A 72089-nucleotide genomic window follows, 5' to 3' on the forward strand; every position below is an offset into this window, starting at 1 on the left:
TGGACTGACCTATTTGTTTTCAGTCGACTGTTATTTTCATAGGACCACACCTTGTGGTGTGCTAGAGGAGCATCTGCATTTCCCAGCCATCCCTATGCTCAAATTTCAAAATCCTAGAATCTAGTAATTTCGTGTGCCATGCATGTTGTAGAGCTATCATGTCTCCCGTCATTTATTTCTCACCGACCTGCTATCTGCTTCCTTTACACTGTACTACTTATGCACACACTTCACCCATACTCACACTATTGTTTTTTTATGTATGGGTATTTCAGACTCTGACGCAGTGTTGATGAATACAAAAAAGAAAAGACAGAAGTCGCTCCAGTGTAATTCGAAGATAAGCACTAAGTGTCTCAGCGCTCTAAAGGGTGCAGTGCCAGCAGATGGAGACAGTAAACATAGCTCTGCAGTTGATGATCTCAATTGCCACACACAACCATCCAGGTGCTTGCTTTAACTTTGCGCTGTCAAATGTGGTTGCATGTTGCATATGGTGTCTAGCTTGTATTGCTTCCAATTTGGTTAAATTGCATCAGCTTACTTTACACATTATACCTTTGATAATGACATGCCTTCCTGTTTTTGATACATACTACATATGTCTATTAACCATGTTCATACATCAAACTAATGCTCTTTTGTATCCCTCATCAATCACTTATGACGAGACAGTCACCCGAGTGGGTTACTGTGAGACGCGCTACTCGTTTAAAGAGTGTAGTGTCATCCTCCCCACATGATTCTCAAGAAACAACAAGGCTAAATGAAGATAGTCAACGTAGCTCTCTAGTTGATGACCGCAATTCCCCCACACCACCATCGCAGGTGCTTGCTCTTACTTGGCAGTGTGATATGTGGTTGCATGTTGCATATGGTGTCTACCTTGTAATGCTTCTAATTAGGGTAAATTGCATCTGCTTAGTTAACACATTATACCTGTGAATATGACATGTGTTCCTGTTTTTGGTACATATTACGTCTTTGTATTAACCATGTTCTTAATCAAACTACTTTTCTTGTGTATCCCTCATCAATCACTTCTGACGAGACACCTTCAAGTTGACAATGTAATATTGGTTGCATCTTGCATATCATTTCAAACATGTATTGCCTCTAATTTGTTGAAGTGCCACTTATAATGAGACACATCTAACTTGGTAGAGTGATTTTGGTTGGATCTTTCATATGGTGTCTAGATTGCATTACTTCCAATTTTTTGAAATGCCTTCTGCTTAGCGTTTTTCGTACATATTCCATCCTCCTACAATGTGGTTGCCATACATAAAAGTTGTGTTCGTCAGTATCATGCATCAACGAATTTGGAAGTGCGAATTTCATTCATTTTTGTTGTGTGTTTACTTGACAAGGCAAAATCTAAAAGGACGAAGGCACGGAATGATGGTGGTCCTCTGGAGCAACCGAAACAGATGATCTCTGCAGATTCTCCTGCTACTCCTACTGCAGTGCAAGTTCCAAATCTCATCTCCCCTACTCCACAACCCCAGGTGCTTGCTCTAACATGGCAGTGTGATATCTAGTTGCATGTTGCATATGGTGCCTAACTTGTATTGCTCCTAATTTGTTAAATTGCATCTCCTTAGCTTACACATTATACATGTGAATATGACACGCCTTTCTGTTTTTGGTACATACTACATCTGCCTATCACACCATGTTCTTACATCAAACTACTGTTCTTGTGTATCCTGCATCTATCGCTTATGATGAGACAGTCACGCCCGTGGGTTAGTATGAGACGCGCTACTCTTATAAAGAGTGCAGTTTCATCCTCTCCACATGATTCTCAAGAAACAGCAAGCCTAATTGAAGATATTGAACGTAGCTCTGTACTTGAAGACCGCACTTCCCCTACACCACCATTGCAGGTGCTTGCTCTAACTTCGTGGTGTGATATGTGGTTGCATGTTGCATATGACGTCTAGCTTGTAATGCTTCTAATTAGGGTAAATTTCATCTGCTTAGTTTACACATTATACCTGTGAATATGACATGCCTTCCTATTTTTGGTACACACTACATCTATGTGTTAACCATGTTCTTACATGAAACTACCTCTCTTCTGTATCCTGCATCAATCACTTACGATGAGACACCTTTATTCGTTGCATATTACATATTATTTCTAGCCTGTTGCGATGTATTGCTTCTAATTTGGTCAAATACATTTGTTAGGCCACCCTTTTAATTTGGCAGAGTGATATTGGTTTCATCTTTCATATGGTTTCTAGCTTGCATTGCTTCTAACTATTTCAAACACCTTGTGCTTAGTTTACACTTTATACATCATACATGTCAATATGTCACGCCGTCCTGTTTTTCATACATATTCCATCCTCCCATCATGCGGTTGTCTTACATGAAAGTAGTGCTCGTCAGTATCATGGATCAATGAGTTCTGAAGAGAAAATTTTATTCCTTTTTCTTGTGGGTTTGACTTGACAAGGAAAAATCAAAAAAGAGGAAGGAAAAGAGTAAGAAAGGCGATGATGGTGGTCCTCTGCAGCAACGTAAATGGAGCATCTGTACGGATTCTCCTTGTACTGCTAGTGCATTACAAGTTCCAAGTCTCCGCTCGCCTACTCCACCATCCAAGGTGCTTGCTCTAACTTGACAGTGTGATATCTGGTTGCATATTGCATATGGTGTCTAGCTTGTATTGCTCCTAATTAGTGTAAACTATATCTTCTTAGCTTACACATGATACGTGTGAATATGACACGCTTTCCTGTTTGTGGTACATACTATATCTGTCTATCACACCATGTTCTTACATGAAACAACTCTTCTTGTGTATCATGCGTCAGTCACATATGATGGGACACCTTTAAGTTAGCAATGTGATATTGGTTTGCGTGTTGAATATGATTTCTAGCATGTAGTGCTTCTAGTTTGATGAACGCCACCTATGACGAGACAGTTTTAACTTGGCAGAGTGATATTGATTGCACCTTCCATATGGTGTCTAGCTTGCAGTGCTTCTAATTTGTTGAAGTGCCTTCTGCTTAGTTACCACATCATAGGTGTGAATATGTCAAGCCGTCCAGTTTTTCGTACATATTCCATCCTCGTATCATGACTTTGCCTTTCATCAGAGTAGTGTTCGTCAGTATCATGCATGAATGAGTTCTGAAGAGCGAATTTTGACCCCACAATGCAAAATCAATAAAGCAAAAGAAAATTGGTAAGGAATTGGATGATGGTGGTCCTTCCAAGCAACTGAAACAGAGGGTCTCTACAGATTCTACTCCGCCATCCTCCCAACAAGATTCACAAGACAACGCAAGGCTAGACAGTCAACGTAGCTGTGTAGATGATGAGCACATCTCCCCTACTCCACCATCACAGGTGCTTGCTCTAACTTGGCACTACTATATGTGGTTGCATGTTGCGTATGATGTCTAGCTTGTATTGCTTCTAACTTTGTTGAATTGCATCTGCTTACTTTACACATAATGCCTGTGAATATGACACATGTTTCTGTTTCTAGAACATACGTGTAGATGATGAGCACATCTCCCTACTCCACCATCGCAGGTGCTTGCTCTAACTTGGAACGGTTATATGTGGTTGCGTGTTCCATATGATGTCTAGTTTGTATTGCTTCTGATTTTGTTGAATTGCATCTGTGTAGCTTACAACTTATACCTGCAACGATCACTTACCCATAAAGACACATTTAATTTGGGAGTGTGATGTAGGTTGCATCTTGCATTGTCTTCTAGCTTGTACTGCTTCTAATTTCTTGAAATGGCACTTAAGATGAGACACTTTTTACCTGATAGAGTGATATTGGTTGCATGTTCATATGGTGCCTAGCTCTCGTTTCTTCTAATTTTGTTGAAATGCCTTCTGCTTACTATTTTTCATACATATTCCCTCCTCATATCATACGTCTAAATATGCAATGTTGTCTTCTTTTTGTATGTATTCCATCCTCCTATCCTGCGATTGCCTTACAGCAAAGTAGTGTTCGTCTGTATCATGCATCAACCAATTATGCAGAGCTAATTTTATTCATCTTCTTTTGATATCCTATTTTAGCGGGAGCGTTCGCCGGCGGTCAAGGAACTTCTTGGCAGCTTCTCTCTTCGCGCGTGGGCGCCTGGCACGGTGGGTCGCGCCAAGGGGCCACGCGCCTTGGCGCCAGGGCACCGTCTTGATGCAGAGGTGGTGGAGGTGCCCCGCGAGCTGCGCGTCTCGGCGCAAGGGCGCCGTCTTGATGCGGAGGCGGGGGAAGCGCTCCGTGAGCTACGTCGCCGGCAGCTGGAGGTGGGCGAGGCAGCAAGAGGGACGGTGCAAGAGAGCCCTTAGCGGCGCTGACGAGCTCGGTGATGCGGTCTAACCAGTCCTCGTAGAGGTCGTCGACCGGGCGGTAGCGTAGGAGCTCGCGTGCCATGAGCATCGCGGCTTGCGCGTTCGTGGGCGCGCGACGAGCGTGAGACAATGAGCCGTCCGGAGTCAACAACGGGGTGGTGGTGCGGCCGGCCCGCTGCACGAAGGGGTGCAGTGAGGATGCTTGCTGCTCGTTTGCCGACGGGCCGGTAGCGGCGTTGGCGACAGGAGATGGAGAGCGATGGGGAGGCCCGCCGACAAGGGCCATCTGAGCGACGCGAGTGGCGAGGGCTGCGCGGCGCTCGGCGCGAGCTCGACGCGCGTCTGACATGGATGCGGTGGAGCGGTGGACGTGGATCAATGGAAGGAAAGCTTCAGCGCACCCCTACCTGGCGCGCCAAATGCCGAATTCTGGGTTCCGGCAAACCCTTGAGGTTCGAACACTGGGGTGCGCACGAAGATCTCTCCCTCTCTAGCTCATGCACTCCTTATGATCCCAAGGCTTAGCACGCCGAACTCCCAGAACAAAGAGACACAAGATTTATAATGGTTCGGGCCATCGATGTGGTGTAATACCCTACTCTAGTGTAGTGTGGTGGATTGCCTTGTAGGCTGGGGATGAACAGTTACAAGGGAAGAATAGCCTCCTGAGGAGAGGTGCTCTTGTAGCCGGTGAGCTTGTGTGGTTCAGAATGATGTGGATGATCTGTCTCCGTTTTCCCCTCCCTGCTAAGGTGGTGGCTAGTCCTATTTATAAAGGCCTTGGTCCTCTTCCCAAATATTAGGTGGGAAGGGATCCACAACGATCAATTTGAAGGGGGACAACTAGTATAAGCTATCCTGACAAAAGATGGTCTTCGCCTGCCAAAGGCTCTGGTGGTCACGCCGTCTTGGGCTCCATGGTGACCTCCGTCCTGCCGTCCTGCTGGTCTTGATCTCGTTGCATCAATATGAAAACCTTTACTTGACGTCTCGGGACTCCGCGCCTGCGCCTGCTCCTTTAGCACTGAAGGGGAAACGAGGACACTGCGCGCGCTGGCGCTCGCCTGACGCCCACCTGGCTCCGGTCGTCATGGCTTGCGTCACAGGAACCTCGCGAGGTGCCCCTTGCTTTGATCTCTCCGCCCCTCGCGAGCCAGCATGGTGAGGCCGCCCTCGAGGAGGTCTTGCATCGTCCGCCTCGCGAGGCTTGGCCCCTCGCGAGCCAGCATGATGAGGCCGCCCTCGAGGAGGTCTTGCATCGTCCGCCTCGCGAGGCTTGGCCCCTCGCGAGGATCTTGAGTATTTGCTGATGAAGATGGGCCGTACAGGGCCGTTAGCAGAGCCACGTCGCAGGCCGCAGGCAGGCAAGTCTGGGACCCCCGTTCCCAGGACGCTGACATGAGCATTGCATCTGCATCCGGGGTATGAGGTTATGTTTGACTACATCACTTTTTCATGTCCAATTATCACCAGTTCACCACCAATAGGATCTGACACCAAACTTACTTTTGCATCACCAATCTGACTATCTGAGCGACATGAGTCATGGAGATAGTACTCAAAATCTACTTGTCGAAGGAGGAAGGCACCCACCAGTGATGGCGCCGACAAGCATAGGTCACCCAAATGCACCACGAGATGGCACATGAGGGAGAGAAAGTCGTCCTACTTCACTCATGATGCTCTGGCCGTCAATCGCAAGTGGCGGAGGAAAGGGGAGGGCTTTGGCTGGTGGTCGTCACCACCCGTGTCACCCGCACAACTAAGAAAATATCAATGGTGGATGCATGCTTCTTATTTGCTCGTCTATATCATCTTCTATGTAATTTGGAGCGTTTTTTCAAATAGTTCACTTCTACATATTGATCTTTGTTTTTATAATGTAAAAAAATATTTGCTAAATTACTGGGTACTAGAAATTAGTGTACCACTAAGATAATATCCTGCCCAAGTAGTCCCAATCATCTTTGCTGCTAAGTTTACATTGAATGACAGTGTTTGCTCTGCTTCAATGCTTAACATTTCAGACTACGTCGCACCATTTTTTTCAAGACTATTTATGTTGCCATTTGCTTCTTCTCTATTTGGAGCTTATCTCAAATAAAAAACATCCTTACTATAATGGTGCTAAAGAAACCCGAAGTTCCCCAAATAGAAAAACAACTGGAAAATCATTAATGCAGTTGTAACCACTAAGCATCATAAGTAAACCTTTATAAATAAATCATTTTAAACCAGTTCAGATCTTAGACTTGGACACCCGTGCATGTCTGGGGATAGGGTATCCCCAGTCCATCAGAATGAAAGTCCACACAAGTGCTCGCATTTTTCTAGATTTATTTCAGACATTTTAGCGATGTGCACTCAGTAGGAGAAGACGTTTCATTAACTACTAAGGTGTCTACGACAACTTCATTAATTTAAGATGATGCACGCATGTATGAGTGTGTGCGTATGTACCGTGTTAAAACAACGGTTTTTCTATTTTACAGTCAACTGAAATACGGCGTTCATTCGAATTTTTCCACCGTCCGATCGTGCATCATGATTTGTTCCCGATGGCCATGCTTCGCGTCTTTTTTTAGCTTTTTTCTTTTTTGAATTTGCTATGTTTTCCTCTCTGTTGTCGCCCCTCATTTCCACGCGAGTGCTTGAGAGAGAGACAACAGTCAGGGAGCTACATGAAGAAGACACAGACAGAGCGAGTCAGAGTGCGGGAGAGAGTGTCGAGAGGGCGGCGAGCTCTTCCCCATTTCCATGGCGACTCTGGCGGCCATGCGCACTCTCGGTTCAGGTTTCTGCTCCGTCGTTTCCGCGGTCCTGTGTATAGGTTGGCCTTCGTCTCTCCCGCGCCCCCTCCCCTGTTTTCTACCTTTCTTGCAGAGATTTTAGGTGTTAGTTTGAGTTCTCCCCCCGGCCCCGTTCCATGGCGATTCTGGCGGCCATGTGCGCTCTCATACGAGATTTCTGCTCCATCTGCTCCCCTGTGTAGGTTGGATTGTGTCTGGCCCGTGTGCCCCTCCATATCCCCCCCCCCCCCCCCCCCCCCCCCCCAGCGATTTAGGTATTTGTGTGATTACAGATATCGATTTTATTTTCTCCCCAGATTGGAGGTAGTATGGTTGAATGCTTAGGTTGTTCCTGTTGGTCAGAGCTGGGTGTGTAGGCGTTGGTCGAAGTTGGTTTGTAGTAGTTATTTTTCAGAGTTGGGCATTTTAGGGTGGGTCGGGATGGAGATTTGGAGCTTCTAGGGGATATCCAGCTCGTTTTCAGCTCTGGCGACGTGATTTTTTGGTGTGGTTGCTCTGGTTGTATGCTAAATTCCAAATCGGGTTTTTCTTAGTTCAAGATGTTCTGTAGGGGGTATGGGTTAGTTTTTCTTCGGAATCTGTTATTTGCAGTGTAATTTTTCCTTTTCGAATTGTACATGGAGGTTTGGTATGGATGTGCATGCTTCTGTTAAACTTAGTCTCTTTGTTTAGTAAGGTGCCACTGTGGTTATGTACCATTTTTGAATGTGGTTACTGGTTAGCCTAGTGTTAGTTTTTTTCCGTCAGCACTATTACTATGAACTTTGTATACTGTATTGTTTTTGTTTTCCTAGGGATGTGTGTAACTCTTACAGATTTTTGTATTTCTTGCAGGAATTATTGTGTCCTTGTTGTAGTTATTTTGTACTGTTGTTTAATGTTATTTTTCAGATTATATCAATTTTTCTCCCAGATTTTAGTTTACTCTAGCATTTTTAGCATTGTCAGATTTTTGTTTTCCATTGGGTAGTGATTTCACCTTGGATATGTATGCGATTTACATGGTTAACTTTCCTGAAACTTAGATTTGAGAAGGCATGTAAATCTGAATTTTTAAAATAATGTAACTGTAACAGTGTAATTATAGATTTTTAGGACTGTAATTATAGTTCTTTTAGAACAGTAACATACGAACAAAATAATATAAACTCCAGTCCGCACCCAATTATATGAGTAGTGATGTAAATCTGTAGTGATTGATTTTACACTTAGGCTTGTATAAATTTAGTTTCCTTTCTCTGTAAATTTGCATCACTAGTTTTGTAAAGATTAATTCAGTTTCTGGAATTTAGATTAAATTTCAATTAAGTGGTTTGTAGTTTACACTCGCCTGTATATATTTACTATTGTATTTTTTCTGTATTTTTGCAACATTAGTTACGTAAAATTTGCAGATTAGTTCAGTTCTTAAGTGGTTTTACACTTAGGCTTGTATAACCTTACAAATTTTTCTGTAATTTTGCAACATTAGTTCTATAAAACTTAGTTCAGTAGTTCTGGAATCAAGATAAAATACGTATCTAGCAGTTTGTATTTCTACAGTCATGCTTCCATAGATTTTACAGTTATATTTTCTCTGTAAATTTCCTTCAGTAGTTCTGCAAACCTGCCAAGATAGTTCACTTGTTAATTGGTTTTACTCTTAGGCTTGTATAAACTTACAACTTTTTTCCTGTAATTTTGGAACATTAGTTTTGTAAAACTTTAGTTCAGTTTATGGAAACAGATTAAATACGTACTTTACCAGATTGTAATTTACAGTCATGCTTCTACAGATTTTACAATTGCATTCTTTCCGTAAATTTGCTTCAGTACTTCCATAAAACTTCCAGAATAGTTCACTTCTGGAATGAAGAGTTAATATGTATTAAGTGGTTTTGTAATTTACCTTTTCGCTTGTATAGATTTCCAGCTGTATTTGTTTTTATAATTTTTATCAGTAGTTTTGGAATCAAGACTAAACATGAACAAAGCGGGTTGTAATTGTTTTTTGGTCTTTTTTTATAGATGTTACAGTTGCATTTTTCTGTAATTTACACTTGGACTGAATTAAGTTGTATCGGTTTGCATATATTTACTGTTAGGTTGGTATAGATTTACAGTTTTATTTTCTATCTAATTTTGCATGAGCTGTATAGCTGAAGGATACTATTTTCCCTTTCCATTTTAGCATTTGTATATATGAATGATTTCTATATAATACTTAAGTGGTTTTCCGAATTATACATTATTTACATTTATATATTACTGAGTTATAGTTGCATCATTTTCCTTCAGTTCTGATTTTGTTTTTGATTTTTGTTTTTGATTTTTGTAGAAACAAAAGAGGTCTAATGGTTTTCCAGTGTCATTAACCTTCACAAGATATTCTGGGAAGTTTTTTTGCTTCAGTTGTTGATGCTTTGAGACCTAGGCAGATTTCCAAGGTAATGTTTGTGTTTGTGGTATTTTCCTTTTCTTTTTCTAATTTATTTTCTTTTTTATTTCAGTTCTGTATCTTATTCAATATCATGTTGTCAAAGAGGCAGATTTCCAATGGATTTTTTTTTTTTGCATTCAGCAAATCTGGATCTGCTTGTCCTTGTTCTGCCCCCTGTAAATTAGATCACCAGTTTACTGTGTTAGTTAGTAATTGGGTTCATGTTTCTGTCGAGTCAAGCAGTAGGTATCTTACAGTTTCTTGTCTGTTTGCACTATTTTTTCAGGTCCCAAGTTGTAAAGCATGATCCGGTGTAAGTGCTTCCGCTGGATTTGTAAGTCTTTTTGATGCTAGTTGTTCCTGTGTAAAAGTCAAATAAGCAGCTAAACATGATATCTGCATTTCTAGTAAGTAGTAACAGAACATTGTAGGTTTATCAATTCTAGGTTTTCTTCTTACGGCAAACCAGTTGTCTGACAATAGTAACTGAGTGAATGTATACATTCCCTGCAGTTTATAGCAAGTGTTAGATGTATATCGACAAAACATTAAATATTCTTTTGCTTCAGAATATATGGAAATTGTCTGCTCCGCATTTACATTAAGAAATGAAATGTCATTTTCCCCAAAGAGTATGTGAAGGATTGTTGTCCCTGCTCAATATAAAAACATTTCCCTACATTGGCAAAAAATGATGGAGAGCATGCAGTGCAGTTTTTTTTGAAGATTCATATGTTTCAACTGCAGTTTTATTTGTTTTTGATCTGTAGTATTCATGTATTTGTCTGTACATCCCCATACTATTTTTCCATAGACTTTATGTATGTTGGGTAGTACTAGCCTGCTCCTTAGGCGGTTTTCCTTTTATACACTGACCTTGAAGGGTTTATACTGTGCATGCGTCACTGTAAATACCTTGATGCGTCACTGTAAATACCTTGATGCATGTATCTATGTCGGGCAATACTGTTTTTCTAGTTTGTTGCTTAGGTTGTTATTCCTTTTCTACAGAGAGCTTATAGGCTTTTTGTACTGTGCAGGTGTGTTTGTATGATTGGTAATACCGAATTTAAAGGTTGGTTCCTAGGTTAGTATTGTTGCTTTTCCTTTTTACAGTGATCTTAAAGGCAATTTACTGTGTATGCGCAACTGTTGGTAGTATGATTGATGTATGTATGCTGGGAAAAATTATTTGTGTAGCCTAATTCTCAGGTTGGATTGTAGATGTGTTTTACAGTTGAAACCTTAGTTTTTTATGCATGTATGTATGTTAGGGAAGACCATTTTTCCAACCTACTTCTTACTTGGGATTGTAGATGGGCTTTTCATGCATGCATGTGTTGTGTAATACCAAATTTTTACGCTGGTTCTTAGCTTAGTATTTCTTTTGCTTTTTACAGTGAGATTTAAGGCAATTTACTGTATACATGCGACTGTAAGTTCGTATGATGCATGTATGTATATTGGGGAAAAACATTTTTACCAGCCTACTTCTAAGGTTGGATACTTGGATTGTAGATGTGCTCTTACAGTTGGTATGTAGGCGAGTTACAATTTTTATATTCCAGTAAATCATGTGTTTTTTACAGTTAAAACCTGAGCTTCTGATGCCTATTTTTGTAATTTTCCTGTTGTTCACTGATGCTACAGTTTGCTGCTTCTGACATGTTAACTACTTCACGAGTTATTTACTTCTCTCTACTTTTTCTGTGTAAATGCCAACAAATGATGAATTTACAGTAGCAAAAGAGTGGAGTTATAGTGTGTTGTTTTTGTAATCTGTTCAATTTCTACTTGGAAGTCACTATATATCTAGTTTGCTGTGGTGTGCAGTAGTCACTGAATTTTTACAGTCCCTAAATCTCTGAATTCCTGTTTTCCTATGTCAGATCTTTCTTTATGATGGAGCATTTGTGTTGTTCTTGGTGATAGAAGTGTTCCAGGTGTGAAGAGAATAACAAGGGATCGATCAGATGTGAATGGGATGAAGTGATTCTGTGAGCAACTACCAGATTTGCCCCATGTTCAGGTGCAAAGGGGCCTCAGATGCAACGGTCAGGTTTAGTGCATTTATTACACTGTTACGTTTTTTACTGAAACTATTTTGGTTTTCAGTCCTTTTTTGTCTCGTGATATAAATTCACATACATTCATTTTTTCTGTTGTTTCTTTTGTCGTACATACATATATACATACACGTGTCACGTTGTCACTAGATGAAAAAATTGATTGAAGTCCAATTTGTTTCGAGTCGACTGTAATATAGACACTCCCTAAATAAAAGTAGTATTCTAATAAAATAGCTAGCATGTAGGCGCACAGGTTGATGACTAGTTTATAAGTGATGATATTTGTGAGTTCAGATAGCCTTCAACATTTATCATTTAATTGGTGTACTTGTTTATTTTTTTATTAATAGTTGTATTTTTTGTTTTCTCAATTTATTCACTAAGTGAGTTAGTATTGCCGTACGATATCAAATGCACTATAAGATGCAAGAAATTAATTAATTATCATATCATTCTAGATTTTATGATCCTTGAGCTATTACACGCTCCAAACGAGAACCATAAAATTTGCTGAAGCAAATAAAATAGAGATCAAATGAACTATAAGATGCAGGAAAAAAATTATTTATAATCTTATATGACCTTTGAGCTATTACACGTCCAAACGAGAACCATAAAATTTGCTGAAGCAAATAAAGGTAGCATACACAATACAAATAGTTAGAATTATTACATCGAAGTGACATCAGAGCATTATGTTGTTATAGCCGCAAGCAGTCTTGGCATCGGAGGCATATCAAGCTCCATTAGACCCTCAAGAACTCTGACCACTTCACCCATTGTTGGCCGCTCCAGCTCATTATCCTGGATACACCAACATGCTACATTGCAAACTCTTTCAACCTCATCCAAGTTAAAGTCACCATGTAATTCTGGATCTACCAAGCTCTGCACATCTCCCTCATGAAGCTTGTTGATGGCTTGCACAGGGAAAAAAGTGACATGGTCGTTGCTGCTAGTGTTCACAACAGACGCATTCCTTCTTCCCGATATGATTTCTATCAGTACCATGCCAAAGCTGTAAACATCGACTTTTGATGTAATAGCAACCCCGCTAAGCCACTCTGGGGCAAGATACCCTGTAGTTCCCCTGAATGTAGTTAGAACCCGGCTAAAATCCCTTCCTATGACCGATGCCAACCCAAAGTCTGCAATTTTAGGGACAAACGATTCATCGAGAAGTACATTTTCTGGCTTGATATCGCAGTGTATGATGCATTCGCGGCAACTCTGATGCAGGTAGGACAATCCTCTAGCAACTCCGATGGCTATCTGATATCTGGTGCTCCAGTTGAGGACTATACCATTGCTTTGGAACAGATGGGAATCAAGAGAACCATTGCACATGTGTTCATATACAAGTAGCCTCTTATCACCATGACAACAGAAACCAACCAATTTGACCAGGTTGATGTGCTGGATCAGTCCAAGTGCACTTACCTCTGCCCTGAATTGCTTCTCTCCCTGACGCGCACCTTCAAGCCTTTTCACTGCTACACTAGTCAGGTCACTTAGAACTCCCTTAAATACAGTCCCAAAACCTCCTGCTCCTAGCTTCACTGAGAAATTCTTTGTAGCACGGCCCAAATCGGCGTATCTAAAGGCAACAACTCCAACACTACCTTGATTGGTGGCCTGTGATGACATACCACACCAGTTGAATCTGTTCCTTAAGATCACCAGTAGCAGCATGAGCATCAGCAACCCAAAACTGATAACGCTTGCAGCAATAACAGCTCCAGCTGCTGGTTTTCTTTTACTATCTCTTGTTGAACTTGGAACATCTCCCGCAGCAAGGCGAATGTACAGAGTATATTCAGAGCTGATCTCGATGCCATCATCCTTGTTTACACTGAACAACTCCCCTTGCCAAACAGAGCATTTGCTGTCATGGTAGGAGTAAGCAGTACAGGAGCAGTTGGTGAGGCAGGCCCATTCGCATTCGCTCCGATTTGCAGGAGCATGCTGTAAACTCTGGGGACCATAGGGTAATGTCACACGAGCTATGGGTTGGAACACGTCTGTGGAACTCCTGTTGCCATTGCAATCCAGCGGAGTGTTTTTGGAGCACCCTCCTGTCCGGTCACCGAGCTCCCAATCCTGAGGCGACGTTCTGGAGAAGCTCTCCATGCACTCGCATGGCGGGTGCGAGCTGCCGGTGCAGACGGTGAATGGTCCGCAGGCGGCGTATGGGGTGCAGGGATCGGCTGGGTTGACGTAGATGCTATGCCATGCCTGGTTGTCTTGCGACCACACGTTCAGCCTGGCCTGACCAAACACGTCCATGAAGAGGAACGAAGAGATCTCATCTGATGAGGTGTACATGTAGTACTCCTCCTCCCTGTTGTTGACGTATTCTGGGACAACCATGCTGGTCTGTGGGCTCATTTGCAGCAGCTTCGTGATTGCTGGGATCTGCATCGACGAGTGGTCGTCAGGCGACCACCACCAGTACACTTCGGAAGGGTAGCCTCGACGCCTGGCGGTCACCATCCTTGTGCCATTGGTTACCAGTCCCACGCTGAAGGAGCCGAGGCCCGGATCGATCCGGCTCTTCCACGAGATGCCGAGACGGTTCAGGCCGGTGACCTTGTTCCAGCCGATCTTGGCGCCTGGGAGCAGGACGTCGGTTGGGTCGTCGAAGCTCTGCCACAGCACCTCACTTGACAGGCTTTCTATGACGAGGTTTCCACTGCCCAAGAGGATGGCCCTCGTGTTGCTGGTGTTGGTTCTAGCATTGGAGATGTTGGTGTTGGTTCTAGCATTGGTGATGTTGGTGGACCAGACAACGGATTGGGTGGCGTTGTTTAAGACGACAAGGTTGCCATCTTCTGAGACTTGAAGCTGTGTTGCTCTCAGATCGGGTCCGGCGATTGGCGTCTCCCGGTTTGCGACCCAGACGGGAGTGATGACATGGATCTTGTTGAACCATATGGCAAGGTACCAATGTGGAGAGGTGGATGACTTGCTGCTGTTGCCGGCACCGGGCTGGAAGAAGCCAAGCGCGAACTTGCCGTTGCTGGAGACGAGCTTGTCGCCGACGGCAAATGGCTGGCCTGGCGCGAGAGTATCGTGTTTTGTGGCTATGCTAGGAGGAATAGTGTGCATGGAGAGGAGGAGGAGGCCGAGGAACATGTGGAGGGTAGCCATGGCTGCTTTGCATGTATGTCTGCTTGCCCTTCCTCGGCTCTGCCATTTAACGAAGGAGGCTTAGGAGAGTAGAGGAGATAGGGAGAGCGGACGTCCTGGACGCAGCGGCATCTGGACGCCAATGGTTGGCCTGATCGAGGTGATGCGCGCATTAAAAATTGGTGGGAACGACAAAGACAGCATACATCATTATATATAGGTGAATACCGTGGCCACATGGCTGACACAAGGACCTTGTTTCATCTACAGCGCGGTGGGGGTGTGCCTTGCTGCCTTCAACGGCCAATTTTGATGTTTTGACCTTTTTGTGAAACTTAAGCCGAATTTAACCCTGGTCTCAAATTTTTTTTTGGGATCTGATCTTTTTCTTATCGTCGAGGTTGATGGCGGTAGGGTATAACTGTCTAAAGCCATAGACCTTGGCGGTAGGATTCGACCGAGCCGTGACGTCCGTTTGATATGAAAAATACCCTATCCTCAGGGTTCTTGACGATAGACTGTGCAACACTACCGTCAAAAAGCCATGCATAGCGTCTGGCACGCATGCCACAAGTGCGATTTGATATATTGGGTTTCAACGTACTTACTTGAACTTCTGAAGTCAACTCAGCTAGAGTCGATGGTACTACTTCTGTCGTACATGCATTATTGTAGAAGTAAAATTACTAGGCTCCAAAGCTCCGACCATGAAGCAGGGGGCTATAGTACTAGTGGTACTACTCTTAGGTGATACCAGCCCTTCTTATATGCTATCATGATATCAACTTAAAAAAAATTCAAATTTAAACTTGTCAAAAAATTCTGAAAAAAATTCATGGATGTACAAAGAAAAAAGACAAATCCATCATGATAGCGTCAAAAAAAGACAAGCAAAAATGACACTATTCACATCTGAATTTGTCTTTTTTTTGTTTTTCTATGTGTATGTCGAATTTGAGCTGAATTTTTTAGGGGTTGTCAGACATATATGTCATGAACATCCATGATTTTTTTCAGATTTTTTTGACAAGTTTAAATTTAAATTTTTTAAGTTGATATCATGGTAGCATATAAGCTTTGGAATCACCTGATAATTTCCGGCAAACTGAAAGCCAGCGCCCCACTATACTCTAACTAGCACGTCATCTTGATGGGAATCGCGAGGGACCGCGCATGTAGATGCTGCTGCATCTAGCGATGCAGTTCTCAGGAGGTAGGTTCAAGACAAGGAGAGGGAAGACAATGCAGACGAATAGGCGACGACGACGCTGCTTGCATGCGGGCTCAAGTTCGTCCAGTTGTTGATCACGACAAAAATAGTGCAGACTCAGCGAAACTAGGGCCCAGGACATGCAATGAAGAGGCTGTTTAGTTTGTGACTAACTTTGCTAAAGATTGTCACATCTAAAGTTAGGTAAATTTGACCAACTTAGGTGAGTGTTTGGTTCAAGCCACACCTTAGGCAAGCCACACTTGTGCCCCACATGGCATACATATAAAAAGTGTGGCAAAGATTTTTTTAGGCTTGTCAACTTGTGGCTCTTATTTTAATGAACTAGCTTTAGACAAGTTTGACAAAAATATGTGACAAAGTATGGCAATACTAGTCCTACAACCAAACAGTCCCGAAGAATATGGGTCCTGGGTGTTCACATTGGCAAATCATTCCAGTTAAAAAGGTGGGAGCAGCTGGATGTCGGTCGACTGACAAAAAACTGTTTCAGTCGATCATACTACAGAGTACGCCAGCTGCCTAGCAGGCCCATAAGCAAGGAATCTATATTCTTTAGCGTCAAGTGCTCATGACCGCTAGCAAGAGTCTGCAAACAATGCTTGCTTGGGCCATGTGCCTGTGTCCTGTAGCGTCAAGTGCTCTGCATGCCCACGCACATAAAAATAATGTAGCAAGCAAGCAAAACATCTAACTGGTTCTGCACATGATGGGACCATATGTTTCAATGCATTAGGGCATGATTAATAGTACAGCCAGTTGCAGTTGCTGGCTGTTTGACGTTGAAATGTCATTTATAGTCAATTTTATAGCCAGCAAATACAATAGCTACATGTAAATGAGTACTACTTTATTGGTACATGGCCCACCTCCCTCTTTCACAAAGTCTTTAAGAGCGCGTGGTGCAGCCGGCTGTTAATTTGTAATCCGCTTCTCTTCTCTTTCTTGTTCTCTCTCTGCCAAGTAAGCAAAAATATATTATTTAAAGCCTTACAGTTCGCTTACTCACCTTATTGTACTTGCTCTTAAGGCATTCAGACGGGCACTTAGAGCATGATTAATAGTATAGCCAACAACCAGGCTATATGAAGTTGCTATGTCACTTATAGCTAACCTAATAGTCCGCTCATACAACAGTTACATGGACTAGTATACTACTCCTTCCGTTCCATAATGTAGTGCCTATAGATTTTTGCAAAAGTCAAACATTACAAATTTTGACCATATTTATAGAGAAAAGTAGGTACATCTAGAATACCAAATGCACATCATTGGATACATCAAGAGTTATATTTTCAGAATGTATATGTTTGGTATTGTAGATGTAGACTGTTTTCTCTATACATTTGGTCAAAGTTGGTAAAGTTTGACTTCCACAAAAATCTATAGGCACTACATTGTGGAATGGAGGGAGTATACAATTAATACATGGCCCACTCTTTCCTCTCACAAAGGGTGTTGGAGCTCGTGCTAGAGCCGGCTGTAAACTTGTAGCCCGCTTCTCTTCTCTCTCCTCTCCTCTCTCCTCCACCTAGACATAAATCTGACGTGGCATCTCTTATAGCCCGCCTACGTCATCCTATTGTACTTGCTCTTAGGGCATCTCAAAGGTGGACTCGTAAACCTCCCGCAGCTGTCCGGACCACGGAAGCCATCCAACACGGTTGTATCGGTCCGTGGAACGGTCCGGACGCGATTTATCCCGCAAACCAGAGACAAACGTGGGGGAGGTTTGCAAGAGTCCGGACACACGAAAGTCGCTCTCCGCCCTCTGGCCCATCCAAAAGGAAGGCCGAGCCCGCGCTTTTGTAGTATCCCGCATTATTTCCGCGCCAAAATCCCCCACTCTCTTCTTCCGCTCTCAGTCGCTCTCCGTCCAATTCCCGCTCTTTTTTCCCATGCTCTCCTTCCCTCCGCTACCGACGCATGGAACCATCGGAGAACTTGTCGGAGATGGAGCCGGCGGAGGTGCCGGGGGATCCGAGCATCACGCTCACTCGAAAGATCAGCTCGGATAGATGCGGCAAAGTTGTCGCGTCAAAGCGAAGGCCGCAAAGGAGAAGCTGAAGAAGCATGGCCGCCGGTGGGCCTGGTGGTTGCGATGGGCGTGGCGGACGGCGCCAGACGGGCGTGTCCACAATACAGATGGCGCTGTGGCAGGAGCCTTACAAGCCTCCGTACTACGCCGCCGCCAAGCAGCTCGCAAAGCCCGTCGGTACGGTTCCTTACATCGTTGATGTTAACTCGGCGCCACTCTTCTCCGAGTATTCTTTGCCGTTGCTCGTCCGGGCGAGGACGGCAGCCGGAGAGCACATGGGTGCCCGCGCGCCGTTTGCTGCAATGCCGAGAGCGGGGGAGCCGACGTACAACAAGGACGGCTAGGATGGCCGGTCCGACAGGGCAGAAATGCACGAAATGCCGGACCGATGTTCTTTTGGATTCGGGCATGTAAAAACTAAACATATTTGCCCTCTTTTGGTTGTGACCGAGGATGCGATCTGGCGCGGATGTGGTCGGGCGCGTTGTGTGGATCAACGTAGATTTGAATTTGAATTTGCTGGTGGACATATACATGCTACGATTGAATGGTGTCCTCCCGCATCCGTGTCCGCGTAATGGCCCCCCGTCCGCGGACGAACGCAGGAGAAAATTTGAAAATTTGTGAGTTGCCGTTGAAGATGCCCTTACATACATTATCTATAAAAGTGTGCTACTGCTATATATAACTTACTAACCATGTACAACAACAAATGCCCAAAACTCCCAAAAGAAGAAAATATTAAACCAGTTCCTATGAAAGTTACGTTGTTCTACACATGCACTGCAAACTCACGAGAAGGTGTGCACTATTAACCCAATAACCAAAGGAAGAAAAAGGCCAATCACATGTAATTCTAATACTTGTGGTGGTGTCGCCTTAAAGAATAAATGAAAAAAAAAGGTTTTTAAGAAAGAATGAATTAGTGGCATTTCTATTACCGAAGAAATAACATATAAACAAATTGAAAAATAATGAAATTTTCTTGCATACAATTTACACCGGAATTATGGTTTTTTATAGTCCGCAAAAATTCACATATAATAATTTAAAGAAAATTAAATAAAAAATAAAAAATATATTTTTTCTAAGAAAGAATGGATTAGTGACATTAGAACCCTTTAATAAGAAAGAAGATGACAAAACTTTAAAAAACATGCACTGAAATTGCACCTTTTGTAATATGCAAAGAAAAAGCATATACTAGTTCAATTTTCGCACTCTAGTATAATTTATGCACCTATTTCGTAGTACATGTGTGTATACATTTCATAATGATGAATGAATTAGTGACATTAGTATTACCATTCAAGAAAAAGGAAAAGATAACAAATATAAAACAAATAAGAACAAAATTTTCACACAATTTTTTGAGGGAAATTGCACTTTTCTAATATGCAAGAATAAGCATATAATAGTGTAATTTTCGAAAAGAAGAAGTTTTTTTATTAAGGAATGAATTAGTGGCATTGGTATTTCCCTTAAAGAAGAAATAAAAAATAAAATAAAAATACTGAAGTTTCCTAAAGAAGAATGAATTAGTGACATTGGTATTGCCCTTTAAGAAGACAGAAAAATGACAAAATTACACATAAATTGCTTTTTATAATATGTAAGAATAAGTGTATAATAGTGAAATTTTCGTGAAAACGAAGTTTCCTAAGAAGGAATGGATTAATGGCGTTGGTATTACCCTTAATGAATAAAGAAAATGGCACAAAAACAAAATAATGAAGTTATATAAGGAAGAATGAATTAGTGGCATTGGCATTACCCTTCCAGAAGAAAAATAGAAACATAAAACAAATAAAGAAAAAATGCACATAATTTACACAAAAATTGCGCTTTTTCATAATATGCAGGAATTGGTTTATAATAATGATTTTTTCGGAAAAGGAAGTTTCCTAACAAGGAATTAATTATTGACGTTGATATTAAATAAGAAATAAAATGAAATAAAAAAACAAATAAGAACTATGATGTCCTTTGTCTTGCATCTTGTGGCAAAATCAAACCACTTCAAAATAAGCTGATTGACCCCTTGTCGCTCCCCAAGGCAACATAAGGCCGGGCGAATCCTAGTACACCCTAGAAGGTTGCGATTCCCTTGCAGCCACTGCGCGACCCGGGAAAATGGTTGGCGGATTTTCAAGATGGCTGCAGGGGCAGCCAATCGGTCATCACCTTACATCGAAGCAGCCTCTCCTCTCCCAGTGACGAGGATTGAAGGAGGTGCGACAATGACCGAAAGTGGGGTGGCCAGCAACTGGTTCCGGCAATTTATCAAGCGCCATGGGCGGGCCTAGCGAGAGGTCGTCAGGGTTAAAAAATTGTATAGAGGTTGTTAGCAGTGATAGATTTGACGACCAGTGTGTGTACTCCATGTGAAAATTTATGATCTCGCCTCTCCGGTTGGACCATGCAATGCTGACCATGCAATTAGGAGAATGACATATTAAAAGAATGGTAGGAAATTTACCATACCCGACATCTTTCATCTCAACATCGCCAATAACAACATTAGCAGTCTTGTCGTTGTTCTCATTCTGATGCATGTCCCAGCGGTCCTTGCATGATGAAGCCCAATGTTCTTCACTACCACATACATGGCACTTTCCTTTCTTCTTAAAAGTCTCCTTCTTGAAGTTGGCATGTTGTGGGGCTTTTGTACTTGCCATCAAATCTTCCTTTGCCTGCAAAGTTGTTCTTGTTCTTGGGTTTGTGGGGTTGAATTTTTTTCTTTTGTACCAAGTTGGCACTAGAATTCCCCTCATGGAAAGGAGCGCGTTTGTCTTTTGCCTCGTCTTCTCTTCCACATCAACAGTGCCAATAAGATCGACAACAGTAAACTCTTGCCTAGCAAAATTTCTCCACGAAGGAGGAAGCTTGGCAATGATGCCTCCAGGTAACACACAATTGAGGTGCTCAAGTTCCTCTGTGAGCGACTGGATCTCATGAGCCTGCTCTACAACGGAGCGGTCATCAATCATCTTGTAGTCATTATATTGCTCCATGACGTACAATTCACTTCTTGTGTCCGAGACTCCAAACTTGGTCTCAAGCGCATTCCACATATCCTTACCGACCATGATGGTCATGAAGGGGCGACAATCTTGTCGCCAAGAACACTCAGAACAACACCTCGAAAAAGGGTGTCTGTAGCCTGGAAAGCTTGCTCTTGTTCAACATTAAGCTCTCCCTCTGGCTTGCCCTTAGAGGGGTGAAAACAATTCATGGTGGTAAGCCAAGGAACTGCCCTCGCACGCAATCTCTTATAATTCACACCCTCAAACACATAACTCAAACACAGAAGGCTTAAGAGTAGTAGCAAATGCAATTGGAGAAAATTGCCTACACACATCAGGTTTTTGGATTGTTGAATAATTAGGCATTTTTCGGTAGAATTTAATCCAGAAAAACTATAGGAAAAACATGATAGTGAAGATAATCAAGACAAACAACAAATTGTTGAAACTAGTCATACAATCGAAATCATAAGGAAAAGACATCATATTTATATTGATTGCTACTAGTAGTACTCCAAACACTAACCCTAACAAAAAGGATAGAATGACATACAAAGCAGCAGAAGCAGAAGCAGATGCGCCGTTCGTCATGTCGTCGAAGAGGTCGTCGACGCTGGGGAAGAAGTCGTCGTTGGGCAACTCGTTGTCGATCACAACCACGATGAACAAGGATCCAACAGTCGCGCGGAAGCGCTCCCCAAAAGCCCGATCGCTCCTCTCCCGTACCGGATCACAAGAGACGGAGTTTCGGAGGCCTGCTGTCTCATTCCCCGGTACACGCCGGGAAGCGAGATGAGAAATAGATAAGCAGCGCAATGTTCTGGAACGAAGCGATGTGTTGTGTGTCTTGTTGGGAAGAGGAACGACCTCTTATAGGCGTGACAATGTGAAACTGAAAATGGACGCACTAATTCCCATTAAGAAGAGGAGAAACGGGCGCACTAAAAATCCTATTAAGTGGTCAGTTTCGTCTTTCATTAGTAGGCCAATCGTTTCAATGTACTAATGGAGAAATGAAACCGAAACAAAACTATTTGGTTTCATTTTCCACCAGCGCAGAACTTTCAGCTTTTTTCTTGTCATGCATGAACGTGCCACATGGGCCTATGGGTTTCCCTACAAATTATTGGATATAACAGATGGTCTAAATCCCAATAATTCTAACAATTATACTGTCACGTCTTTTTACTGAAACTATTTTGGTTTTCAGTCGTTTCTTGGTCTCGTGACATAAATTCACATACATTCTTTTTTTCTGTTGTTTCTTTTCTCGTACATACATATATACATATACATGTCATGTTACTGGATGAAAAAATTGACTGAAGTCCAATTTGTTTCCAGTCAACTGTAATATAGACACTCCCTAAATAAAAGTAGCATTCTAATAAAATAGCTAGCATGTAGGCGCACAGGTTGATGACTAGTTACTAAGTAATGATATTTGTGAGTTCAGATAGCCTTCAACATTTACCATTTAATTGGTGTACTTGTGTCTTTTTTTATTAATAGTTTTATTTTTTGTTTTCTGAATTTATTCACTAAGTGATTTAGGGGATGTTTGGATTGTGACTATCTTTGCCATATATTGCCGCATTATTTTTGCCACGCTTGTCACACTTGCCTTACTTGAGTTGCTCAGATTGTTAGCCACACTTTGGCTTGCCTAAGAGAATGTGCCACACTTTTTATGTCTATGACATGTGGGGTTTACTGCTCACAAAAAAAATCTTGCCTTAGGTGTGGCTAGAACCAAACACCCACCTAACTTGGTCAAACTTACCTAAGGTAAGGTGTGGCAAAGTGTGGCAAGGTGTGGCTAGGAACCAAACAGCCCCAAGTATTGCCGTACGATATCAAATGCACTATAAGATGCAAGAAATTAATTAGTTATCATATTGTTCTAGATTTTATGATCCTTGAGCTATTACACGCTCCAAACGAGAACCATAAAATTTCCTGAAGCAAATAAAATAGAGATAAAATGAACTATATGATGCAGGAAAGAAATTATTTATTAGATTATTTTATATTATAGTATATGATTTTTGAGCTATTACACGTCCAAACGAGAACCATAAAATTTGCTGAAGCAAATAAAAGTAGCATATACAATACAAATAGTTAGAATTACTACATCGAAGTGACATCAAAGCATTATGTTGTTATAGCCGCAAGCAGTCTCGGCATCGGAGGAATATCAAGCTCCATTAGACCCTCAAGAACTCTGACCACTTCACCCATTGTTGGCCGCTCCAGCTCATTATCCTGGATACACCAACATGCTACATTGCATACTCTTTCAACCTCATCCAAGTTAAAGTCACCATGTAATTCTGGATCTAGCAGGCTCTGCACATCTCCCTCATGAAGCTTGTTCATGGCTCGCACAGGGAAAAAAGCGACATGGTCGTTGCTGCTAGTGTGCACAACAGACGCATTCCTTCTTCCCGATATGATTTCCATCAGTACCATGCCAAAGCTGTAAACATCGACTTTTGATGTAATAGCAACCCCGCTAAGCCACTCTGGGGCAAGATACCCTGTAGTTCCCCTGAATGTAGTTAGAACCCGGCTAAAATCTCTTCCTATGACCGATGCCAACCCAAAGTCTGCAATTTTGGGGACAAACGATTCATCGAGAAGTACATTTTCTGGCTTGATATCGCAGTGTATGATGCATTCGCGGCAACTCTGATGCAGGTAGGACAATCCTCTAGCAACTCCGATGGCTATCTGATATCTGGTGCTCCAGTTGAGGACTGTGCCATTGCTTTGGAACAGATGGGAATCAAGAGAACCATTGCACATGTGTTCATATACAAGTAGCCTCTTATCACCATGACAACAGAAACCAACCAATTTGACCAGGTTGATGTGCTGGATCAGTCCAAGTGCACTTATCTCTGCCCTGAATTGCTTCTCTCCCTGACGGGCACCTTCAAGCCTTTTCACTGCTACACTAGTCAGGTCACTTAAAACTCCCTTAAATACAGTCCCAAAACCTCCTGCTCCTAGCTTCACTGAGAAATTCTTTGTAGCACGGCCCAAATCGGCGTATCTAAAGGCAACAACTCCAACACTACCTTGATTGGTGGCCTGTGATGGAACACCACACCAGTTGAATCTGTTCCGTAAGATCACTAGTAGCAGCATGAGCATCAGCAACCCAAAACTGATAACGCTTGCAGCAATAACAACTCCAGCCGCTGGTTTTCTTTTATCTCTTGTTGAACTCAGAACATCTCCGGCGGCAAGGCGAATATACAGAGTATATTCAGACCTGATCTCGATGCCATCATCCTTGCTTACACTGAACAACTCCCCATGCCAAACAGAGCATTTGCTGTCATGGTAGGAGTAAGCAATGCAGGAGCAGTTGCTGAGACAGGCCACTTCACATTCGCTCCGAGTTGCAGGAGCATGCTGTAAACTCCGGGGACCATATGGCACTGTCACACGAGCTATTGGGTGGAACACGTCTGTGGAACTGCTGTTGCCATTGCAATCCAGCCGAGTGTTTCTGGAGCACCCACCTGTCCGATCACCGAGCTCCCAATCCTGAGGCGACGTCCTGGAGAAGCTCTCCATGCACTCGCATGGCGGGTGCGAGTTGCCGGTGCAGACGGTGAACGGCCCGCAGGCGGCGTATGGGGTGCAGGGATCGGCGGGCTCGACATAGATGCTATGCCGGCCTGGTTGTCCTGCGACCACACGTTCAGCCTGGTCTGACCAAACACGTCGATGAAGAGGAACGAAGAGATCTCATCTGGGGAGGTGTACATGTAGTACTCCTCCTGCTTGTTGTTGACGTATTCCGGGACGACCATGCTGGTCTGTGGGCTCATGTGCAGCAACTTCCTGAGTGCTGGGATCTGCATGGACGAGTGGTCGTCAGGCGACCACCACCAGTACACTTCGGAAGGGTAGCCTCGACGCCTGGCCGTCACCATCCTGGTGCCATTGGTTAGCAGCCCCACACTGAAGGAGCCGAGGCCCGGGTCGATCCGGCTCTTCCACGAGATGCCGACACGGTTCAGGCCGGTGAGCTTGTTCCAGCCGATCTTGGCGAATGGGAGGAGGATGTCGGTTGGGTTGTCGAAGCTCTCCCACAGCACCTCACTTGACAGGCTTTCTATGACGAGGTTTCCACTGCCCAAGAGGATGGCCCTGGTGGTGTTGGTGTTGGTTCTAGTATTGGAAATATTGGTGTTGGTTCTAGTATTGGTGATGTTAGTGTTGGTGTTGGTTCTAGTATTGGTGATGTTGGTGGACCAGATGGTGGATTGGGTGTTGTTGTCTAGGACGACAAGGTTGCCATCTTCTGAGATTTGAAGCTGTGTTGCTCTCAGATCGGGTCCGGCGATTGGCCTCTCCCGGTTGCCGACCCAGACGGGAGTGATGACATGGATCTTGTTGAACCATATGGCAAGGTACCAACCGGGAGAGGTAGATGAATTACTAGTGATGTTGCCGGCGCCGGGCTGGAAGAAGCCAAGCGCGAACTTGCCGTTGCTAGAAACGAGCTTGTCGCCGACAGCAAACGGCTGGCCTGGCGTGAGAGTATCGTCTTCTGTGGCTATGCTAGGAGGAATAGTGTGCATGGATAGGAGGAGGAGGAGGCCGAGGAACATGTGGAGGTTAGCCATGGCTGCTCTGCACGTATGTCTGCTTGCCCTGCCTCGGCACTGCTATTTAACGAAGGAGGCTTAGGAGAGTAGAGGGGGAGATAGGTTGAAGACAACGAGAGGGAAGACAATGCAGGCAAATAGGCGACGACGACGCTGCTTGCATGCGGGCTCAAGTTCGTCCAGTTGCTGATCAGGACAAATAGTGCAGACCTTTTTTTTGACAAATAGTGCCGACTTGGCGAGACCTAGGACCCAGGACATGCAATAAAGCATGGGTCCTGGGTGCTCACACCGGCCAACCATTCTAGTAAAACCTTTTTCCTGGGATAAATAATCTAGAAGCAACGTTAACACATATTTTCTTCGTTACAGAGCTCATATATGATCGTATTTTGTACACGCAAAATTTTGTGTAAACTTTTTCAGCATTCCGTACATTTATGCATTTTAAATAATTTTCTTAAATGCAAACCAAAGAATCAAAACCCAAGTAGAATGTGGCTACCACTGGGGGAAGAACCTGAACCACTTGTTGTAGAGACTTTTTACGGTATATCATACTACTGGAAATAGTGGGTAGTATATAATTGATCCAATGGTCAAAATTGATCCCTGATTAATATTTTTAGTATTCTAAACATTAACAGTTTAGGGTGTCATTGCGTCTCCTCCCGAACCACTGACCGCAGGCGAATGTCTTATTTCTTCACGAAGATTAATTATGGAGATACTATCAACCTATCATCTCAGTATCATTATACACGCCTTATTTGTTATGCCCATACTTGTTTCTTTTTTTTCGAAAAATAAACTAGATAGAGCAGAGCATGTTTATTTCATGCATTTAGCTATTAGTCTATCTAACTGAGAATATCATTTCATGCTTGAGACTGGTACGGTTGTTACTTGTTAAGTACTCCCTCCATTCCAAATTACTCGTCGCAGAAATGGATGTATATATTTAGAACTAAAATACATCTAGATACATCCATACCCACGACAAATAATTCGGAACGGAGGGAGTATATCTTGATGGTTAAGGCAGCTAGATATATAAGTGTAACTGTAACAATTGATCTCGCATAGATCTCTTCTGTTGTGTTAAGGCCTGTTTGTGAGAAACAGTTCTGTTTGTTAGAAACAGTGTCTTTAAACTGTGATAGCAGTTTTTTTAAGAAAAGGAGAATAACCCCCGGCTTCTGCATCTAGGAGATGCATACGGCCACTTTATTAATTATTTTTGAGGATCTTACAAAGTATTACAAACAATATACCTGAATCCACCATCTTGGCAACATATGCCGTTACTCTTATTCATATGATGAAGGGATGCTAGCTGGGCCACTACCCAAACCACTCACCTAAACCTAACATCAAAAGCCGGAAGCCCCAGCCGAGCCACATACCGGGTCTGGGGCACAATCCGGTCAGACACACTCTTGTGTCGTCGCCGCCATCTTCCACAAGTCCGTCTTCAGATTATATTGAGTCTTCTACTTTGTGAAGGCCACTTCTGCCATCGACGTCACCATGACGCCAGACAGCTACCTCCTCCTGCGCGAGTCCATCTCCGCGCATCGGCCACCGAGCCTCGACAGCGCCATGCCGCCGATCTTCGCCGCCATCAATGAGTGAGATGAAGAACCGCTCCACCACGGCAAGTACAAGGTGAGGAAGGGCGAGGTCGCCATCAGAAACACGGCTGGAAGATAAGCATCGCAGTCACGAGACATGCCCGGAGCAGCAACACGGTAGATCAGACAGGCCGCCACCAGGAACCAGATAAGCTCGCCATGCACATCCAGCATCCCCATGCCCAAGTCGGCGCCTTCAAGAAGGTGACGACGCTGTGGCGCCGCCGCCGCTTAGCCACCGGGGCTAGGGCTTTCACCCGGGCGCAGGGGAAGGGGAGAGGCAGGGGAGGTTTAGCCTCGGCGCCGCCACCAAGGAGGGAATGGCGTCCGGGACGCCATCGACGCCATGACCGCCACCGGTGGCCAAGGGTTTCCCCCGGCCAAGCACCCTGCCGCCACCTCCGAACCAGACACAACATCAGTAGGCGCGTGCACGCCGGAGATCCAGGCTGGCCGGAAGTCATGCAACACGAGCGGACCAGATCGCCTCCGATCTGACGAGGGGAGCCCGGGGCCTCCCCGCGCCATGACCAGCGCCCACCAGGACCTCGCTGCCCGCGCAGCCGAGGAGATCCGGTCTACCTCACCGACGAGCACTCCCCGCCGTCGGAGGAGCGCCGTCCGCCCCAGCGAGGCCGCCGCCTCAGATCAGCCGGCGCGGATCTGACCAGAACAAGCACAGCCGCGAAGAACACTGCGCCGTCACCGACCCGCGCGCTCCACCGTGACGTGCCGCCACCGGACAGCAGGCCGCGCCGCCCCGCACTGACCACCAGCGCGCGCCACCCGACGCGCCGGCCGCCGAGCTCCACCTCCGCGCCCGAAGAAGCAGCCCCCCGCGGCTCCTGTTCCAGGCAAGGTCAAACGAGATCCCGCCGCCGCCGGCACCCGCCAGCGGCGGCGGGAGGAGAGGAAGGAGGTGGGGGTTGGGTTCGGCGGCGGCTAGGGTTGGGCGCCCGGGTCGCCCGCGGGGGGGGGGGGGGGAGGGGGGGGGGGGGCGACCACGGGGCTACGGGTCTCTTTCTGTGATAGCAGTACCTTGGTTATATTGAATGCGGGCCAATTCCTTACCATGTTGCTGAATGCTGATTGATTCGAGACTGAACTGTGGCTGGGTCCTAAGCCACTTGACCAATTGTTTGTACGGGTGCATGCACTCAGTGCTGTAGCATGCAATAGAAGAGCATCTACTTAGATACAATCCCGTACGTCTGCACTCTAGCTTGACCAGTCCCAGGACTTGCAATGAAGCGTCGTTCTTGGTGACCCATACAACTGAACCGAGCAAAAACCACCCTTCTTCGAAACAGACAGCTGAACCACCTGTTCAGGGACCTCCCATCTCAAGCCATTCAAGTCTACCCATCCCATGGTCACCAAGCAAAAACACCACATTGCATAGCTACGTCTACAGGCCTGCTTATACAGGCAACCGAACTTAATTACTTGCGAAGTCCCTTACCTCCCCGAGCTAGTGGCGACTGGCGACCGTGTGCACCAAGAGGTGGCTGCAGTGGCCGCCAAGCTCCGGCAGCACGAGATCCCCGTCCGGCGGCGACGTCGGCTCCCATCCCATGCAGCGACGTTGCAGGCTCCGCGTGCCAGTGTCCACCTACCGTCTCTCCGGCAGACGGCACCAAGAAGGCAAGAACCGCCACCGCACACACGCAGCCTGTGTATGTGAAAGATTGTTTCTCTTTGCCCTCTGGTCCGTCATAGTCCTGGGCATCAGAGTTCAAATTAATAATACTTAAAATCAAGGTAGCACATGAGGCTGCAGAGGCGAGCAGGTGAGAGCTGCTGTTTTTAGCAGTTACAAGTTGTTATTGTTACCCATCGTTTTTAATGTGATTTCGTTCAAATTTATAAGGATTGACAAATTCATTATCATTTGGAGTCCATTAGATATTGTAATGGACTGAGGCTCAGCAATAAAATATGCCATCAACTGACGCAGTTACTCCATGAATGTACTTTTTAATCTTTAGATTGTCATCTCTATACTTGAGAAAAAGGGGAAGTGGCCTATAGGTCAAAACCACAGATCCAGTGCTAAGCATTTATTATGTACCGCGGAATATAAATTTCCTAAATTCGGTTGCTGCATATTTGGTGTTCTTATATAATGACATCCAACTGACAATGTTATGCTTACATTTACTTTAGGATGTGAGAGTTTGGCACAAAAGTTTGTCCAATTTAACCGGCAATGAGCATCTGCTTTAATTTGATTCTGCATTAATGAAGTTTGGAAACTGATATGCCTCTGAGAGACTGATATTTCTGGGTTGCTGCATCGGTGTGGGCCGTGACGGCGTAGTGGCGGTCTACGGTGGTGGTGCAGGGCGGTTCGTTGCGGCGGCGGGACAGGCTCCGGCGTGTGGCCGTTGGCGAGCTGCTCGTGTGGATGCCCCTTGGTCCTCTAGCGGCGACATGATGTGGTCTTTCCGGCGCCTCGCGTCGTTGGGCGAGTGTCCGGTTCCTACCAGATGCAGATCCAGGCCGGGAGCCGAGGTTGGGCGTTGCAGGGTGCGACGTTGGAGAGGTGACGGGTGTGATGGGTGGTGCCGATGCAGTCGGGCTGCCTGTTACCGGCAGGGGTGCAGACATCGACTTGGTCCGCTCCTGCTTCACCTCTTCTCTGACCTGCTGGCTCCCTGATTGATCTGGTCGTTTTGGTCGCTGCGGCCTTGTTGCCGGTCGGTGCATCTCTTGCAGCCATGGAGGGTCTATGGTGTGCCTTGTTACCTGGGCGGCGGCCCGGGTGGTAGGTGCTGCGGTGCTCGTGGGCTGAGCTTGTGGCTCAGGTGCGGGCGGTTAGCGACCATGGCCGTGTGGGCGGCGTGGTGGCTGGCGTTTTGACGATCTGTTGTGGTGAAGACGGAGTTTTGCTGCCGGGGTGAAAACCCTGTCTGGCTTGGCCAGGCCGATGGAGGCGGCGCCAATGGACGTCGTCATCTTCCTGAAGTCTCCGTTGTGGTTACTCATTTTCCTTCGTCATGCTCCGGATGAAAATCTAGATCTTTGGATCAGCCGGTGGCGGCGTTTTGTTCTGTCCTTCTTGAAGGCACTGTCTTGGAGCTCTCAGTTCATCGTCATTCAACTTCACCTCTTCGCGGGTTCTCCCGGAAGAGCTCCGGTGGCTCTTTAGCGTCTACTTCATGTCCTTCGGGGTGTTGTTGTTGTAGGCCTTTGGCACCTATGTATCCGGCCTAGGGTGAGTGTGTGTTCGTGTGTTGTGTTGTGGGTTGTATTGATCGGTTGTTGGTTGTTGCTTTATATATAAAGCCGGACGAAAGCCTTTTTCGGTAATGTGTATTTTGTTATCAAAAGATGCTGATGGATGCAGAAAGAAAGGGAACCAAAGGCTTTTTCTTTGAAGTTCATCTTAGAAATCATGTTATCTGTCAAAGTATAATACATTCAATGGCTTACTTGCTGTTTTTATAGGTGCTTCTTGCTGAACGAGCCGAGTGGATGTGCTCTTTCCTAAGGCCATAATCTGTTCAGGTAGCTGCTCTTTCTAAAGGTGAATGGCATGCTTATTTTTTTTATAGCTCTTTCATGCTTAATGAATTTTTCACATGGTCTATTCCCTAAGGTCAAAATGTGTTCAGGTAGCTTCTCTTGGAAAAGGTATATTCATGCTTCGTTGTGTCATCTTTGCTGTTGAGTTTAGATTGAATAGCCATGTTCACCCTACTTGAGTGCTTAACATTTAAGACTATGTCCTACTGTTTTTTCAAGACTATTTATTTCCTCATTTGCTGTTCCTCTAGTTAATATTGGAGCTTTACCTCAAATAAAAAAATTATCCATACCAAAATGATGCTAAATAAACTGAAGTTCCCCAATAGAACGATAACTAAAAGTAATAAATACAGTTGAAACCTTTAAACACCATAAATAGAAGCAACATTCTAGTAAAAAGAAATAGCTGAACAAACTACATGCATTTCAGACCGATAGATGTGCCAACTCTTACATGTTTCTTATCTTTCAAATATGTATGCATAGATTTTTGTCGCATTTCAAATGTGAACATATTCCGACAGATGATTTTAATTTTCACTAAATTACCCAGTGTGCAGGTGTACGGGTTGATGACTAGTTTATAAATAATGATATTTTTTAGTTCAGATAGCCTTTAGCATCCAGCATTTAATTTGCATACTTATGTCTTTTTAAGCAATAGTTGTATTTTTTAAATTATTGTTTATTTTTTAGGAAATTATTCATCAAGCGACTTAGAATTCCAGTAAGAGATCAAATGAAAGATGCAAGAAAGAAATTATTTGTTATATTATTTTATATCTTTTGATCTTTGTGCTGTTACACGATCCAAACCAGAACCATAAAATTTGCTGAAGCAAATAAAAGTATCATAGACATTAGAAGTAACTAGAATTATTACATGGAAGCGACATCGGAGCATTCTGCTGTCATAGCCGCAAGAAGCCTTGGCATTGGGGGCATATCGAGCTCCTTTACACCCTCAAGAACTCGGACCACTTCACCCATTGTTGGCCGGTCCAACTCATTATCCTGGATACACCAACATGCTACATTGCAAACTCTTTCAACCTCATCCAAGCTGAAGTCGCCATATAATTGTGGATCCACCAAGCTCTGCACATGTCCCTCGTGAAGCTTGTTGATGGCTTGCACAGGGAAATAAGCAACATGGTCGCTGCCGCTAGTGTGTACCACAGATGCATTCCTTCTTCCTGATATGATTTCCATCAGTACCATGCCAAAACTGTAAACATCGACTTTTGATGTAATAGCAACCCCGCTAAGCCATTCTGGGGCAAGATACCCCATTGTTCCCCTGAATGTAGTTAGAACCCGGCTAAAATCCCTTCCTATGACCGATGCTAACCCAAAGTCCGCAATTTTCGGGACAAATGCTTCACTGAGGAGTACATTTTCTGGCTTGATATCACAGTGTATGATGCATTCGTGGCAACTCTGATGCAAGTAGGACAATCCTCTAGCGACTCCGATGGCTATCTGATATCTGGTGCTCCAGTCGAGGACTGTGCCATTGCTCTCGAACAGATGGGAGTCGAGAGAACCATTGCACATGTGTTCATACACAAGTAGCCTCTTATCACCCTGACAGCAGAAACCAACCAATTTCACCAGGTTTATGTGTTGGATCAGTCCAAGTGCACTTACCTCTGCCCGGAATTGCTTCTCTCCCTGATGTGCACCCTCAAGCCTTTTCACTGCTACACTAGTCAGGTCACTTAAAGCTCCCTTGAATACAGTACCAAAACCTCCGGCCCCCAGCTTCTCTGTGAAGTTTTTTGTAGCACGGCCCAAGTCGGCGTATCTAAAGGCAACAACACCTACACTATCTTCATTGGTGGCATTTGACGACACACCACACCAGCTGAATCTGTTCCTTGAGATCACTAGTAGCAGCATGAGCATTAGCAACCCAAAACCGATAACGCTTGCAGCAATAACAACTCCGGTTAGTACTGGTTTTCTTTTATCTCCTGTGGAACTTGGGAAATCTCTGGCGGCAAGGCGAATGTACAGAGTGTATTCAGAGCGGATCTCGATGGCATCATCCTTGTTTACACTGAACAAATCCCCATGCCAAACAGAGCATTTGCTGTCTTGGTAGGAGTAAGCAGTGCAGGAGCAGTTGCTGAGACAGGCCGATTCACATTCGCCCCGAGTTGCAGTTGGAGGAATATCCTGTAAGCTCCGGGGGCCGTAGGGCAATGTGACACGAGCTACGGGGTGGAACACGTCTGTCGAACTCTTATTGCCATTGCAATCCAGCGGAGTGCGTCTGGAGCACCCTCCTGTCCGATCACCCATCTCCCAATCCTGAGGCGACGTCCGGGAGAAGCTCTCCATGCACTCGCAGGGCGGCTGCGAGCTGCCGGTGCAGACGGTGAACGGTCCGCATGTGGCGTATGAGCGGCAGAGATCGATGGGCTGGACGTAGATGGTCTGCCATGCCTGGTTGGCCTGCGACCATACGTTCAGCTTGGTCTGACCAGACGTGTCGAGGGAGAGGAATGTGGAGGAGGCCTCGTCAGGTGAGGTGTACATGTAGTACTCCTCCTCGCTGTTGTCGACGTATTCCGGGACGACCAACCCTCTGGTCTGTGGGTTCATCTTCAGCAGCGCTCGGAGTGCTGGCATCTGCATCGGCGACTCGTCGGGCGACCATGACCAGTAAACTTGGGAAGGGTAGCCTCGGTGCCCCACCATCACCATCCTGGTGCCATTGGTTTCCAGCCCCACACTGAAGGAGCCGAGGCCCGGGTCGATCCGGCTCTTCCACGAGATGCCGACACGGTTCAGGCCGGTGACCTTGTTCCAGCCGATCTTGGCGCCGGGGAGCGCCACGTCGGTTGGGTCGTCGAAGCTCTGCCACAGCACCTCACTTGACGGGCTTTCTATGACGAGGTTTCCACTGCCCAAGAGGATGGCCCTGCTGCTGGTGGTGGTGGTGGAGGTGGCGTTGGTTCTGTTTCCGGTGATGTGGGTGGACCAGACGACGGATTGGGTGGCGTTGTTTAAGACGACAAGGTTGCCTTCTTTTGAGATTTGGAGCTGTGTCGCTCTGAGGTCGGGTCCGGCGATCGGCCTCTCCCGGTTGGCGACCCAGACGGGGGTGATGACATTGATCTTATTGAACCATATGGCAAGGTACCAACCGGGAGAGGTAGATGACTTACTACTGATGTTGCCGGCGCCGGGCTGGAAGAAGCCAAGCGCGAATTTGCCGTTGCTGGAAACGAGCTTGTCGCCGACGGCCAATGCGTGGCCTGGCGCCAGAGTATCATCTTTTGTGGCTGTGGTAGGAGGAATAGTCTGCACGGAGATGAGGAGGAAGAGGAGGAGGATGCTGAGGAACATGTGGAGAGTAGCCATGGCTGCTCTGCACGTATGTCTGCTTGCTCGGCCTCGGCTCGGCTATTCAATGAAGGAGGCCTAGGAGGGGAACTTTTGGTCTATGGGGACATATGCACTCTATATGGGAAAAAAATTTAGTAATTCAACAAAAAGTCAAAAATTCCTGAAAATATTTTTGAAATAAACTTGACCTTCTATTGTATTCGTGAGAAAAAAAATCCACGAAAAAAATATCCCTTTGACTTCTTTTCAAAAAAGACAAATTTTTGGCTAAAATAGTGTGAATAGTGACCTATAATAGCAAATAAATTTTGTCTTTTTTGCTGTGAGGTCAACTTTTGTTTTTTTTTTCGTCGGGATTTTTATACTAGTGCAAAAGTAAGTCAAGTATTTTGTCAAAATAGTTCTTACCTATTTTGACTTTTTATTAAAAAATTAAAAATAAATCCCCATATAGGGTGCATATACCACCAAGAACACAAGTGTATTTCCCAGGAGGCCTAGGACTATAGGAGAGGCAACGTGAGGGAAGACAAGGCTGGCGAATAGGGGACGACGCCACTGCAAACGGGTCAACTTAACCCAGCTGTTGCCACGAGAAAAAACTTTTTTCAGCATTCTATACATGTATGCATTTTAATAAGTAGTTTCTTAAATACCGACAAAGGAACCGAAATACTATAAGTAGGCTGTAGCTACCATTGGGGGGGGGGGGGGAACCTGAACCGCTTGTTGCATACATGTTGTGTTGTCACATTACCTCATTCAACTTGTTGAACAGCTTTGCAGGGACCACATCTCATCGGATTCAAAGAGATAACCGCATGTGGTAGACACCGGAGCAAGTTGAAGAACCAACACTAGCAAGTAGCAACATGTGAAGAAGAAACACTATATGGCACTATAAACATTTGACTGTTCAAGGCATCATTACATCCACTCCGAACCGCTGACCTTTGGGGAATGTCTTGTTTCTCCATGAAGTTCAGTTATGGAGATAATACCATTTCATTCATGTACTGACGACGACCTTATTTGTTATGTCCATAGCTGTTTCCTTTTCTTTTTGAAAAACAAGGTAGACAGAGCAGAGCAAGATTATTTCATGCAGTTAGCCATTGGTCTGTCTGAATGGTGAGCTATTTCAGAAACAATGAACACAGTTTCAAATTCTTATCATGTTGCTGTTGCCGAATGCTGATTGATTCTTGACAGCACTGGCCACTTGACCACTTGTACTGGGTGCATGCGCTGTAGCACGCAATACAAGAGCATCTTTGATGCACTGTAACATGTAGTGGGTCTGGCTTGGCCAATCTCAGGACCTGCAATGAAGCTTCGTCCTTGGAGGTTTATTTCCTCGGTCAACAACTGCAAGCCAAACCATCCTATTCAAACACAGACAGTTGAAGAAGCCAATACCAATTTAATATCTTTATAATACATATCAACATTGTTTCTATATACATTTTAAAAAACATTTTCAAGTGCTTGATTAACATTTTTCAAATAGAAGATTAACATTTTTTGAATGCATAGTCAACATTTTTCTTATACACACTTAAAAAAATTAAGTGCTTGATTAACATTTTTCAATTAAATGATTATCATTTTCCTAATACTTGGTCAATACTTTTTCTATGCACATTTAACATTTTTCAAATGTTTTATCAACATTTTTTCAAATGCAAGATTAACATATTTTTTTAATGGATGGTCAACATTTTTTCTATAGACATTTAACATTTTTCAAATGCTTGATTAACATATTTTCATATGTTGGATTAACATTTTTATGTACAATGATAAAAGAATTCATTATTTTTTAATGCATGGTCAACATTGTTTCTATACACATTTAACATTTTCCTAATGCTTGGTTTAACATTTTTGAAATACTTGTGCAACATTTTTTCAAAATCTTGATTAATATTTTTATATACATGATCAAAATATTTCATCATTTTTTAATACATGGTCAGCATTTTTTGTTTACACATTTAACTTTTTTCAAATGCATGATTAATATTTTTCAAAACATTATGTAAAGTACTCCCTCCATTCCAAATTAGTTGTCGTGAACCACGACAAGTAATTTGGAACGGAGGGAGTACATTTTTGTAATGTATGTTTAGAGTATTTGAAAGTGTAAAAAAGTGAAAATGGAATTGCAAAATGAAATAAAAACATGAAAAAAATAAAAGAAAATGAGGCAATGTACTACCACGAACTGAGCCGGTCCATATGCTCGCGCACACTGTGAATCGCTTCAGCGACCTGGAAGCTTTGACTCGCTGAACGCGAGACATAGGCACGCCCCTCACGAGCGAACTACAAGCGGAATAGGAGATGCCTGATTAGCCAGCTACACACGTGCTTACTACAAGCAACCGAATTTGCCCGCTAGAAGTAGTGAAAATAAGGACCCAAGAAGACCATGAGAGGCCCACATTAGCCTGGCCTGCAGCTAGATAGTAACACGCTCTCTTCATCATTGATGTTCTAGCTTTTGTCCTAACTCCTAAGTCAAAATTTTAAAACTTTGATCAACTTTATAGAAATAAATAGCAGCATTTATAACACTAAATTAGTACCAGTAGTTACATCTTGAAATGTATTTTCATAATATACCAATTTGATGTCATATACGTTACTACTCTTTTCTATATACTAGTTGGTCAAAAATTTGAAACTTTAATTTGGGACAAAAGTTAGATGACTTATTCGTGAACGTGAACGGAGTGAGTATCTTGTCACTTTGCCAGCTCGAGATGCTCAAAGAGGAAGCCCGGCCCAAAGCCTCCCAGGCTGTCGCCACGCTGTCTAGAAAGAGTGCCGCGTCGCTGATCAACAAACGGCGGGTGTTCCTAAGGGCATGGCCAATGGTCCAGCTTGGACAGCTGCCCCATGGTTCCACATCAGATGCATGCTGCCGTGGAGAAAATCGGTGAAAAAAGAGGTAGCTTGTAGAGGCTTGGTGTAGCTTGCAGAGGAGCTAGGTTCCTCAGCCAAAAAGTGTGGTCCTCCATGTGAGAAAGGTAGTAGAGAGAGTGTGCTGTGAGGAAAAACCGAACTACATGCAAGTAAAGTTGATGGAGGGAGAGTCACTGTGGGATCTATGAGACCACCCATGCGTTGGGTAATTTTTGTAATGCATGTAGCTTCAGATTTTTTTAATCTAGTTGGAAGATGGGGCAGTAGCATGGTACTGCCTCCATTGTACATGCCCTAAAAAAAGGCGGGTCTGGCAGGTGAACAAAGAGCACAAATGGTCCTCGCCAAGTGCGTTGGCTAACTACCAAGGACATGCCGCTTTGACAGGAGGCTATGGCCAAACTCGAAGGAGGTTGGTCGCCTGGTCGATGTTCCTCCATGATTGATCAATGGATACTACCTTCCGCAAGAAAAAGATCAATGGATACTAGTACAATTTTAATATACTGTGTCGGAAGGTGTGAGGTCTCAACGCCGGTACCCGTTGAGACTCTCTCATGGATACAGTTGTGGTTTCAGATGGGTTCCTTGTGTGTTTACAAGGTACCAAAATAACTGAATTTTTTAGTAGAAAAAGAATCTATCTATTCATCATCGCATGGTTGCACAAGAAACATTAGACAAAAAAAAAAGTACATCCGGATCCGTAGACCGTCTAGCGACGACTACATGCACAAGAGTGAGCCGAAGGTGTGGCCGTCATCGCCCCTCCCTCACCAGAGCAGGACAAAATTTGTTATAGTAGACAGTCAGGAAGTCATCGTGCTAAGACCCACAGAACCAGCATACCAGAACAACAACTGTTGCCGATAAAAAGAAGCGTAGATCAGAAGAATCCAATCCATAGAGACATGAATAAAAATTGGATCCACGGAGATCCACCTATCTAAACCACAGGTCAAAAGTCTTTCCATGTCACCATTGTGTTTGCGTATCTCTAAACCCATCTCTCTACATTACTGTCACTTGCAATGTCTCTACTTTCCATTGCCTGTACTCTAGACTTGTATGTGTAGGGTGTTATTTGCCTTTCTAGGTAAAGCTAAATCAGCCAAGAATTAAAATTGGAAAAATAGTCCTTTTGTTTTGACAATTAGTCTTTTTTTCGTAATACGCACAATCATGTGTATCCTATATTCATAGGAGACGCATGTCCAGAGTTTTACAAAGCCCGACGGCCTCCACCACATGTACAATATAACAATTACTCGCTACTCACTCGCCTAGCTAGTTCCGCAGAATGTGGTGACAAATCACCTCTAAACAAGCCGGCCACAACCCAAGACTTGCTCTCCTCCAAGATCCTCCGAAGTCCGGAGCACTAAAGTCGTAGAAGGTGTTACTTTGTTGAACACCAGGTCATTGCGATGTTTTCACATAGTCCAGAACACCAACAACATCATCGAACTGAAATTTTTCCGGGCTATTGCTTGAGGCATGTGGGAGGTGCTCCAAGCAAGGAGCGCTTCCGAGGCCATAGGCGTCCACTCTGTTGCGCCCCAACTGTTCAAAACCTCGAAAACATACTTTCAATCCTCTCTTTAGACATACCTTTGATCCTACAAAAAGATATAGCCGCCACTTCTGTCATAGTGCTCGTCGGAGAGCCAACCAGGGGCGGAGCTACCTCCTGGCGACCCCGGGTAGTTGCCCGGGCTGCTCTGACCATTCTCCACTAAGTAGTACACATAAACCATGATTAGCATCACTAATTACAGGGGCAAATGGTGGGCAACGTCATTGTATATAGGCTTTGCCCCGGCTCCCTGAGTTGGCTGGCTCCGCCACTGGAGCCAACCATGCAGACCACCTCCCGAGAACCGCTTCCCCAGTATCCATTTACAGAGACACTAGAAACTGGCCACATCACAGCGCACCAATCACGGTAGGAGGAGCAGATGCACTTCCATCCATTCCTAGCCCGGTAACCACCAAGTTTGGGTCAACGCCTCCACTGTAAGAAGCGCCCACACGTGCATACCCCGGCTAGTCCCGATGGACCTGGGGGGACACGAACCAGTGAATGCTGACGGCCGCCGCCAAACAAGCCTCGACCATAGCCCTCTGGCCTTGTACCAGGTAAGCTCGCATGACGCCATGTTTGTGGCCTTCGGCGTCGATCTGTCCATCGTTGCACTGATTCCACGACCACCGCCGCTGCCCGTGAGGAGGGGAACCTCACCGCCCGCAACCACCACTCAGACCGAGCCCAACCTTACCCACCCAGAGTGATCACTCCGACCCACCTTGAGCCGAGTTCTGGTCCGCCTGAGCGTGAGCCCTAGGTCAACTGCCGTCGGCGGCTTGGACATAGGAGAAGGAAGATCGCCGCCTACCGGAGCACTCTTCCCAGGTTCACGCCGCCATCACTACAACAGACTCGCACCGCCACCCACCGCCGGCCACCGAGACTCACGTGCCAGGCAGCTACACCGCATCCACCGGCTGCTAGTATCGTTCAGCCCGAGTAGCACATCAACCAAGACTAGCCCACTCACGGCACCCGCAGCAAGCTAGACGCCAGATCCGGGTCGTGCCCATCCTAGCCGCCACCACCATGGACATCTCACTCAACTGGGACTTAACGAAGTCTCAATCGATGCTATATCCATGAGATCTTACATTTAGATCCATGCAAAAAAAATCAATATTTTTAGCATCAGTACAAACACAAGCGCTCATATACCCGCGCATACACTCACCTCTATGAACGCACACACGCATACCCTACCCCTATGAGCACCTCCGAGAGACTGAGCCGACATATCATCTTGAGATTTACGAAGTCATCGTAGGCGCCTCGTCGTCGACGGGAACGTCTCCTCCCACTGAAAGCGCATCGCCGAAAATCCTGAAATAAATCCAGGAATAATACGAGCACCAGGATTTGAACCCTGGTGGGTTGGGGATACCACTGTCCACCTAACCAACTCAACCACAGAGCTCAAAATCATTTTTCTCTCTCTCTTGACTGTTACGTCACTTGACTGAGACTTGGTTAAATCTCAGTCGATTAAGACCTAGCAACACCCAACTCAGCGTCTTATCATGCACATGGCAAATGGCGTAATTACCTCTTATACCTCTTCATATCCTCAATGCTTTATTTACCACAGCCGTGTGAGCGGTTCGTAGAGCTCATCAATTTTGGGTAGACGTATACATAGTTAATAAAATATCTGCGTGTCTATAGCAGAACTGCAGAAGTGAATCATTTGCTTCAGAAAATTCATGCTCGATTGAATGGTGGATCGGTGGAGGCTTCAGCTCCGTCGTGGTGTCGCCGCGGCACCGATCTTTTCCCAGACGGCGTAGCCGTTGCCGTGCGCCGACGTTGCGAACCCAGCCGGGATCACCGCCCCGACGTCGTATCTGGACCCAATTTTCACCACCACCTTGCCGTCGATCTCGGCAACGTAGGCATCTCCTTCGTGCATGAGGATCTTGAGTGCGCTCGTCGCCGTGATGCCGTTGCGCTTCCTGATCGCCACCAGCGCCGCGATCTCATCCTTGAAACCCCAGGTGAAGAAATGGTCGTAGAACTGCGAATCATCGAGACAACAGATTTTAGTTTCCTGAATGAATGAGTGGTCATGAATCATGGGGTGGGGTGGGTTCCAAAGTTGGTTTGCTTACGATGCATGGGGTGCCGGGGTGGGTGAGGATGTATGCGTAGCCCTGCATGACCTTGTCGGAGGGGAATGGCCACAGGGCCTGCGTGGAGCCTGTGTCGTGGTTGTCGACGAAGGTGACGGCCTTGGCCGGCCACCACCCCATCACGCCGGGGGCCTTCCCCTGCGGGTCGATCAGCCGCCACAGCTCGCCCTCCACGGCCGCGTTCAATATCCCCTTGGTCGTGAAGTCGAACACCATGCCTGCCGACGCCGCGCCGCCCACCTTGTCCACCCAGTTCACCAGATTCTGCCGGTGCGCGTCCTGGTCGTAGTTGGGCTTGCCGTCGCCGCCGGTGGCCATGTTGTCCCACACCTCGGCCACGGCGAGGCTCGGGGACGTGCCGTCGATGTACACCTTGGCCATCTCCGGCGAGTAGCCCCTGGCGAAGTCGAGCCGCCACGCGTCGAAGCCCAGGTCGCTCTTGAGCCAGAGGAGCCACTCCTTGAGATCCCGCTGGACGCGGTCGTTGAGGTGGTCGATGTCGGGCGCGGCGGCGAAGTCGGCGCCGGTGTCGAGGTTGGCGGTGCCGTCGGAGTAGGTGGTGTCGTCGCGGCAGATCATGTGGGGTCCCCAGTTGAGGCGGCCGTCGGAGGTGCCGCCCTCGAAGATGCAGTAGATGCCGCGGCTGTCCTTGTAGTCGGCGCAGCGGTGGTTGATGACGATGTCGGCGATCGCCTGCACGCCCTTGCCGTGGAGCGCGCCGATCAACGACTTGAGCTCCGCCGCGTTGCCGTACTTGGACGCGTCGATGTCGTACAGCCGACCTGGCATGTAACCTGCACCCGACCCGAGTCGATCGTTTTAGTTCGCATACTGTATACTTCTTGATCGTATTTGCGCATTTTGTTCATCGAAAAATAGAGTAGGAAAATAAATGCTTTTGGTAGCTGTCGAAACATCGTGCTCGACGAAATAACTAATTACTACCAGAATGTTCTCCACCCCATCGTGCTCAACGAAACATCTCAATCGAACTTAGCATGTTCTCCACTCCACGCTTCTATTGCTTCTAGATGCTTAGATACGGATGAATTTGGTCGGGAGAGAGAGGGACCTTGAGTGGAGACGGAGTGCGAGGGCGGCGGCAGCCAGACGTGGGTGACTCCGGCGGCGGCGATGTCGTCGACCTTGCCCATCATCATGTTGTACCACCCGCCGCTCTGCTTCCACGACTCCCAATTGAACCCCTGCAACAACCATTAAGGCATGAACAAACATCCATTATGCTCCCACAGTTACTTAAGCTCCTTAAATACATGAATCAAAAGGGAACCATGAGCGTGCGTGCCTGAAAGAGGACTTGGTGGCCGGACGCAAATCCGGCGACAAGCAGCAGCAGCAGAGAGAAGCAGCACAGATTGCCGTTCTTCCCCATCGCGCGCGCTAGTGTCGATCTCACACTGTTCACTGCACTCTTCTTTTATGGATGAATGATGGCTACACTGGTGATTGATGGTTACAAGTGTTCGACGTGCTTGGTATTTATAGGCAGTCGATGCCATGGCAGTATTTAACACGAGCTACGTCCCCGTGGAGTGTTGCTTGGAGGCACTGCATGGATACCAGACTCCGTTACGAGAAAAGGTGCAACAGATGATGGTCAAGTCAATCCGGGCTGGCACAAATTCCATGGGAAAAGATAGCACTATCCAAGTTGGGATCGAAACACAGCGTTGCCCTTACTTTTTGGACCCCTTAGTTGGCGAATGTTCGCCAGGAAGGGGGAGGGGATGACACTTGCGAACGATTTCATTGGCATTTTAAGTTGTGAGGGGATGACAGTTTTTTCAGACTAACATCATAGTTTCTGTCAGAGAAGACAATTTTTCGTTTAAAACTGGCACTGTTTGATCTTTTTTTAGAACATAGACGTCAGGGACGTCCGGCTTTAAATTAATAAAGCCTTCAACACAGGCAGCGTGCACAAACATACAAACCAAACAGACGGAACCGAAGCTAGTCAACCATGGACTTAGGCATGCCACAAAAAGGCAACGACAACGAAATAAAGTGCATTACATGGCATATCCAGCCAAACTAACGAGCACGCGGGCTCGGGGGTAAACCATGACCAAAAGGGCTGCCCATCCCTATGAGGCAGCAGACGGAGGTGACGGGGCTCGAGACGCCGAGTAGACGGAGCGAAGACGTGCTAGAGCTTGGCGGTGGAGATCAGAGTCCTGTTGTCTTCCCAGCGGTGCCCACCGCTGCAAAAATAAGATGCATTTGAAGATTACATCAGCGGGGTGAGAGGGAAACACTCCCTCAATAGTAAACTTGTTACGAATATGCCATAAGGCCCATAGCATGGCTGAAGCACTCGTCCACATGATCCGGCGCAGAGAGCCCTGGACCGAAGATAGGTGTGACACATGATGGAGTCATGTACCTAGGGTAGGGTCACAGACCTGATCTAAGTACCCTGCCCAAGGACACCCTTAGAAGAGGTCACCTTCCAGTCGACCAACGAGGGACTCACTCGACTGACTTGAAGGACTCGACCACGAAGACTCACTCGACTACCAGGAGGTCAAAAGGCACTCTGCGCTGCAACGGCCTGTAGTTAAGTAGACTTTATGGTAGTTAAGACACTTTATGTGGGACGTTACCAGTAACGCCCCGGACTTAATGTCCCTTAAACCCTTCATTACGTGGGCTGGCTGGGGTCCTGGCGCACTCTATATAAGCCACCCCTGTGACGCCCCCGATTTAATCGTACACTAATCATGCACGCAAATGTGTACGATCAAGATCAGGGACTCACGGGAAGATATCACAACACAACTCTACAAATAAAATAAGTCATACAAGCATCATAATACAAGCCAGGGGCCTCGAGGGCTCGAATACAAGTGCTCGATCATAGACGAGTCAGCGGAAGCAACAATATCTGAGTACAGACATAAGTTAAACAGGGTGCCATAAGATGGCTAGCACAAACTGGGATACAGATCGAAAGAGGAGCAGGCCTCCTGCCTGGGATCCTCCTAGGTCACTCCTGGTCGTCATCAGCGGGCAGCACGTAGTAGTAGGCGCCTCCAGTGAAGTAGGGGTCGTCGTCGACGGTGGCGTCTGGCTCCTGGACTCCAGCATCTGGTTGCGACAACCAGAAAGAAAGGAAAGGGGAAAAAGGGGGTAGAAAGCAACCGTGAGTACTCATCCAAAGTACTCGCAAGCAAGGAACTACACTACATATGCATGGGTATATGTGTAAGGAGGCCATATCAGTGGACTGAACTGCAGAATGCCAGAATAAGAGGGGGATAACTAATCCTGTCGAAGACTACGCTTCTGGCAGCCTCCGTCTTGCATCAAGTATAAGAGAGTAGATTGAAGTCCTCCAAGTAGCATCTCCAAGTAGCATCTCATAGCATAATCCTACCCGGCGATCCTCTTCTCATATCCCTGAGGTAGAGCGACCACCGGTTGTATCTGGCACTTGGAAGGGTGTGTTTTATTAAGTATCCGGTTCTAGTTGTCATAAGGTCAAGGTACAACTCCAAGTCGTCCTGTTACCGAAGATCACGGCTATTCGAATAGATTAACTTCCCTGCAGGGGTGCACCACATAGCCCAACACGCTCGATCCCATTTGGCCGGACACACTTTCCTGGGTCATGCCCGGCCTCGGAAGATCAACACGTCGCAGCCCCACCTAGGCCAAAACAGAGAGGCCAGCACGCCGGTCTAAACCTAAGCGCGCAGGGGTCTGGGCCCATCGCCCTGAGCACACCTGCACGTTGCGTGGGCGGCCGAAAGCAGACCTAGCCTAGTGGCGTTCCAGTCCAATTCGGCGCGCGCCGCTCCGTCGCTGACGTCTGAAGTGCTTCAGCTGATACCACGACGTCGGGATACCCATAACTACTCCCACGTAGATGGTTAGTGCGTATAGGCTCGTAGCCAGACTTAGATCAAATACCAAGATCTCGTTAAGCGTGTTAAGTGTCCGCGAACGCCGAACAGGGCCAGGCCCACCTCTCTCCTAGGCGGTCTCAACCTGCCCTGTCGCTCCGCCACAAAAGATCCACACAGAGGGCCGTCGGGACAAAGGTCCTTTCAGCCCCCAATCCGTGAATCACTCGCGGGTACTCTTCGAGCTGACCCGACTTTAGTCACCATCTGTATAGTATGTATGTATGTATAGTATATACCCGTGATCACCTCCCAGGTGATCACGGCCCGATAGTATAGCAAGGCAGACTGACAAGAATGTAGGGCCAATGATGATAAACTAGCATCCTATACTAAGCATTTAGGATTGCAGGTAAGGTATCAACAAGTGTAGCAACAATGTCAGGCTATGCATCAGAATAGGATCAACGGAAAGCAGTAACATGCTACACTACTCTAATGCAAGCAGTATGGAGAAGAATAGGCGATATCTGGTGATCAAGGGGGGGGCTTGCCTGGTTGCTCTGGCAAGAGAGAGGGGTCGTCAACTCCGTAGTCGAACTGGGCAGCAGCAGCGTCGGTCTCGTAGTCTACCGGAGAGAAGAGGGGGAAGAAACAATGAATACCAAGTAAACATATGCATATCGATGCATGACATGTCAAGAAGCGATGCTAGGCGTGCCCTAACGTGGTATGAGGTGGTACTGGTTAAGGGGGGAATCATCCGGGAAAGTATTCCCGGTGTTTCGCGTTTTCGGACAGATGAACCGGAGGGGGAAAGTTGCGTGTTTGGTATGTTAGAGGTGTGTGGTGGACGAACGGGCTGCGTATCCGGGTTCGTCTCGTCGTTCTGAGCAATTTTCATGTACAAAGTTTTTTCATCCGAGCTACTGATTATTTTATAATAATTTTCAAAGATTTTAATTAATTTCTGGAATTACTAAATTCGTTTAATTGAAAAATTCATTTATTGCGTCAGCGTGATGTTAGCATGACGTCAGCGGTCAACTCGGACCGTTGACCAGTCAAACTGATGGTGGGGCCCGATTGTCATTGACTCAATTTATCTAAACAGAGCTAGTTAGTTCAATAAGGTGATTAGGTTGACTAAACATTATTTACTAAGGTAATTAATTAAATTTATTTATTTATTTATTTTATTTAATAGCTATTTTTTTACCAAATCTTTTTCTTTCTCTCTCTTTTTTTTTTAGGGGACGGGCCCCATTGGCCAGTGGCACACAGCCAAGCCTCTCTGGATGTGCGCTCTTGCACAGAGAAGGCGTCGGCGACGAGCGCCGGCACCAGGTGCAGAGGGGTGCCAGGGCCACGGCGACCGGAGTCGGCAGCGGTTGCCGGCGGCGGCCAGCGCGTGAGGCCGCCGTGTGGGCGAGCCCAAGGGGCGGCGGCGCAGGCGGTTAGGCGGGGAGCGGGAGGTAGGAGACGCGGCCAGGCCGGGCAAGCGGGATGCGGCCGCGCGCTCGGGGCCGGCGTGGCTGAGGGGAGGGGACGGCACCAGAGGCGAGGTGAGCGGGGTGCCAACCATGGTGACCTCTAGCGCAAGACGGCAAGGGCGAGCACGGCGGCTAGAGGATGCAGATCGAGGGGGAGGCAGAGGGGAAAAGCACGGCAGCTCACATCGTTGATGGGGAGAGGCTCGGGGAGGCCGGAGGAAGACGACGTCGCGAAGTAGGTCGGCAAGAGGAGGCGCGGGCGCCATGGCTGGAGGTCGAGGTTGCCGGCGCGGGCATCGGGCGTGGCACGGAGAAATAGGGCGTCGAGATTCGTTGGGTCAGCTTCGCCCGCCGGCAGTCGAAGGGGCGTGCGCGAGGAGGCCCGAGGCGGTCGCTGGCGTCCATGGGGATCGAGACGAGGAGCTCCGGCGATGGCATCGAGTGGCGGGGGGCGGCGTCGGGTGATGCCCTGATCCAGATCGGGATCAGGGGAGGGGGCGAACGTGGGTGGGGGAGTGGGAGACGGGGGTTAGGTTTTCCCCCGGGTGGGGGATATGGAGGGGGAAGTGGGGCGCCGGCTGGGCCGGCCCAGCTAGCCCAGTGTCCAGCTGGGCCGAAGCCCAGTAAGGGGGGAAGGGCTTTTCCTTTTACTTTCTTTTGGTTTTGTTTTGTTTTTCTTTACTGTTTTATTATTTTTATTTTCTGTTTTATCCTAGATACACATTATTTTTAGTTTAGTAAAATATGATAACTCCTAAAATAATGTTTCAAAATAACTCACTACCCTAAAAAGTTTGTGACTAATAAGCTAGTTTAACATTTGTTTATTAATTTAATAGCATTCAAATAATTGTTTTTGCTACTATTTTATTTAGTTAAGTGCATTTAAACTTTTTATAATGACTTGGTTTACCCACCAACATTACTTATGAATTATTTGGCTCACTCCGAACATTTTAGTTTTAATATTTGAAACCTTTTGTTGTTTGCCATATTTTTGAATTTGAATTTTGAATAGTTTTCAAACTAACGCGAGATTAGCAACAGTAATCGAGGTGACGTGGCATCATTAGTAGAGGTTACTGTAGCTTGATTATCCGGGCGTCACAGTTCTCCTCCACTACAAGAAATCTCGTCCCGAGATTTAAGAGGTGGTGTAAGGGGGAAATTTGTGGTTGTGAAATTCTAACGGATCTTCTCGGTCTTGGTTGCTCTTCTCGAAGAGGTCGATCCATAATGTTGATGTCTTCATACCTCGGCTTCAGGTCATCATGATGAAGTCGTCGTCCTTCCTTCGGAGTCTTCATTGTACGTATGAAGGACAAGGGGTATCTGCAGAAAAACGGACCTCTGAAAGGTCGACTATCTGGTTGATAACATCGGGGATGGTGGCGGAAAGTAACTCTCGAATGGAAACTTAAGACAATATCGAGAGCAGAGTAAGTAAGTACCATGAGATGTTTCGAGCGGGTAGGCAATCGTTCGATGCCTGAACAAAGTGTGAAAGGGGTCCAAAGCAATGAAAATAAGTATCGTGTCTGATACCAGATTAGATCATCTCTAGTAAGGTGGCTGGTGATCTTCATACGAAGCCAATCGTGAGGAATAACTTTGAAGATAGGGGTATACAGGACAGTCAGGTTTTGATCCTGGGACGTGTGGGTTACGGACCCAGCATGTGGGTTAAAAGTAGAAAGGGCGGTGATATTTTGCACAGTCATGATAACAAGGCATGTCAGAGGATAGCCTATCAATTATGTTGGCAACAACGTTGGTACCAAGGGCGAGGGATGAAGAGAACCACTTTCCTGCTCGTTGAAACGAGGCGGACCAATAGGCAAAGTTCTCGTCCATCGGTGGTTACCAGAATGCCATCAACAAAAGTAACAGGGTCTTGCTGACAGAATCGCACACCGAGGTGTTTACATAAGCAGGAGAATATTACTGCTTAGATCATATAGATCACAAGAAAGGTTAAACCAAACAATGGAAAGAAAAATATGATTATCAAATTAAACCGAACAATGGAAAGGAAAATGTGTTTAAACACATATTTCAAGGGTATAACCTTCCCAAGGACAAGCAGAGCATGATATCCATGACAGGATATAATGTAGAAAACTCTTTAGGTAAGGGGAGAGAAATTTCAGGACAATACCCATACATCGGTGTTTGGATAATTGAACAAGAAACATTTAACAATGGGCTTTAAATGTTCTTGTTGAAAATTGGAGTACCATAGACATGCTTCGAGATAGCATTGACATGGTCTTCCAGCAAAGGTCGGGCTTTGGATACACAAAGGATCCATCAGGAACAACTTATAAAATAAGTCTTACGATTTCCCCATGGAAGAATCGCTAAGCTTGCTAAAAAGGAAACTATAACAACAGGTCCTCCGGCCAGGTGTGCTGGTCATGACATCATTTTACCGGGTCATATAAAGACCAATGTTATAACTCTTGGAAATATGTTCCAACCATCATATCTGACTAAGATTCAGATCTGAACGGTGTTAGGGTACCTCAAACTCAGGATGCCTGAGAAGAAAAAGGTGCAAAACAAATTGAGGAGACGACATTGTAAGATTCTCGGGAAATGCACTATGGAAGCGAGTTCGAAACAAGAGTTGATCAGTAACCCAACGAGAGGATGAGGAGGTGGCTGATGGAATCAGCGACAATTCCTCGAGGTTTCCAAAAAGATAGATCTCCACAATTATGTGATCAAGGAGGTAACAGCTATCATGTCAAACGATATAACGATGTATGCTGGAGGAAAAAAAAATACATAATTAAACATTGGTTGAAAGGTGCACCCGAAATATGGGCTGGGTTGCACGTTCAATGTTAGAATGGTGACGGCGAGAAGCATCACCGTATCAAGAATTTCATAAGAGGTGGTGAAACTCTCACGACATTCTTGACATAAAAGATGGTAATACTTCCAAGGTAAAGAAGAACAGTTGCAAGGTAGCAAGGATCTCAAGGTATAACACAAAACACGAACAAGTTTGTGTTGAACGGAAGGCAATAAAGTGGTTGATGATAACACGAATCATCGAGGGGCAAGGATGGTATTGCCCATCAAGAATTCGATATATATCTTGGAAGAGCTTAGGATGTTGATGATGATCACGACACAGTTGTCGAGAGATTTCGTGAAGATGTAATCGGTCAGCGTTGCCATCAAGTCAAAGTAATGATGAAGTGAAAGGTTATTGGAACCAAGGGTACGACACAACTCGAAACCAAGCTTGTTATTCAAGGCGAAATGGTATGACGATGAGGATCGACGTAAGGTTAGTTCATCGTCAAAAATTGTGCTCCGAGAAGAAGGACCGGGTAGCACAATTAAAATCATCACGACAATGATATAGCCAAACAGGCTAGGAATGGCGTGATCGGGTACAAACTCGTACTTAAAGAAGATTATCAAGTGTCGTTGAACCGTAATGCAGACTCGGTTCGGTTATCGGTGTCTTTGAGTGTTTAATAACTCCGAGCCCTAATCGGTGAGTATGTAGTACTTGATGAAGAACTCATAAGAAGTTATGCAGTTCCATGATAATCTCGAGATACCAGGGGGGGTAATACTCGACACAAGATCAAAGTAACGGTTGGACTGGTGTATTGATCCATAGGAGACAATTGTTTTAACTTGTCCGAGAAATGAGATCAAAGAAGAACAATCATGGTCGGAACCACGGTTGCAAGGGATCAATTCACAGATACCATATGTTAGCTATCAAGGAAATAGTTATTATTACAAGAAGCTTCCATGATAGGATATACATCGCGTCCATGGGCATGAACACAAAGTTCAAGGTCGACTCCCACTTCCTCAATGCATAATCTTCCATTCACCTCTCGTATTTCGAAGATGACATTAGTTGTTGAAAGCTTTACCTGGTGCAATACCAGATAAGTATGACTCGTGAAAACTTTCGGGTTCACACGGTTTAAAGAAGGCATATGTTCAACCCATAGGGGCTTCTTAGAAACATATACCACAAGTTTCCAGAGTAAATAACACAAGCTCGAAAGTAGAGCAAGGTTGAGAAAGTAGATGATACAATTACCAAGGGCATTATGTATCCAAAGGAAGGCTCACAAGGTTATTGAATATGAAGGATGCTGACGGATAAAATCCAACAATGGGCCTGATGGTCCACAAGGGATCTGACGTGAGCATCGGTACTCAACTAGAGGAAGAAGAGTGCAAGGAGATCAAATTATAGAAACAACTGACTAACTCAATTGTCAAATGCAAAGGAATTATGATTTCCAAATCAAGGGATCAGAAGCAATGCTCTGATTAGGGAGGGATAAGTTGAATAGCCTTAGGGTACAATCAAAGACAATTGGATTGGTCGAGAACCAATTCCAGTTAAAAGGATGGCAGCTCAGCCGGAAAGGTAATTTATAAGGATCAATGATGATTGCGGGTATTCGCAAACATATTGAGTCAACAGACTCAAAATGATAATGACAAGGAATGTCAATATGACTACGAGACTTATGGGATTAACCATAATGCAAGCAAGCAAGAATTTCAAGAGCCAAAGGCTCCAGAGGATTCTCGGAAGATCGAATAGTATTTTGAAGAATTTTGTGTAACACATGAACAACAGGGGATGAGCGGATACTCGACAAGTGCGAGTCTTTATTTGAGGGGGTATTCATGTAGTAAGGAACTGCTAGGCGGTAGGCACAAAGTATTCTCGGATCAATAGAGAAAACTTCGGGGTATCTTGTAATAACAAGATCACTGGGGGATGATCGTATGAATGGCAAGTGTAAGTAGTTATCCATAGGGATATTTCGATGGTAGGGAATTGCAAAGGCAACGGGCACAAAGTCTCAAAAGAGTTTCGGCGAGTAACTTCGAAATCTTCTGGTGTAGCCGGCGATCACCTGGACTGAAGGGGCTCTCCGGGAGAAAGTATTTTCGAGAACCTAAAGTCAGATTTTAGTAAAAATCGTTTAACCCGAGTAGAAGAGAGTTCAGAGTCCCAGAGTAAAGGTCGAGGAGTAAAAGATCCTAGTACCACCCAATGGCGACGTGGGCCCGTAAGGCACACAGCCAAGTTAGTAAAAGTTTTGCAATGGCTAGACTCAACTTCGGCCAAGGAGTTGGAAAGGGGATTCCTACAGGCAGTCGGCTCTGATACCAACTTGTGACGCCCCCGATTTAATCGTACACTAATCATGCACGCAAATGTGTACGATCAAGATCAGGGACTCACGGGAAGATATCACAACACAACTCTACAAATAAAATAAGTCATACAAGCATCATAATACAAGCCAGGGGCCTCGAGGGCTCGAATACAAGTGCTCGATCATAGACGAGTCAGCGGAAGCAACAATATCTGAGTACAGACATAAGTTAAACAGGGTTGCCATAAGATGGCTAGCACAAACTGGGATACAGATCGAAAGAGGAGCAGGCCTCCTGCCTGGGATCCTCCTAGGTCACTCCTGGTCGTCATCAGCGGGCAGCACGTAGTAGTAGGCGCCTCCAGTGAAGTAGGGGTCGTCGTCGACGGTGGCGTCTGGCTCCTGGACTCCAGCATCTGGTTGCGACAACCAGAAAGAAAGGAAAGGGGAAAAAGGGGGAGAAAGCAACCGTGAGTACTCATCCAAAGTACTCGCAAGCAAGGAACTACACTACATATGCATGGGTATATGTGTAAGGAGGCCATATCAGTGGACTGAACTGCAGAATGCCAGAATAAGAGGGGGATAACTAATCCTGTCGAAGACTACGCTTCTGGTCACCTTCCGTCTTGCATCAAGTATAAGAGAGTAGATTGAAGTCCTCCAAGTAGCATCTCCAAGTAACATCTCATAGCATAATCCTACCCGGCGATCCCCTCCTCATATCCCTGAGGTAGAGCGACCACCGGTTGTATCTGGCACTTGGAAGGGTGTGTTTTATTAAGTATCCGGTTCTAGTTGTCATAAGGTCAAGGTACAACTCCAAGTCGTCCTGTTACCGAAGATCACGGCTATTCGAATAGATTAACTTCCCTGCAGGGGTGCACCACATAGCCCAACACGCTCGATCCCATTTGGCCGGACACACTTTCCTGGGTCATGCCCGGCCTCGGAAGATCAACACGTCGCAGCCCCACCTAGGCAAAACAGAGAGGCCAGCACGCCGGTCTAAACCTAAGCGCGCAGGGGTCTGGGCCCATCGCCCTGAGCACACCTGCACGTTGCGTGGGCGGCCGAAAGCAGACCTAGCCTAGTGGCGTTCCAGTCCAATTCGGCGCGCGCCGCTCCGTCGCTGACGTCTGAAGTGCTTCGGCTGATACCACGACGTCGGGATACCCATAACTACTCCCACGTAGATGGTTAGTGCGTATAGGCTCGTAGCCAGACTCAGATCAAATACCAAGATCTCGTTAAGCGTGTTAAGTGTCCGCGAACGCCGAACAGGGCCAGGCCCACCTCTCTCCTAGGCGGTCTCAACCTGCCCTGTCGCTCCGCCACAAAAGATCCACACAGAGGGCCGTCGGGACAAAGGTCCTTTCAGCCCCCAATCCGTGAATCACTCGCGGGTACTCTTCGAGCTGACCCGACTTTAGTCACCATCTGTATAGTATGTATGTATGTATAGTATATACCCGTGATCACCTCCCAGGTGATCACGGCCCGATAGTATAGCAAGGCAGACTGACAAGAATGTAGGGCCAATGATGATAAACTAGCATCCTATACTAAGCATTTAGGATTGCAGGTAAGGTATCAACAAGTGTAGCAACAATGTCAGGCTATGCATCAGAATAGGATCAACGGAAAGCAGTAACATGCTACACTACTCTAATGCAAGCAGTATGGAGAAGAATAGGCGATATCTGGTGATCAAGGGGGGGGCTTGCCTGGTTGCTCTGGCAAGAGAGAGGGGTCGTCAACTCCGTAGTCGAACTGGGCAGCAGCAGCGTCGGTCTCGTAGTCTACCGGAGAGAAGAGGGGGAAGAAACAATGAATACCAAGTAAACATATGCATATCGATGCATGACATGTCAAGAAGCGATGCTAGGCGTGCCCTAACGTGGTATGAGGTGGTACTGGTTAAGGGGGGAATCATCCGGGAAAGTATTCCCGGTGTTTCGCGTTTTCGGACAGATGAACCGGAGGGGGAAAGTTGCGTGTTTGGTATGTTAGAGGTGTGTGGTGGACGAACGGGCTGCGTATCCGGGTTCGTCTCGTCGTTCTGAGCAATTTTCATGTACAAAGTTTTTTCATCCGAGCTACTGATTATTTTATAATAATTTTCAAAGATTTTAATTAATTTCTGGAATTACTAAATTCGTTTAATTGAAAAATTCATTTATTGCGTCAGCGTGATGTTAGCATGACGTCAGCGGTCAACTCGGACCGTTGACCGGTCAAACTGATGGTGGGGCCCGATTGTCATTGACTCAATTTATCTAAACAGAACTAGTTAGTTCAATAAGGTGATTAGGTTGACTAAACATTATTTACTAAGGTAATTAATTAAATTTATTTATTTATTTATTTTATTTAATAGCTATTTTTTTTACCAAATCTTTTTCTTTCTCTCTCTTTTTTTTAGGGGACGGGCCCCATTGGCCAGTGGCACACAGCCAAGCCTCTCTGGATGTGCGCTCTTGCACAGAGAAGGCGTCGGCGACGAGCGCCGGCACCAGGTGCAGAGGGGTGCCAGGGCCACGGCGACCGGAGTCGGCAGCGGTTGCCGGCGGCGGCCAGCGCGTGAGGCCGCCGTGTGGGCGAGCCCAAGGGGCGGCGGCGCAGGCGGTTAGGCGGGGAGCGGGAGGTAGGAGACGCGGCCAGGCCGGGCAAGCGGGATGCGGCCGCGCGCTCGGGGCCGGCGTGGCTGAGGGGAGGGGACGGCACCAGAGGCGAGGTGAGCGGGGTGCCAACCATGGTGACCTCTAGCGCAAGACGGCAAGGGCGAGCACGGCGGCTAGAGGATGCAGATCGAGGGGGAGGCAGAGGGGAAAAGCACGGCAGCTCACATCGTTGATGGGGAGAGGCTCGGGGAGGCCGGAGGAAGACGACGTCGCGAAGTAGGTCGGCAAGAGGAGGCGCGGGCGCCATGGCTGGAGGTCGAGGTTGCCGGCGCGGGCATCGGGCGTGGCACGGAGAAATAGGGCGTCGAGATTCGTTGGGTCAGCTTCGCCCGCCGGCAGTCGAAGGGGCGTGCGCGAGGAGGCCCGAGGCGGTCGCTGGCGTCCATGGGGATCGAGACGAGGAGCTCCGGCGATGGCATCGAGTGGCGGGGGGCGGCGTCGGGTGATGCCCTGATCCAGATCGGGATCAGGGGAGGGGGCGAACGTGGGTGGGGGAGTGGGAGACGGGGGTTAGGTTTTCCCCCGGGTGGGGGATATGGAGGGGGAAGTGGGGCGCCGGCTGGGCCGGCCCGGCTAGCCCAGTGTCCAGCTGGGCCGAAGCCCAGTAAGGGGGGAAGGGCTTTTCCTTTTACTTTCTTTTGGTTTTGTTTTGTTTTTCTTTACTGTTTTATTATTTTTATTTTCTGTTTTATCCTAGATACACATTATTTTTAGTTTAGTAAAATATGATAACTCCTAAAATAATGTTTCAAAATAACTCACTACCCTAAAAAGTTTGTGACTAATAAGCTAGTTTAACATTTGTTTATTAATTTAATAGCATTCAAATAATTGTTTTTGCTACTATTTTATTTAGTTAAGTGCATTTAAACTTTTTATAATGACTTGGTTTACCCACCAACATTACTTATGAATTATTTGGCTCACTCCGAACATTTTAGTTTTAATATTTGAAACCTTTTGTTGTTTGCCATATTTTTGAATTTGAATTTTGAATAGTTTTCAAACTAACGCGAGATTAGCAACAGTAATCGAGGTGACGTGGCATCATTAGTAGAGGTTACTGTAGCTTGATTATCCGGGCGTCACAGTTCTCCTCCACTACAAGAAATCTCGTCCCGAGATTTAAGAGGTGGTGTAAGGGGGAAATTTGTGGTTGTGAAATTCTAACGGATCTTCTCGGTCTTGGTTGCTCTTCTCGAAGAGGTCGATCCATAATGTTGATGTCTTCATACCTCGGCTTCAGGTCATCATGATGAAGTCGTCGTCCTTCCTTCGGAGTCTTCATTGTACGTATGAAGGACAAGGGGTATCTGCGGAAAAACGGACCTCTGAAAGGTCGACTATCTGGTTGATAACATCGGGGATGGTGGCGGAAAGTAACTCTCGAATGGAAACTTAAGACAATATCGAGAGCAGAGTAAGTAAGTACCATGAGATGTTTCGAGCGGGTAGGCAATCGTTCGATGCCTGAACAAAGTGTGAAAGGGGTCCAAAGCAACGAAAATAAGTATCGTGTCTGATACCAGATTAGATCATCTCTAGTAAGGTGGCTGGTGATCTTCATACGAAGCCAATCGTGAGGAATAACTTTGAAGATAGGGGTATACAGGACAGTCAGGTTTTGATCCTGGGACGTGTGGGTTACGGACCCAGCATGTGGGTTAAAAGTAGAAAGGGCGGTGATATTTTGCACAGTCATGATAACAAGGCATGTCAGAGGATAGCCTATCAATTATGTTGGCAACAACGTTGGTACCAAGGGCGAGGGATGAAGAGAACCACTTTCCTGCTCGTTGAAACGAGGCGGACCAATAGGCAAAGTTCTCGTCCATCGGTGGTTACCAGAATGCCATCAACAAAAGTAACAGGGTCTTGCTGACAGAATCGCACACCGAGGTGTTTACATAAGCAGGAGAATATTACTGCTTAGATCATATAGATCACAAGAAAGGTTAAACCAAACAATGGAAAGAAAAATATGATTATCAAATTAAACCGAACAATGGAAAGGAAAATGTGTTTAAACACATATTTCAAGGGTATAACCTTCCCAAGGACAAGCAGAGCATGATATCCATGACAGGATATAATGTAGAAAACTCTTTAGGTAAGGGGAGAGAAATTTCAGGACAATACCCATACATCGGTGTTTGGATAATTGAACAAGAAACATTTAACAATGGGCTTTAAATGTTCTTGTTGAAAATTGGAGTACCATAGACATGCTTCGAGATAGCATTGACATGGTCTTCCAGCAAAGGTCGGGCTTTGGATACACAAAGGATCCATCAGGAACAACTTATAAAATAAGTCTTACGATTTCCCCATGGAAGAATCGCTAAGCTTGCTAAAAAGGAAACTATAACAACAGGTCCTCCGGCCAGGTGTGCTGGTCATGACATCATTTTACCGGGTCATATAAAGACCAATGTTATAACTCTTGGAAATATGTTCCAACCATCATATCTGACTGAGATTCAGATCTGAACGGTGTTAGGGTACCTCAGACTCAGGATGCCTGAGAAGAAAAAGGTGCAAAACAAATTGAGGAGACGACATTGTAAGATTCTCGGGAAATGCACTATGGAAGCGAGTTCGAAACAAGAGTTGATCAGTAACCCAACGAGAGGATGAGGAGGTGGCTGATGGAGTCAGCGACAATTCCTCGAGGTTTCCAAAAAGATAGATCTCCACAATTATGTGATCAAGGAGGTAACAGCTATCATGTCAAACGATATAACGATGTATGCTGGAGGAAAAAAAATACATAATTAAACATTGGTTGAAAGGTGCACCCGAAATATGGGCTGGGTTGCACGTTCAATGTTAGAATGGTGACGGCGAGAAGCATCACCGTATCAAGAATTTCATAAGAGGTGGTGAAACTCTCACGACATTCTTGACATAAAAGATGGTAATACTTCCAAGGTAAAGAAGAACAGTTGCAAGGTAGCAAGGATCTCAAGGTATAACACAAAACACGAACAAGTTTGTGTTGAACGGAAGGCAATAAAGTGGTTGATGATAACACGAATCATCGAGGGGCAAGGATGGTATTGCCCATCAAGAATTCGATATATATCTTGGAAGAGCTTAGGATGTTGATGATGATCACGACACAGTTGTCGAGAGATTTCGTGAAGATGTAATCGGTCAGCGTTGCCATCAAGTCAAAGTAATGATGAAGTGAAAGGTTATTGGAACCAAGGGTACGACACAACTCGAAACCAAGCTTGTTATTCAAGGCGAAATGGTATGACGATGAGGATCGACGTAAGGTTAGTTCATCGTCGAAAATTGTGCTCCGAGAAGAAGGACCGGGTAGCACAATTAAAATCATCACGACAATGATATAGCCAAACAGGCTAGGAATGGCGTGATCGGGTACAAACTCGTACTTAAAGAAGATTATCAAGTGTCGTTGAACCGTAATGCAGACTCGGTTCGGTTATCGGTGTCTTTGAGTGTTTAATAACTCCGAGCCCTAATCGGTGAGTATGTAGTACTTGATGAAGAACTCATAAGAAGTTATGCAGTTCCATGATAATCTCGAGATACCAGGGGGGGTAATACTCGACACAAGATCAAAGTAAAGGTTGGACTGGTGTATTGATCCATAGGAGACAATTGTTTTAACTTGTCCGAGAAATGAGATCAAAGAAGAACAATCATGGTCGGAACCACGGTTGCAAGGGATCAATTCACAGATACCATATGTTAGCTATCAAGGAAATAGTTATTATTACAAGAAGCTTCCATGATAGGATATACATCGCGTCCATGGGCATGAACACAAAGTTCAAGGTCGACTCCCACTTCCTCAATGCATAATCTTCCATTCACCTCTCGTATTTCGAAGATGACATTAGTTGTTGAAAGCTTTACCTGGTGCAATACCAGATAAGTATGACTCGTGAAAACTTTCGGGTTCACACGGTTTAAAGAAGGCATATGTTCAACCCATAGGGGCTTCTTAGAAACATATACCACAAGTTTCCAGAGTAAATAACACAAGCTCGAAAGTAGAGCAAGGTTGAGAAAGTAGATGATACAATTACCAAGGGCATTATGTATCCAAAGGAAGGCTCACAAGGTTATTGAATATGAAGGATGCTGACGGATAAAATCCAACAATGGGCCTGATGGTCCACAAGGGATCTGACGTGAGCATCGGTACTCAACTAGAGGAAGAAGAGTGCAAGGAGATCAAATTATAGAAACAACTGACTAACTCAATTGTCAAATGCAAAGGAATTATGATTTCCAAATCAAGGGATCAGAAGCAATGCTCTGATTAGGGAGGGATAAGTTGAATAGCCTTAGGGTACAATCAAAGACAATTGGATTGGTCGAGAACCAATTCCAGTTAAAAGGATGGCAGCTCAGCCGGAAAGGTAATTTATAAGGATCAATGATGATTGCGGGTATTCGCAAACATATTGAGTCAACAGACTCAAAATGATAATGACAAGGAATGTCAATATGACTACGAGACTTATGGGATTAACCATAATGCAAGCAAGCAAGAATTTCAAGAGCCAAAGGCTCCAGAGGATTCTCGGAAGATCGAATAGTATTTTGAAGAATTTTGTGTAACACATGAACAACAGGGGATGAGCGGATACTCGACAAGTGCGAGTCTTTATTTGAGGGGGTATTCATGTAGTAAGGAACTGCTAGGCGGTAGGCACAAAGTATTCTCGGATCAATAGAGAAAACTTCGGGGTATCTTGTAATAACAAGATCACTGGGGGATGATCGTATGAATGGCAAGTGTAAGTAGTTATCCATAGGGATATTTCGATGGTAGGGAATTGCAAAGGCAACGGGCACAAAGTCTCAAAAGAGTTTCGGCGAGTAACTTCGAAATCTTCTGGTGTAGCCGGCGATCACCTGGACTGAAGGGGCTCTCCGGGAGAAAGTATTTTCGAGAACCTAAAGTCAGATTTTAGTAAAAATCGTTTAACCCGAGTAGAAGAGAGTTCAGAGTCCCAGAGTAAAGGTCGAGGAGTAAAAGATCCTAGTACCACCCAATGGTGACGTGGGCCCGTAAGGCACACAGCCAAGTTAGTAAAAGTTTTGCAATGGCTAGACTCAACTTCGGCCAAGGAGTTGGAAAGGGGATTCCTACAGGCAGTCGGCTCTGATACCAACTTGTGACGCCCCCGATTTAATCGTACACTAATCATGCACGCAAATGTGTACGATCAAGATCAGGGACTCACGGGAAGATATCACAACACAACTCTACAAATAAAATAAGTCATACAAGCATCATAATACAAGCCAGGGGCCTCGAGGGCTCGAATACAAGTGCTCGATCATAGACGAGTCAGCGGAAGCAACAATATCTGAGTACAGACATAAGTTAAACAGGGTGCCATAAGATGGCTAGCACAAACTGGGATACAGATCGAAAGAGGAGCAGGCCTCCTGCCTGGGATCCTCCTAGGTCACTCCTGGTCGTCATCAGCGGGCAGCACGTAGTAGTAGGCGCCTCCAGTGAAGTAGGGGTCGTCGTCGACGGTGGCGTCTGGCTCCTGGACTCCAGCATCTGGTTGCGACAACCAGAAAGAAAGGAAAGGGGAAAAAGGGGGTAGAAAGCAACCGTGAGTACTCATCCAAAGTACTCGCAAGCAAGGAACTACACTACATATGCATGGGTATATGTGTAAGGAGGCCATATCAGTGGACTGAACTGCAGAATGCCAGAATAAGAGGGGGATAACTAATCCTGTCGAAGACTACGCTTCTGGCAGCCTCCGTCTTGCATCAAGTATAAGAGAGTAGATTGAAGTCCTCCAAGTAGCATCTCCAAGTAGCATCTCATAGCATAATCCTACCCGGCGATCCTCTTCTCATATCCCTGAGGTAGAGCGACCACCGGTTGTATCTGGCACTTGGAAGGGTGTGTTTTATTAAGTATCCGGTTCTAGTTGTCATAAGGTCAAGGTACAACTCCAAGTCGTCCTGTTACCGAAGATCACGGCTATTCGAATAGATTAACTTCCCTGCAGGGGTGCACCACATAGCCCAACACGCTCGATCCCATTTGGCCGGACACACTTTCCTGGGTCATGCCCGGCCTCGGAAGATCAACACGTCGCAGCCCCACCTAGGCAAAACAGAGAGGCCAGCACGCCGGTCTAAACCTAAGCGCGCAGGGGTCTGGGCCCATCGCCCTGAGCACACCTGCACGTTGCGTGGGCGGCCGAAAGCAGACCTAGCCTAGTGGCGTTCCAGTCCAATTCGGCGCGCGCCGCTCCGTCGCTGACGTCTGAAGTGCTTCGGCTGATACCACGACGTCGGGATACCCATAACTACTCCCACGTAGATGGTTAGTGCGTATAGGCTCGTAGCCAGACTCAGATCAAATACCAAGATCTCGTTAAGCGTGTTAAGTGTCCGCGAACGCCGAACAGGGCCAGGCCCACCTCTCTCCTAGGCGGTCTCAACCTGCCCTGTCGCTCCGCCACAAAAGATCCACACAGAGGGCCGTCGGGACAAAGGTCCTTTCAGCCCCCAATCCGTGAATCACTCGCGGGTACTCTTCGAGCTGACCCGACTTTAGTCACCATCTGTATAGTATGTATGTATGTATAGTATATACCCGTGATCACCTCCCAGGTGATCACGGCCCGATAGTATAGCAAGGCAGACTGACAAGAATGTAGGGCCAATGATGATAAACTAGCATCCTATACTAAGCATTTAGGATTGCAGGTAAGGTATCAACAAGTGTAGCAACAATGTCAGGCTATGCATCAGAATAGGATCAACGGAAAGCAGTAACATGCTACACTACTCTAATGCAAGCAGTATGGAGAAGAATAGGCGATATCTGGTGATCAAGGGGGGGCTTGCCTGGTTGCTCTGGCAAGAGAGAGGGGTCGTCAACTCCGTAGTCGAACTGGGCAGCAGCAGCGTCGGTCTCGTAGTCTACCGGAGAGAAGAGGGGGAAGAAACAATGAATACCAAGTAAACATATGCATATCGATGCATGACATGTCAAGAAGCGATGCTAGGCGTGCCCTAACGTGGTATGAGGTGGTACTGGTTAAGGGGGGAATCATCCGGGAAAGTATTCCCGGTGTTTCGCGTTTTCGGACAGATGAACCGGAGGGGGAAAGTTGCGTGTTTGGTATGTTAGAGGTGTGTGGTGGACGAACGGGCTGCGTATCCGGGTTCGTCTCGTCGTTCTGAGCAATTTTCATGTACAAAGTTTTTTCATCCGAGCTACTGATTATTTTATAATAATTTTCAAAGATTTTAATTAATTTCTGGAATTACTAAATTCGTTTAATTGAAAAATTCATTTATTGCGTCAGCGTGATGTTAGCATGACGTCAGCGGTCAACTCGGACCGTTGACCAGTCAAACTGATGGTGGGGCCCGATTGTCATTGACTCAATTTATCTAAACAGAGCTAGTTAGTTCAATAAGGTGATTAGGTTGACTAAACATTATTTACTAAGGTAATTAATTAAATTTATTTATTTATTTATTTTATTTAATAGCTATTTTTTTTACCAAATCTTTTTCTTTCTCTCTCTTTTTTTTTAGGGGACGGGCCCCATTGGCCAGTGGCACACAGCCAAGCCTCTCTGGATGTGCGCTCTTGCACAAAGAAGGCGTCGGCGACGAGCGCCGACACCAGGTGCAGAGGGGTGCCAGGGCCACGGCGACCGGAGTCGGCAGCGGTTGCCGGCGGCGGCCAGCGCGTGAGGCCGCCGTGTGGGCGAGCCCAAGGGGCGGTGGCGCAGGCGGTTAGGCGGGGAGCGGGAGGTAGGAGACGCGGCCAGGCCGGGCAAGCGGGATGCGGCCGCGCGCTCGGGGCCGGCGTGGCTGAGGGGAGGGGACGGCACCAGAGGCGAGGTGAGCGGGGTGCCAACCATGGTGACCTCTAGCGCAAGACGGCAAGGGCGAGCACGGCGGCTAGAGGATGCAGATCGAGGGGGAGGCAGAGGGGAAAAGCACGGCAGCTCACATCGTTGATGGGGAGAGGCTCGGGGAGGCCGGAGGAAGACGACGTCGCGAAGTAGGTCGGCAAGAGGAGGCGCGGGCGCCATGGCTGGAGGTCGAGGTTGCCGGCGCGGGCATCGGGCGTGGCACGGAGAAATAGGGCGTCGAGATTCGTTGGGTCAGCTTCGCCCGCCGGCAGTCGAAGGGGCGTGCGCGAGGAGGCCCGAGGCGGTCGCTGGCGTCCATGGGGATCGAGACGAGGAGCTCCGGCGATGGCATCGAGTGGCGGGGGGCGGCGTCGGGTGATGCCCTGATCCAGATCGGGATCAGGGGAGGGGGCGAACGTGGGTGGGGGAGTGGGAGACGGGGGTTAGGTTTTCCCCCGGGTGGGGGATATGGAGGGGGAAGTGGGGCGCCGGCTGGGCCGGCCCAGCTAGCCCAGTGTCCAGCTGGGCCGAAGCCCAGTAAGGGGGGAAGGGCTTTTCCTTTTACTTTCTTTTGGTTTTGTTTTGTTTTTCTTTACTGTTTTATTATTTTTATTTTCTGTTTTATCCTAGATACACATTATTTTTAGTTTAGTAAAATATGATAACTCCTAAAATAATGTTTCAAAATAACTCACTACCCTAAAAAGTTTGTGACTAATAAGCTAGTTTAACATTTGTTTATTAATTTAATAGCATTCAAATAATTGTTTTTGCTACTATTTTATTTAGTTAAGTGCATTTAAACTTTTTATAATGACTTGGTTTACCCACCAACATTACTTATGAATTATTTGGCTCACTCCGAACATTTTAGTTTTAATATTTGAAACCTTTTGTTGTTTGCCATATTTTTGAATTTGAATTTTGAATAGTTTTCAAACTAACGCGAGATTAGCAACAGTAATCGAGGTGACGTGGCATCATTAGTAGAGGTTACTGTAGCTTGATTATCCGGGCGTCACAACCCCCCTCCACAGGCAGAAGGGTTCGGCACCCTGTAACTCATAAACACACAATCCACTCGACCGCCTCCGGGCTCCGAGACGTAGGGCTTTTACTTCCTCCGAGAAGGGCCTGAACTCGTACATCTCTCGTGTTACAACTTCTCCATAGCTAGAACCTTGCCTCTCCATACCTACCCCCCACTCTACTGTCAGACTTAGAACCACGACAGTTGGCGCCCACCGTGGGGCGGGTGTTTTTAGCAATTTTGTGGAGAAGTTGCGATTCTTCCGAGTACTTTCATCATGGTGGCTGCTGGAGTTTTGGTCGAGGGTCGAGAGATCCGTCTCGGCGCTCTCACCTTCATCGCCGACGACTCCGCCTGGCTCCAGGAGGCTCCACTCGACGTTGATGCGCTCCCCGTCCGCGGTGCGACGCATTTTCGCGCATGTGTCCGTGGCGTTCTGCTGCGGCAACCGTCGACCCCGTATCGTCGACATCCCCATCGACCACCCTCTCGGTCTCCTGCCAGCGCAAGCGCTCGGGCCGGTCGAGGATTCAGCGGTGGGTGAGGCACGCGGTGGCTCGCCAGACGGCCACCACCCAAGTTGCGGCAATCGAGCCCGACGAATCTCTCTACGGCCTGTTCGATCTGTCGACTGGCTCCGTAGAGACCGCATCCGAGTGCGATAGCAGTGATCCAGCGGCGGAAATCATGATGGTCGACGGGCCCCGCAGTCCCCCTGGCTTCGCCCGTGATGGTGGAGCAGGCGACGGAGGCGACCCCGCATGAGACCACGAAGAGTACCAGCCCGAGCCACTCGACTCTCTGCAAAGAGAAGAACTTCGCCGCAGGAACGTGGATGTCCTGCGTACTCCCATCGCAGGAGAAACCCCCGAGGCTCGCGCCTTGGAGGAGGCACGTTTGGCCAATTTGGCCGAACGCACTCGACTGGAGAATCTTCAGCGAGCACTCGACGAGCGCGCGCGGCAACGAGTTCCCGACACCAGTCGACGTCAACTCTTCCCGCCGACTCAGGTATATCGAACCCCAATCCAGAATTTGGCAGCTGCGACCCGTATAGCAGAGTCCATCCAGCCCTCTCAGTCGGAAGCTGGCAGAGGCTTGATGCAGATCAGGGATCTGCTCCGGGCAGCAGGAGATCAGAATTCGGCCGTGTCGCAGTCGCGCAACAGAATTCACAGTCGATCCGTCGCTGCGAATACGGTTCAGTCGGCTCACAGTCCCAGATCGCCTCCGCGGCGTGAAGGGCGCGAGAATCGGCGAGACCAATATGGTGACCGACTCGACCGAGATGATAGGCGTCGAGTGCCCAATTCCCCTCCGAGGGGTGGGTCTTACGCTCCTCGGCAGCAAGATGACAGACGTCAGCTCAGTACGGGGCGAAGAGTTCCAGTCGACCCCAGAGAACCAGGCTTCGACGCGCGATCCATTATCGTGCAAGGTTTGGTCGACCGGAACAGAGCCCATCGAGGTGGACTCGACAGAGATGCGCCCACAAGCAGTCGAGTGCATGTTTCTGGTCCTGAATGTTTCAGCAGAGCTATCAGAGCCGCAGTTATCCCTCCCAATTTCAGGTTGGCAACAGGAGTCAGCAAGTTCACTGGTGAGTCTAAGCCTGAAACTTGGCTTGAGGACTACCGAGTGGCGGTTCAGATTGGTGGTGGGAACGACGAGGTGGCCATGAAGCATTTGCCCCTCATGCTGGAAGGTTCTGCCAGGGCATGGTTGACTCAATTACCTCCTAGCAGCATTTACACTTGGGAAGATCTGTCCCGAGTGTTCATCAGAACGTTTGAAGGAACTTGCAAGCGACCGGCTGGACTGACGGAGTTGCAAGTCTGCGTGCAGAAGACCAATGAGACTCTCAGAGAGTATATTCAGAGATGGATCACTTTGCACCATACTGTGGAGAATGTGTCTGATCATCAGGCAGTCTGCGCCTTTAAAGATGGCGTCAAGAACAGAGAATTGAGTTTGAAGTTTGGTCGAACCGGTGACATGACCTTGAGTCGGATGATGGAGATTGCTACCAAGTACGCCAACGGCGAAGAAGAAGACCGACTCCGAAGCGGCAAGCACAAGCCGAGTCAGTCGGAAAAGGGAAACACCAGTCGGAAACAGAAGCGGAAGGCTGAACCGGCAGCTCCTGGAGAGGCTCTGGCCGTGACTCAGGGAAAGTTTAAAGGGAAACCAAAAGGATCCTGGAACCCTAAGAAGGTAAAGGATAAAGAAGGGAACGACGTGATGGATATGCCGTGTCACATCCACACGAAGAAAGACGAAGAGGGGAATATCATCTACCCGAAGCACACCACTCGCCAATGTCGACTCCTGATCCAGCAGTTTCAGGGAAAACAGTCTAATAACAAGGAGAAGGAGTCGGACAAGGCCGAAGACAAGGAGGACAGTGAGGAAGGATATCCGCATATCAACTCTACTCTGATGATCTTTGCAGATGTGGAGAGCAAGAGTCGATTGAAAGTTATTAACCGTGAGGTGAACATGGTTGCCCCAGCAAAAGCAAATTATCTGAAATGGTCCCAAACACCCATCACCTTCGACCAATCTGATCACCCGACTCATATTGCCACCCCTGGGAGGCAAGCTTTGGTGGTCGATCCAGTTGTTGAAGGCACTCGACTGACAAAAGTGCTTATGGACGGTGGTAGTGGGCTGAATTTGCTGTATGCAGACACACTGAAAGGAATGGGCATTCCGATGTCCCGACTGAGCACCAGTAACATGAGCTTTCATGGAGTTATACCAGGAAAGAAAGCCGAGTCACTCGGCCAAATAGCTCTGGACGTGGTGTTTGGCGATTCGAAACATTTTCGCAAAGAGAAGTTGACGTTCGAGGTCGTGGATTTTCAGAGTGCATATCATGCCATTTTGGGGAGACCAGCTTATGCACGGTTCATGGCTCGACCATGTTACGTGTACCTCAAATTGAAGATGCCCGGCCCCAAAGGAGTGATCACTGTCACCGGTGATCGGAAAAAGGCAGAAGAGTGCTTCCAGAAAGGCTCAAAGATTGCTGATTCCCAGGTGACAGCGGTCGAGTTCGAAGAATACAAGCAAAACGCAGATCCGAGTGACTTGCTGCGATCCAAGAAACCCGCCACAGAGTCTGCATTTCAGTCGTCCGGTGAGACGAAGCCTGTTCACATTCACCCGACCGACCCCGATGCAGCTCCGACCCACATCTCCACAACACTCGACCCGAAATAGGAAGAAGCGCTCATCCAGTTCCTCCGTGAGAACTGGGACATTTTTGCATGGAAGCCCGCTGACATGCCAGGTGTTCCCAGGGGACTGGCTGAGCATCGCCTAAGAGTCGACTCATCTGCAAAACCAGTCAAAGAGCATCTTCGGCGGTCCGCCGTCCAGAAGAGAAAAGCCATTGGTGAGGAAGTGGCTCGACTGTTGGCGGCAGGATTTATCCGAGAGATATACCACTCCGAGTGGCTCGCTAATGTCGTCATGGTTCCTAAGAAGGACAAATCACTCCGAATGTGCATTGATTTCAAGCACATCAACCGGGCCTGCCCGAAAGATCATTTTCCTCTCCCTCGCATAGATCAAATTGTTGACTCGACCGCGGGATGCGAGAGACTGTCTTTTCTAGACGCCTACTCCGGGTACCACCAGATCCGTCTGTATGGACCCGACGAGGTAAAAACAGCTTTCATCACTCCATTCGGGTGCTTCTGCTATATCACCATGCCATTCGGCCTCAAGAATGCCGGAGCCACATTTATGCGAATGATTCAGAAGTGTCTACTCACTCAAATCAGTCGGAATGTGGAAGCGTACATGGATGATATCGTCGTCAAGTCACGAAAAGGTTCCGACCTGCTCGCTGACCTCGCCGAAACATTTGCCAACCTCCGAAGGTATGATATCAAGCTCAATCCATCAAAGTGCACATTTGGAGTTCCTGGTGGCAAGTTACTCGGTTTTCTCGTTTCCGAACGAGGAATCGACGCTAATCCAGAGAAGATCGGCACTATTCTCCGAATGAAACGCCCTGTGCGAGTGCACGATGTCCAGAAGCTTACTGGATGCTTGGCCGCATTAAGTCGATTCATCTCACGACTCGGTGAAAAGGCATTGCCTCTTTACCGACTGATGAAGAAGGCAGACAAGTTCGAGTGGACTCCAGAAGCTGATGCAGCGTTTGCCGAGCTAAAAGCTCTGCTCTCCACCCAGCCGGTGCTTGCTGCTCCAATCAGCAAAGAGCCTCTGTTGCTCTATATCGCAGCCACAGGACAAGTCGTCAGTACTGTGCTTACGGTCGAGCGGGAAGAAGAAGGAAAAGCTCTCAAAGTTCAGCGCCCAGTGTATTATTTGTCTGAAGTCTTGACTCCATCCAAGCAGAGATATCCTCATTATCAGAAGCTTGTGTATGGAATATACATGACCACAAAGAAGGTTGCTCATTATTTCTCTGATCACTCCATCACAGTCGTCAGCGACGCTCCACTATCAGAGATTTTGCACAACAGAGATGCAACTGGTCGAGTGGCTAAATGGGCGATTGAACTTCTTCCCCTTGATATCAAGTTTGAGGCAAAGAAAGCCATTAAGTCCCAGGCAATAGCAGATTTCCTCGCCGAGTGGATTGAACAGCAGCAGCCGACTGAAGTTCACTCGGAGCATTGGACCATGTTCTTTGATGGCTCTAAGATGTTGAATGGTTCCGGTGCTGGGGTTGTCCTGGTTTCCCCCAGAGGAGATAAGCTCAGATATGTGCTCCAGATTCACTTTGATTCCTCCAACAATGAGGCAGAATATGAGGCCCTCTTATATGGGTTGCGCATGGCCATTTCACTCGGCGTCCGTCGCCTGATGGTCTATGGCGACTCGGATTTAGTGGTCAACCAAGTGATGAAGGAGTGGGATGTGAGAAGCCCAGCCATGACTGGATACTGCAGTGCAGTGAGGAAGCTGGAAAAGAAGTTCGAGGGGTTGGAGCTCCATCATATACCCCGACTGAAAAATCAAGCAGCTGATGATCTAGCAAAGATAGGTTCCAAGAGAGAAGCCATTCCGAGTGGTGTGTTCTTGGAGCATATACACACTCCGTCAGTCAAAGAAGATCCTTTCACCGAAGAAGCTCCACAGCCCAAGAGTGCCACAGATCCGACTGAGGTTGAAGTCCCAGCAGTAGTCGACTTGGTTATGGAGATCTTGGTGGTCATTCCCGATTGGACAGTTCCATATATCGCATATATCCTGAGAAAAGAGCTCCCGGAGGATGAGGAAGAGGCTCGACAGATCGTCCGTCGATCTAAGGCCTTTACCGTAATCAAAGGACAGTTATACAGAGAAAGCGCGACTGGAGTTGGTCAGAAGTGCATAACGCCAGAAGAAGGTCGAATCATCCTTAATGATATTCACTCGGGGACCTGCGGTCATCATGCGTCCTCTCGGACTATCGTGGCCAAAGCATACCGAGCCGGATTTTACTGGCCAAAGGCGAATGAGATGGCAAAGGAGATAGTAGATAAGTGCGAGGGATGTCAGTTTTACTCGAATATGTCGCACAAGCCTGCATCAGCCCTGAAGACCATTCCACTCGTCTGGCCTTTCGCAGTATGGGGGTTGGACATGGTCGGTCCTTTGAGAACAGGGCGAAGTGGCTTCACGCATGTGCTGGTGGCAGTCGACAAGTTCACCAAGTGGATTGAGGCTAAACCAATCAAGAACCTTGACGCCGGTACTGCTGTTAGCTTCATCAGGGAACTAATATTCAGATATGGAGTCCCTCACAGCATCATTACGGATAATGGGTCGAACTTTGACTCGGAGGAATTCAGAGATTTCTGTAACTCTCAAGGCACACGAGTCGACTACGCTTCAGTCGCCCATCCGCAGTCGAATGGACAAGCGGAGCGAGCCAATGGCCTGATTCTCAAGGGATTGAAACCCCGACTGATGCGTGATCTCAAGCATGCAGCTGGAGCTTGGGTCGACGAACTTCCCTCAGTGCTTTGGGGACTGCGGACCACACCTAATCGGTCGACCGGAAGAACTCCATTCTTCTTGGTCTACGGAGCTGAAGCAGTCTTGCCGAGTGATCTTCTCCACAATGCTCCTCGAGTTGAAATCTACAACGAAGCAGAAGCTGAACAAGCGCGGCAGGACGCAGTCGACCTTTTAGAGGAAGAAAGGGAGATGGCTCTGATCCGGTCGACCATCTACCAACAAGATTTGCGTCGTTTCCACGCCAGAAATGTGAGAGGTCGAGCCTTCCAAGAAGGAGATTTAGTTCTCCGAGTGGATCAGAAGAAACAACACAAGCTTGCTCCTTCTTGGGAAGGACCCTTCATCGTCACCAAAGTTCTTCACAACGGGGCGTACCGTCTTTACAACGTCGAGCATAATATCGACGAGCCCCGAGCTTGGAACGCGGAACTACTCCGCCCATTTTACACTTAAGTTTTATCACTCGGATGAGTTGCAATGAAGTACTTCTGTAGTTCATGGACCTCAAAATAATAGTGTCATAGTTCCTCCATAATTTTTGTCACTTTTTATTTTGTCCAATAAAATCCCCCCTCAGTGGGTGACTTAGCCGCGAATCCGTTCCGCCTAAGTTTGTAAAAAATCCTACCGAGTGGTGAGCCAGACTCCCACTCGGAGGCTTAGCTGCGAATCCGTTTCGCCTAAGTTATCAAAAATCCTACCGAGTGGTAAGCCAGACTTCCACTCGGAGGCTTAGCTGCAGTCCAAGTACTCGCCTAAGTTACCGAAATCCTACCGAGTGAAGAGCAAACCTCTCACTCGGAGGCTTAGCTGCAGTCCAAGTACTCGCCTAAGTTATAAAAATCCTACCGAGTGGTAAGCCAGACTTCCACTCGGAGGCTTAGCTGCAGTCCAAGTACTCGCCTAAGTTATGAAAATCCTACCGAGTGGTAAGCCAGACTTCCACTCGGAGGCTTAGCTGCAGTCCAAGTACTCGCCTAAGTTATGAAAATCCTACCGAGTTGTAAGCTAGACTTCCACTCGGAGGCTTAGCTGCAGTCCAAGTACTCGCCTAAGTTATCAAAATCCCACCGAGTGAAGAGCAAACCTCTCACTCGGAGGCTTAGCTGCAGCCCAGTGCTCGCCTAAGTTATGAAAATCCTACTGAGTGAAGAGCAAACCTCTCACTCGGAGGCTTAGCTGCAGTCCAAGTACTCGCCTAAGTTATCAAAATCCCACCGAGTGAAGAGCAAACCTCTCACTCGGGGGCTTAGCTGCAGCCCAGTGCTCGCCTAAGATATAAAAATCCTACCGAGTGAAGAGCAAACCTCTCACTCGGGGGCTTAGCTGCAGCCCTGTGCTCGCCTAAGATATAAAAATCCTACCGAGTGGTAAGCCAGACTTCCACTCAGAGGCTTAGCTGCAGTCCAAGTACTCGCCTAAGTTATCAAAATCCCATCGAGTGAAGAGCAAACCTCTCACTCGGGGGCTTAGCTGCAGCCCAGTGCTCGCCTAAGATATAAAAATCCTACCGAGTGAAGAGCAAACCTCTCACTCGGGGGCTTAGCTGCAGCCCTGTGCTCGCCTAAGATATAAAAATCCTACCGAGTGGTAAGCCAGACTTCCACTCAGAGGCTTAGCTACAGTCCAAGCGCTCGCCTAAGTTATCAAAATCCTACCGAGTGAAGAGCAAACCTCTCACTCGGGGGCTTAGCTGCAGCCCAGTGCTCGCCTAAGTGGACTAAGGAATAAGTCGGCTGCAGTAAGCGTCTTGCTTTGGGCCTGCAAAGACATTTTCGAGCCAAAAGCAATCTTATTCAAACACCAAGTTCAAGTTGGGATCGATACCAAAAGGAACCGGAAGTGCTCAGGCACTAGACCTGTTAAAGTTTATCGGTTACAACTCCACTCGGCATACCGAGGCAAATTTAAAGCGTCGAGCTTAGAAGAAGTTTTTTTTTACCCCTCCTGTGGAGGGCTGGAAGGTGCAACAAACTCATCAAGATCAATTCCATCTGCGATCCGAGTGGCAGCCGCAAGGAAAGTTTCCATAAAGGACCTGAAGTCGTGTTTCTTGGTGTTGGCCACCCGGAGGGCCGCCAGCTTCTCTTCTCGCGCATCTTTGCAGTGAACTCGGGCCAGACACAGAGCAACATCTGCGCCACACCGAGCCGAGGACTTTTTCCACTCCTGCACTCGACCAGGGATCGTGTTCAAGCGAGCCATCAGCGACTCGAGGTCATTCTGAAGTGTCTCCCCGGGCCAGAGCGTCGAGTCGATGCGAGATGTGGCGACCTTCAGCCTTGCAAGATAGTCCACGACAGCCGCAACACGGGACTCCAGTCGGAAAACATTCATGGCAACTTCGTCGTTCACCGGAGAATTGACGGGGTCGAGGTTTGGTTCCAGCCGGCTAGTTTCTTCTTCAAAGTTTTGACAAAATTCTGCAAGGACGATCACCGAGTCAAGGCGATGGTCGAATGGAAAAACCACGATTGGAAATGATTACCGAGCATAGAGGTTTACCTTCAAGCATAAGGAACAGCTTCTTGGCAAGACCACTCAGGAAGGACTCCAGATCATTTTTCTTCCCAGTCAACTTACTGACTTGGTCGGTCAGGGCAGCTTTATAAGTTTTCAGTCGACTGACTTCCTTGTTGGCGATCCCAAGAGCAGCTTTCAGATTGGTATTGTCTTGTTCAAGCTTGGTGACTGAAGCTAACTTCTCGTCAGCAAGCTTGATCTTCTCAGCTAATTCAAGGTCTTTTTTCTGTTGGGCCTCCCTTACCTTACCTGCAATTTACAGCAAGATCAGATTTTGAAACAAACGAAGGGAAAAAGCAGTCGTCAAGGTCTCACCAAACATACCTTCGGTCTCCTCCTTTGCCTTCGTCAGATTCTCCTGAACCAGCTTCAAATTCAGCTCGAGCTGAATGTGCCCGTTTTCCAGCTCAGAGTAGCGAGCCACAAGATCACAGGAGTTCTGCGAAGAACCAATCGACTAAATGTCAAATATAATTCACTTCTGAGTGAAAAAGGAAAAATCACACGTTTCTAAGACTACAGCCGAATACAAGCATTCGACCGTAGTCTCGGGGACCACACCCAGTGGGTGCACTCAGCGTGCCCCCACT

The 72089-nt window shown here is 46.7% G+C and overlaps 1 protein-coding gene and 1 long non-coding RNA gene across 5 annotated transcripts; one reads left to right on the top strand and one right to left on the bottom strand.

The window, feature by feature from the left end:
- The first annotated feature begins 6970 nt into the window (after positions 1-6970).
- On the top strand, positions 6971-35389 carry LOC123148249 (uncharacterized). 4 transcript variants are annotated; one of them, XR_006473692.1, is made up of 7 exons: positions 6971-7168; positions 9466-9574; positions 9854-9901; positions 10608-10654; positions 11457-11626; positions 30776-30854; positions 34992-35389. It is a non-coding gene; the product is annotated as an uncharacterized lncRNA (long non-coding RNA). The 4 variants fall into 4 exon arrangements; XR_006473695.1 differs by having other exon boundaries at positions 7005-7330; XR_006473694.1 differs by having other exon boundaries at positions 7005-7168; positions 30776-30835.
- Positions 35390-40290: 4901 nt separating this feature from the next.
- Positions 40291-42063, bottom strand: LOC123148250 (alpha-amylase type A isozyme). Its single transcript, XM_044567638.1, has 3 exons — positions 41934-42063; positions 40841-41655; positions 40291-40746 (listed from the first exon to the last, which is right to left on the bottom strand). Exons 1-3 carry the CDS (start codon positions 42019-42021, stop codon positions 40468-40470), a joined length of 1182 nt encoding a protein of 393 aa, XP_044423573.1. The 5' UTR covers positions 42022-42063; the 3' UTR covers positions 40291-40467.
- Positions 42064-72089: the final 30026 nt, after the last annotated feature.

The sequence above is a fragment of the Triticum aestivum genome, chromosome 7A (genome assembly GCF_018294505.1).
Source record: "Triticum aestivum cultivar Chinese Spring chromosome 7A, IWGSC CS RefSeq v2.1, whole genome shotgun sequence".
Lineage (NCBI taxonomy): Eukaryota > Viridiplantae > Streptophyta > Magnoliopsida > Poales > Poaceae > Triticum > Triticum aestivum.

Coding starts and splice junctions, on each gene's coding strand:
- LOC123148250 (XM_044567638.1), bottom strand. CDS start 42,021: ATGATGATGGGCAAGGTCGACGACATCGCCGCCGCCGGAGTCACCCAC. Junction 41,656..41,933: donor GCACTCCGTCTCCACTCAAG/GTCCCTCTCTCT, acceptor GGTCGGGTGCAG/GTTACATGCCAGGTCGGCTG. Junction 40,747..40,840: donor ACCCCGGCACCCCATGCATC/GTAAGCAAACCA, acceptor GATGATTCGCAG/TTCTACGACCATTTCTTCAC.